The 72,089-nt window shown below is 40.1% G+C and overlaps 3 protein-coding genes and 1 pseudogene across 3 annotated transcripts in view; 1 reads left to right on the top strand and 3 right to left on the bottom strand.

Moving 5' to 3' along the window:
- Positions 1-15,594, bottom strand: part of LOC139739242 (metal cation symporter ZIP14-like) — a 16,843-nt gene extending 1,249 nt beyond the window's left edge. Inside the window, exons 1-7 of the mRNA XM_071649858.1 lie at positions 15,534-15,594; positions 14,268-14,285; positions 13,235-13,404; positions 10,702-10,872; positions 8,753-8,926; positions 7,861-8,266; positions 1-87 (exon numbers count right to left, since the gene is read on the bottom strand). The exon at positions 1-87 is cut by the window's left edge and continues 101 nt beyond it. Coding sequence (XP_071505959.1) covers positions 1-87; positions 7,861-8,266; positions 8,753-8,926; positions 10,702-10,872; positions 13,235-13,404; positions 14,268-14,285; positions 15,534-15,594 — 1,087 coding nt within the window. The remainder of the gene's footprint in view (positions 88-7,860; positions 8,267-8,752; positions 8,927-10,701; positions 10,873-13,234; positions 13,405-14,267; positions 14,286-15,533) is intronic.
- An 18,893-nt stretch (positions 15,595-34,487) lies between these two features.
- Positions 34,488-52,240, bottom strand: LOC139739261 (retinol dehydrogenase 12-like; annotated as a pseudogene).
- Positions 52,241-57,804: 5,564 nt separating this feature from the next.
- LOC139739240 (uncharacterized) lies at positions 57,805-64,068 on the top strand. The gene is made up of 2 exons (XM_071649857.1): positions 57,805-62,249; positions 63,720-64,068. The coding sequence occupies exons 1-2, from the start codon at positions 57,805-57,807 to the stop codon at positions 64,066-64,068; spliced, it is 4,794 nt and encodes a 1,597-aa protein (XP_071505958.1).
- A 2,481-nt stretch (positions 64,069-66,549) lies between these two features.
- On the bottom strand, positions 66,550-70,791 carry LOC139739239 (uncharacterized). Its single transcript, XM_071649856.1, has one exon. The coding sequence runs from the start codon at positions 70,789-70,791 to the stop codon at positions 66,550-66,552; it is 4,242 nt and encodes a 1,413-aa protein (XP_071505957.1).
- Positions 70,792-72,089: the final 1,298 nt, after the last annotated feature.

Raw genomic sequence — 72,089 nt, 5'->3', positions numbered from 1 at the left:
CAACATAACAGGTGCAAGCTGACAGGAAGTTGGCGAGCACGGCCTGTTTGACGGACATCCCAGAATTCAACAGGATTGCAAAGTCACCTGTAAGATGGATAAAATGTTTGATGGTACCTCTTGATAAAACAAATATCACCCGCATCCACGTACATACGAACGTTTTTACACCGCGATGTATTTGCCACCATTGTGACCTAAATAATTCATAAAATCAATATTCTCATGGGAGTTTTTCCAAGTTGATGTAAGAATCAACTTTGCGTGCCAGAAGCAAACTGTGAAAAAGATCAATGAAAGTGTTGGATCTCCCTGTAAACATAAATCACTGGTCTATCATACTGTAGAAGTGTGAAGAGAAATTTCGAAAGTTTTCGGTTGTGTTTAACTCTGAAAGCGACATTTATAAGCTGTGATTATTTTGTATCACTTAAAGATTTGGGGCTGTGTTTTGTATTTTTCTTTTTTCCTGTGGAGTTTTGCGCAACTTTCTGATAACAAATTTGCATACAGCCCATGTGCGGTTACAGAGTTAAATCGCGTTTTCAGAAGGGTGTTCAGAAATATTTCATATTTTCCGTTTGTTTGTGTGTAAAGTCAATGGGGACTGGAATAAAATCTATACTACAGATAGTATTCTCAAACTATATCTTCATTGGATTATTTTAGTTAATGCCATTTTTTTAATACAAATAACTATTCCAAGATCAGCAACAATGAAATACGGTACATTAAAGGGATCGTACAGATTTGGTTGAGACCTAATTTCGGGTTTGTCACATTTTTTGGTGAAATAATGAGAAACCTTTTATGAAATATGAAAGAGCATGTAATTCTATGAGGAATTCAACGTTTATTTGATGAAAATCGGTTTTGAAATGGCTGAGATATCCAAAAAAGAGCAATTCTAATAAAGTGTGGGACCCACACTTTATTACGATCGCTTTGTTTTACTTTGGTTGGGATGTTTCAGTCATTCCAAACCTGATTTTCATCAAATAAACTTTGAATTCCCCTGAAAATGGTATGCTCTGTACTATATCATAAGTGTTTTCTTGGTATCTCGCAAAAAGTTGAAAGCCCAATTCTCATCTCCACCAATACTGTACCGTCCCTTTAATAACATAAAAAAAATAAGGAAGTTTCATGAGTAATAATGAATACACTGGTAATTTCACACTGTAGATAACTAACCTGCGTTGGATAAATTGATTACATTACGCCAAGTTATTAAGTTTTCCTTTTCGCTTTACTCATCAAATAAAACAGACTATTGTTATTTAATTTGCATAAATAATGATATGCATATTTATGCTATATTTGGATTAGTAAATCTTGCTTTCATATAAGTTTATACTGTATATTTGTCATTCAAATTTGCTTTGGATCATTCCATGGGGAGATCTGCACCAAAAGTGCCAAAACATTACATTTGCTTACATAACGTGTATATGCACTTTATTAGTAATATGCATATTCATTAATGTTAATTTGCATAAGTGTAACACACAATCCAACCAAGAAATAACAATGCATGACAACGATGACCTTTTTCTGACATAATCATAAACTTAAACAGGGATTTCTTGACAACTCTCTCTTCTCTCTCTCTCTCTCTCTCTATATATATATATATATATATGTATATATAAAACACACATTTTCGGCAAGTAAATGAATTGCATACGAGCATAATCAATTAAGAATATCTGTAAAAGTAAGGGTAAGAGTAATAGAATTGATCTGACTATGCATCATGTAGAAAACACAAATAATGCGTATGTAAAAAAAAAATGATTGAATCGGATAATCAACAGCAGAGAACGGGGGTGGGGGTTGTAGAAGCTGTTGACACTGGACGTGGCTGGTGATATTTTGACACTGCGCTAGAGTTAATTCAATAATGACACCGCATGGTGTTGATTTGATATTGGTGGTGTTAATTTCAATGGTATAACACCCGTCCAGCTTCAATAGGGGACCACACCAACTGGTGTTACCGTGGTGTAAATGTGTTTACACTTTATCGGAAAATTCTTGATCGTCTTGTTGAAGTTCAAAATTAACAAGAAGTGCAGTAACTAAGAAACTATTCAAAAAACAATTTTAGATTTTGAAATGACACCCGGAGGTGTTAATCTAACACCATGAATGAGCACCGGAAATTTAACACCAGCTCGGTGTTTCATATTTAAAACCGGACTCTTTGCAGTGTTCCAACTTCCAAAAATACCGAAATAGAGGTTGTGGGGCTTCTCTAATCTTGGTGTTTGCCCAGCTATCTCTCGTCTCTCAAGTGCGTCATAAATGCTGATGTGAATGTTATCCTGCAAAGCAGCCGGGTGGTCTTCTCTTCGCAGGAAACTTCGCAACATGCAATGTTGAAGTGGAAATATTATTTTTAGTGTGATGTTTGTAAAATAGATGAGGATAATTATAACACATGCTTTTATTATAGTGTCATGTAAACTGAAGAGGAGGCTTTGGAATTATATTTTTTTGCTTAATTCAACAAGTTTTCATGTTTCCGTTAGCATAGATATTGCATTTTTATCAAAGAACAATGGAGAGGAAGGAGATAATTCTATGAATACAGGTGTATAGCATTTTGGTGCATTCATACACTGATAGTATTGCGTAATTACAAAGGTGTTCATTATAGAGAATGTAGATTGCAATTGGCATATTTCTATCAGAATTATGGAAAAGACTTGAGGTAAACAAATTACGTTGTGGCAGACCTTGGTCTGATCTTCCCAATTATTTGTTTATGTTTGAATTTCTCTCTTATACATCACGTATGTAAATAAAAATTTTGGTGCTATTTTTGTTTATATGAAACATAAATAAATTTTATCAAAAACACATGCACTGCACATACATCATGCCCTTTTGTTATATACCTCTCCTTCCAAAGGTCTCTACATGTATAGACTGTGAAAGGGAATCAAAATCCTACCCTTTTCCCATCTTTAAAGGGGTGTCTCTAAGAATCTGGAACAGGCACAGCGTTGACTGTCAGTGTAGTGGTGGTGATGGCGGAAGGGGGGGGGGGGGCAAAAAGTTCATGAGTTGCAAACGTTTAAATGATTTGTTGTTCTTATTATTGAAAGTAAATTAACCTCTACACCTGCCAAATCAACTTTGACTAATAGTAAGATAACCTTCTCAATCTCTCAACCAATATTGTTGTAGCATGCCAAGTAAACATCGTTTGGCATGTGAAAAATAATAGAAGTTCTGGATTCGGATTATGTTTGTATGACATTGTCACACGGTTCAGTTTCTCTTCAAAGTCATTGAGAAAGCATGAAGTTTAGGTCTAGATGGTAGTAATCGAGCTAACTGGGTAGCTAGCTCTCACCAAATCTAATAAGAGGCGACAGCTTCGCTATGTGATATTTTTCTTAGCATTCGGTCTCTTCGTATTTTGCTTTGGACACTTGATTCGATTCGATTCGAAGTGATATATTTTTTCTCATAGATCTAGTTAACAAAGTGAGCATAATCAGGATTATGCACCCATGGACTGCTCTATGCTCTTCTCTTAGGACAAAAGAACGAAAAATCAGGACACCTGCAATTAATCCAAAGGGACTAGATTGACCCAGTCCTAGACCTCGTTGCTCTCTCCCAGGCCCATGATGGGGGAACTTTAGATCTCCAACGCGAACGTTAGTGGGGGAAAAGCAACAACCAAAACAACCAAAACAAAAACAAAACTTAGTTTTGCGCATGTGCAAGACAGGGGGGGCGTTTCATCAACGAGTTCGTCGGAGTTTTCACCGACAAATTTGCTATCAGCCAATCAGACCAAGGATTTCATTAGCTTTTAACAGTTGTCAGTGTAAATCCTTGCGTCTGATTGGCTGATAGCAAATTTGTCGGTGAAAACTCCGACGAACTCGTTGATGAAACGCCCCCCAGCTTATTAAAACTGATCCTGCGTCGTCTTAGTTTCCACGACGGTTTTGAACCAATTTTAGTGTCCACTCATTTTCATGACGCAGAGAGCTACTTGAAACCACTACGACCATAAAGGTAGCTGTTTTACTACACGACGCAGGGAGAGAGAACGGACAAGCACGCCACCCATTGTCTAAGCGTTCGCGCCGCAGATCTAAAGCTCGGTGATGAAAAATGATTTCACTGAGCACGCGAACAATTTGCGACGGAACGAGAATGTCGAGTAATTGGCAAAGATTAACGTTCAGGTTTTGTTTTGGTCGGAATGTTTGCCAACAAAAGAGCCGTGAACCGTTCTTGTGCAGTTTTGCCTTGTTCTCACAAACACGAAGAAGAAGAAGCGACCTACATGAGAACAACGCAAATTTTCCGATAATCGTGGGGGAAAACATCAACGGAGAGCGGATCGCTGTCTCAGCTGAGCTGTTGTCAAGTTTTTTCTCCTTCCTTTCTACTTTTTCATCCTTCATATCTCTCAGGTATTGTTCTGTTCACGCATGCTTGTGTGTGTGTGTGTGTGCGCGCGCGCGCGCAGGTGTGTGTGCTGGCTTCTCTTCTGAGGACCCCATCAACTAATTCTGTAGGCTCTCCCACACACATCATCTTAATTTTCAGATATAATTTTGGCGTAATCTATTTATAAAACACTGTAGAGTCATTTGAAGTGTTACCTGGGATTTTTCTTTAGGATTTCGTTCTCTATACCGGTTTTTTTTTTTTTTTTGAGAATCTTTATTAAAATCATATATTTGCTTGCTTGATGTGTGGATGTAAGTTACGATTTTGATTTTGAAAAGGAAACCTTAAATATGAAATGAAATGAAATGAAATGAAATGAAATGAAATGAGGTTACCATGAAGGCAGCACGTCAGCCACGAGCTGTATAGCGGTCAGTTGGCGTCGAGCCCTGGGGATTTGCCCTCAAACACGCCCCAAACGATCGTGGAAATGTCTCAAATAGAACGCGAATAGTTTGCGAATACTCAGTATGTCGTAAAATGATCGGAAGAACTTAGCGGATTTCGCAAAACTTATACTAGTATACGCGAAGCATTCTCCATACTGTCGTTTTCTATTTGGGGTTTAACGAAGATTTTGCGAACAGCGCACGTCTTGCGGAGGTCGCGCGCATTATGATGAGGCTTTCAAGACATTTTCGAGAACAAATCCCGTCCAAATCAGGACTCAGTGTGCGGAGACGTTCACAGGCGATTCCCCCCTTTTATTTTTCATATAAAATCACCGCGGAACTATAAGCGACACCCAATCTTTTGCAGACTAAAATACCGGACTTTGCTATATTTTCAACATTCGCACCCTCCGCAAATCGTTCGCGTGCTCCGTGAAATCAGCCCTTTACGCCCATCAGGCGAGTGAAGGAATGCAATAGATGCGCATTTTCTGGCGCTCTGCCCTCCTGGAAATGTTCACTATCATGTCGCTTTTTCCTCATTGAACATTTTGCTTCAATTATCCAGAGACGTAAGGGGTTGCCTACGCTCGTGATTTCTTATTTATTACACTGTAAAAACTTTTATTTTCATCATTCATGAGAGGGAAAAATAGGATATTGCAGAAAGGAAATCAAAAGAAAGTAATGTCTGCTAAACATGTTTAAAAAAAAACAACAAAAAGACTAAAACCAGCATAAGTAACGTAGTATCATTACCACGTCGATGGGTAAATCATTATTTTGATCCATTGCCTAATTTTCAGGAACACGTTGCAATGATCATAATTCGAGATGAACACCAGAGCAAAGAAATCACGACATACTAAAACTCCGGTGCTTGTTTGCAAGACAGATAAATAAGTTACTACTTGATAATGATAGGCAACTATAGCACAAAGTGAAACTACCAATATAAAGATACACACAACAACGTAAAAGAATAATCCTTTAGTTTGAAATGTAAAAGGGAAAGGATAGAAAGAAATTAAAGGGAGAAGATCGTACCTAAAGACGTATTAGAAACGACTATTTCTAAATAAAAACTAAAAAAAAAAGACGTTTTCTCCGTCCAGAATCTGTAGTGTCGCGCCTTGCAAAATTCGAGGATGGTACGTGAATTTGATATCCGAGTCGGCCGGGCCGGATGGACCGGCCGCGCCCGGCTCGCTGGCTCTCTTGAGCGAGTCGCTGAACACTATGTCCTTATCATGACGCCACACGCTGACGCGCCGCTGAGTGGAATGTGCCGATAACCTGTCAGCACACAGCCGTGTCCGTACCGTACACATCACGTACCTCTATGGGTTGGAAAAACGATAACCACACATCAAAGTTTGTATAAAAAAATCATCAAACTACCCAATCTATAATCGAACAACAAACTACGCAAACAATGGCGCCAGACGACAAGTCTTTTCTTTTAGATCACAGCATGATATGTATAGGCGATTGGGAACTTATCTTGGTAATTGCTATACGAGCAAGCTCGAGCACACTGAGATTTCTCAGAGAAATTACATAAGGCCTTTATCATGATATTATATTATGATGTACGATATAATAATGTGATAAACATCACGAGGGTGATAATAATGGCAGAGCCCTCTGGTAGAGCAGCGGCGACAATCACAATGAAAAGGCTACCCTGGGCAAAGAAATACTTAATGCAATACACAATTTGAGAAAATTAAAATATTATCCTTTTTTAAGTAAGCCTTAAGAAATATAATTTGCGAAATGTTCAGGTATGTTTGATAATGATATGTATTTTTTAGATGACGCACATTCACATTATTAAGCACCACCAAGCCTGTTTTCCCCTCACAAATAAAGGTACTACACATTCAAAGTATAGTCAATTTACAAACAGGTATTTTTATGCGTTATTGTTACATTGAATCAAACATAAAAAAGTAAACTTGAGTGATTATCATCTACTCTGAAGGCGAACTGAGAAAGTTGAATCCACAAACTTTTATCAAAGACTAATGAGTTAGAAAAAATGTCAAAATGTTGAAAAGGCTCAGTCTAACGTTAAGTAAATGATTGTCGTCGCAATTTTTAGTTGAAATTGCATATCTAACCATTAATAAATATCTGTTTTTGCGCTATAAGAAGTCAGTATTTTCATTATTACTTTATAAAGTATTTCATCTGTGACTTTCATGTATTTATTTATTTTTTTGAAAACAAACCCGACGAGCTTCATTTGGCCCCACTCTGTAATATTGTTCTCACGTCATTTTTCCTGTAACATTTTTAAGGTGGGAATGATATGAAATGAAATGACATGATTAATGATATAAAATTCACACACCTTCCAAACACATTATGTAATATCTTTTTTTAATGCTTTTATTTGCACGTGCTGTTATTGTCCTAGTTCAAAGGCGATTGATACTCTGCGATAATAAAACCACTGTCATAATTTTTAAGTGGGGCAGTACGAACTCTGATTATGGTATAGTTCCATAGACTAAGTGAGATCTCGATCACAACTCCCTGATAGAATCTGGCATCTAGTAGAGACTGTAGAAGGGGCCCTGCTGGAAAGAACACACACACTGTGTTCTCAATGTGTTCACATAGTGGGCTATATAAAAATGCTCGATTTTCACAGTGTGAAGATTTCACACTGTGGTGTGGTTTTTCACCAGAGATTGAACATACTCTATCATATTCGGTTTCACACTGTGTACTGATGATTCACATTGTGAACTGATGATTCACAGTGTTTTCACAATGTCTAAATGCTAAAATCTAACAGTGTTAAGGGATTTCACACTGTGTTTCCAATGTGTGCACACTGTGTTTCACATTGTGTTTCACATTGTGTTGGACTCTGTAGGACCTTGGGTTCTTTCCGGTAGGGAGAAAGTGTAGGGAGGGAGAAAGAGAGAGAGAGAGAGAGAGAGAGAAGTGCAGATAATACCACACCAACCTAATTCATGGGGAAACTCCTCACAGATGACAGCCACTGATGTGCTGATTCCCCGGTAGATGGAGTTCGTGAAAGAAGCTCCGATGACCAGGCCGTCAACGAAGTTGTGAAGCCCGTCGCCGACTACGATCATGTACGCCACGGTGGCTATCATGTTTGACCCGTCATAGATGGGGGCGTGGGAGTGGCCATGAGGGTTGTTGCCATGGAAACCGTTGCTGAGGTGACTGTTCCCGTTGCTGAGGTGACCGTTCCCGTTGCTGAGGTGACCGTTCCCGTTGCTGAGGTGACCGTTCCCGTTGCTGAGGTGACCGTTCCCGTTGCTGAGGTGACTGTTCCCATTACAATCATTGTTTCGTCGATTATTCCCGACTCCATTTGCCGGCAGGTGTCCATTTTCAGCATCCTTGATAGAGGTGATGGTAGGTGTAATAACCTTGGTTGGTAGTTTATGTAAAATGGAAAAATAATGAAACCAAGAGATGTAAAACAATGAGCATTGGGGTTATTCTTTACTCAAATGAATTAATAATCCTTCTTCCAAGCATCATTTTGTTTGTACGGTTTAAAGAGTTTGAGAGTCGGTTCATTTTTCTTGATAAGAATGTATAATAATAACATTCTTCTCGATTTCACGAAGAATGGAGAATGAAAAGGTACAAAGAACATATCAACATTAGGACTTTGCAGTCAAACATGACAAAACTAACAATAGAAAACACTAACTATAAATAAAACACTTTCCAACAACAAAATGAAAATCTGAGATTCCAAGGATAAAACCTAGATGAAAACATGACGCCAATAATAAATCAATCAAAAGGTATACACGTCATCACCCTCGCAACCCATCCAGGAGCAAAAGCCACACCTAGCAACCCATCATCTATACCTGTTGTTTCTCCTCGTCGTAGTCCTCTCCCCTGACGTCACTCATGGCTATGGCTTCCGTGGGAGATGTAAACTTGTATCCGATGCGATCCGGGTTGATGCAGTCTATATTGTGCATGGCAGTGACCTGGACACACGGCTGGGAGGGCACCTTCTCTCTGTTCCTTCTTGCTGTCTCCTGGTGAGCACAGAAAAAAAGAAGGCAATTGGAGTCAAACCTGTCTATAGTGGCCAGTCAATGGAGACGAAAAGAGTGACAGGTTATACCACTAAGACAGATTTGACTGTAGTTCATGATTATAATTTACAGGTAACTCCCGTTGTAAAGACTACAGTGTAGTGGATACTCAATAAGATACTGTAAAGGGGACAAAGCCCGAGTGCTGATCGTTATTCAGAAGGTTCGCTATTCCGAAGGTTCGTTATTCCGAAACACAAAATCCGAAAATGAACAGCATTCGTTGATCCGAACATTTGAAGCTTTATTCCGAAGGTTCGTTAATCCGAAAATGATATACAGTAGGATTCGTTATTCCGAAGGTTCGATGATCCGACAGTAAAAGAGGGTTCGTAACGAACCTTTGGAATAACGACCCTTATTTCATTTTCCAACCTCCGGAATAACAAACCTTATTTCATTTTCGGATTAACGAACCTTCGGAATAACGAAACTTCGTAATAACGAACTGAACCCCAAACCAAACAATCCATCAGGCCGTATCCAATCAGCAACCAAACTCTTATTCCACTCATTATTTCTTACAACTTTCTTGAGCTTAGTGCAAGCATCTCACCAAACTTGATAGAAGCATTCTTCTACCTCTCTCTTGATTGCAAGTCTTCAACTTCGTCCTATTCATTCAGGTACTGCTGAACGTATGTAATACATCACAGATTTCCCAAGTGGAGATATTTTTCTTTGAGTTCCAATAATATTCTTAAAACAAAACGAAAATGAGCTCTCTTGTGGAAACATTTGGGCTAAAATATAATAGTCAGTTGATCTGTTGATATCGGTAATACCATCTCACTTCATATCAGAAGGCCTACTGTCTGTGGCAAATCTATGTCAGCAGAGACCTTATTTGTATATTGTCACAAAAATAGCAACAAAAATGCAAGAAAATGAAATGAGGATCACATGTGATATCTAGATGCTACACCTATACAGATTCAGAGATGAATTCCACAATGAAAAAAACACAGAATCCCCCAGTGTGTTCGCGAAGTGTTCACGTAATTGCCTGTGAAAACGTTCCACTTTAACGCTGTGAAGGTGATTTAACACTGTGGTTTGGTTTTCACAGCGTGTTCATAAAATATTTTGCTTCACAATCTGAATTGATGTTCATGATATGTTAAAAACTAATTACAATGTGACAACGCTCGGATTTATAACTACGTGAAAAGATTTCTCACTTTGCTCACACTGCGCTGACACTGTACACTGTTTTATTTTGTGTTCCACACTGCGACACTTTGTTTACACTGTGTTTCAACGTTTCACATTGTTTCACACTGTGGCACACTGTGTTTACTCTATTTCCACGGTGTTTCACATTGTTTTTTTAACTCTGTGGGACACTGTGTCTAAACTGTGTTTCACATTATGTTTCACACTGTGGGACTGTGTTTCACATTGTGTTCACATTGTGTTCACACTGTGGGACACTGTGTTTCCACTGTGTTTCACATTGTGTTTCATACTGTGAGACACTGTGTTTCCACTGTGTTTCACATTGTGTTTCACACTGAGACACTGTGTTTCACATTGTGTTTCACACTGTGAGACAGTGTTTCACACTGTGAGACAGTGTTTCACACTGTGAGACACTGTGTTTCACATTTTGTTTCACACTGTGGGACAGTGTGCTTACACGGTGTTTCACATTGTGTTTCACACTGTGGGACACTGCATTCTTTCCAGAAGGGACAGAGTTGGCTGCTCACCCTCTTCCTGCTGCCGATGATCTTGAGGATTCTCTCCGTGTTAAAAAAGAGGTAGATACCAGCGATGATCACCATGTTCTTCCAGATCGACTCACGGTCATGTCCTCCCTCTTCTTCCCCGTGCTCTCCGTGTTCCCCATGTTCCCCATGATCCCCATGCAACCCCTGAGCCTGGCAGATATTCGAGGTCAACCAACTTTGCTGTAAGCATGCTCAAGGCATTCCACATAGCTATATCAATGCGTGGGAATAGATTGAATTTCATAAGCATACAATTTTTTGCTACTAAAAAAAAAATGATATTGTAATGCATGTCAACTCCAAGTCTACTCATAACTCATCATCTTTATGGAATGACCAAAAGACCTAAATATTCAATTTTTTTTTCACCCTGGCAATACATTCTTTTATATGATACAGCGTCTTTAATCATCGCATGATGTGGACGGACAATCCAGCGTAGGACATTTTTTTTGGGGTTAAAATCCGAAAGCAATTTATAAATTAATCACCGATTCCATCTAACAACAGGCAGCTTGTAATCGTTGCAATTTGATAACACATTAAAGGCATTATTCGCCATTTGCAGATGAAACAAAAACCCGGCTTTACTGCTTCAAAATAGTTCTAAAATGTCAGTTAGGGATAAAGACAAACCATGTGAAAAAAAATCTAATCATTTTAGACAATATTAAGTATTGGGAAATATAAAAAATGTGAACAACACTTAAAACGAAATTATTTCAAGACTATGTATGAAAAATAAGATCTTCTTACATTCTAGGGTTTATTGCCAAACTTTATATTGTAAAATGTTTTGTAATACAACACACATTTATCAAAAGTTATAACTTTATATATTTTAACCCGTTCCATATGAGAACCTGGTGGCCTGTGTATTAAAGTCTATGGGGATTTCAGAATTCAGTATGGAATCGCTTAAATAACAGCTCCCAATGGTGAACAGTACCTTTAATAACCAAATAGTATATCATTGCTCGTGAAGTATTTTTCCCACAAACAACAGAAGTAAGACTCCCGTAGTGAGTACAATCGAAGTTATAAGAAAGTGAGAAAACCTGAATCAATGCACAACATTATATCACAATTTAATAATAAATTGGAGTGAAATGCTTCTAAAACAATTATGAAAATATAAAGTAACTCAAAATATTTCATTGAATGAAACAAAACAAAATTGAAATGAAATGAGGTAAATGAAGAAAATGAAACAAAATGAATACCCGTAATATAAAAGACTGGTATGCCTCCGCCATTATGCATGGTTCTAATAGGTCTATAGTACAATGTCTTGACAATGACGTAATGACAGTTTCATATAACTTGCAAAATATCAAGATGACATACTTGTCGTGCAAATGTGTGAATGTTAACTTTCCTTGAAGTAGGTTTAATCGGATGAATGGCTACATGATAGTGAACAGGTATTTGGGAATTCGAGGCTTTCAACTCGACTTTTGACACCTTTCATAAGTTTACGCACTAGGGAATTTCGAAGGTATGGAGAAAAGTGTAATTGCAGCATTAAGTCATAAAATTCAAGCATTTTAATCTTGCCTTTGAACCTTTACCATTGACCCCATAACCCCAGAATTCCAAGAGAATCACTGTCAGCCAGTACATGCATTTCATAAAACGCATGTTTTAAGTTTCATGATGACACATTGAGCCACTTCCAAGATATGGACGAAAAAATTAAGTGAAATTTAGAAGTTTCACTTGACATTTGACCGTTTGGCAAAAACGAACAACACACAACTTTCCCTCATAATTTCTCTTTGGGTTATACAATTTATACATGCATACACTAAAGTTTATAGAAAATACCTTTTGGTTTTGCATAAGATATGAGGGAGACACTGAAATTTTAAAAGGCGTTGACCTTGAGCTTTGACATTTGACCTTTGATCCCATGACCTCGATTTTTCCAAGGTAATATCTGTCAGGCAGTATACATAGTACTCAGTTCAATGAAGATGCCTTAGTGCACCATTTCCGAGATATAGAAGAAAAATGAAATTGTAGCATTTTCACTTGACCTTTGACCTCACGGCCTGAAATAATATCCAGGGAATCTTTATTTGGTAGTACATACAATGTATACATGTAAAGTCTCAAGAAAATCCTTTCAGGCATTGCACAAATATTGGGAAGTATTGAAATTTTGAGCATTTGACCTTGACCGTGGACATTTCACCTTGAGCATGAACACTTAAATGTTGATAGGCACAATTTCGTCCACTCGTATTGTACATAATGATGTCAAGTCTCTTTAGGATACCTCATACGCTATTTTATAGTTACGCTGTCCCCAAAATTTATTATAAACGGAAGGAAGGACGGGCGGACGGACGGATAACCCGAGAACTTAGTGCCTCCGGTGGCATTTCGCGGCGGAGGCATAAACATATAAATCTAAGTACACAAAACATCAAGAAAACGAACGTACCGTACATCAAAAATCAAATAAATTACACGACTTTGAACAGGGGGAAACTACGTAAAATCTAACCTCTGGGATGAGACAAAGAATGGCGTTACCACACAGCGTTCCCACAGCTAAAGACACTAGAAACATGAGCACGTGTTTATACAGCCTTTTGCCCATGAGCGGAATGACCCAGACTCCGGCAAAGGCACCCACGTTGATGATGGTGACGAAAAGGAAGCCATATCCCCAGACTGGGAAAGGAGATAAGACGAGAACGATAACTAGATCGATAGTATAGATATCGTAACTGACGCCAGTATCCGCTCGCTACGTCCGGCAGTCTCCTTCTAAGTCCGCAATACAAACAAAGATTGCTTCCAAAGTAAATTTAAATGTAGTAATGTTCTCAGTAACATTTTTTTTTAGTAACTGTACTATCTGGACTTAAAAAAGGGATTGGGTATGAAGTTTTCAGCCCTGCATTATGGCCATGGTTTATAAAATTTATGATTGTACCAAACACTGGACATTATGTGTATTGCACAGATATTCATGTAAAACAATATTTGCCTCAATAACACATCATATTTTCAAATATCGACAAGTTCATTCACTCCGTTTCACACGTGGATTTTAGGCAATGATTTGAAAGTAGGTTGTATGAGATAGGCTTGTTTGTATAGCTACACATTAGAAGGATAATGGTAGTTGTAATGATACAATTACCTTTGACCATAAACCTTCATGACAACTTGTCTGGTACAACACATCATCATACGATATCACTACAATCTTTTTCTTTCTTTTTTTTTGGGGGGGGGGGTGGCACACTTGTTACTTGCATAGTGTTATACTGAACTTGCTTAATTTTTTTTTTCATGTAAACACAAAACTATATCACCATGGCATGACATTGTAATGCCATTCCCCTGCAATGACACTGATAAAATTCAATATACCAACCTTGATATAAGTTATCTATATTTCTCTCCCATACGTGTACAACTCAACAGTGCATTTCAAGCTCTATAAGTCTCATTTTGGATGCTTCAAATCAATCTTCAAAAAGATAAGACTACAAAAAATTGTTCTAAAAAATTAATATTCTTCTTACCTTGTGCAGAAGACGCCCCTATAAGCCAACGATGGAAAAGAGATAAAAATGGATATCAACGTCAGACATTAAATATCACTTTTCCTCTGCCCTCATTTCTCAACCATAGAGATTTTGCTTTCTTCAATTCATTCAATGGTGAAATGACACTGATAGTGATATCAAAATATATTTTGTCTGATGGTCTGAAAGAAAAAGTCAAACACACTCCATCTATTCATACATGCACATATAGAGACTACAAGCAGCATTCTTAACCAAGGGCAGCCCTAAATCTATTACTACCTGTAATACACGTTGGAGTTTATCTTTCGATCCATTTCGGACGAATTGACTTGGGATGAATTGACCCCGGTGGGTATTCATGCCCATTTGTACAATAATGTATCATCGGCGGTCATCCGAACCGTCTTAAATCCCAATTTTCGGTAAACTTTTCGATTTTGAGATATACTCAGTCATTTCGATAGTGGACATTCCGTTATAAAATACATATTGCTTCATTCACTAAATCCACAGGTATAATATTATGAAGGTGAACTTGTCACCTAACCAAAACCCCGTCACTTAACCAAGACAAAGGATTGAAGAAATTTCGTCCTGTGGCGGAGTTAGTAGGAATTGTTGAGACGAAAATATAGTTCTGATATAATTATGTTTGTGAGTGGTGCATATTCAAATGATAAAAAATTATCCAATACTACTACCATACATCTGTATTCAGTGAGCCAGTACATGATTTAAATGTTTTCACTTACATTAGATTCATATGCTTTTTCTGACGAACATGTCATAGAGATAATATTCGTCAGTTAAATTGAGATGAATTGACATTACAAACTTTTGCGTTCTCATGAACTCCATCTAGACCATATAAACATTTCACACTTTGAAGAGAAAGGCAGGGATAACATCTGGAATCCCAAAAAGCTGCAAATCCATAAATTTTGCATTTTTTTTTTAAACACAGAAAGATGTTTGTACAATTCTGAGAAACTTTTACTGTTATTGAAAATACCAACAACAAACAGGAAGAGGAAAAACATTTTTTGTCACCAACCTTTTAGACAATATATATTTTACTTCCATCATTCTGGTGTTTTTTGTTGTTGTTGTTGTTGTTTTTTTTGGGGGGGGGGGGATTCCGATTTTTTTTTTTTTTGTGGGGGGGGGGGGGGGGTGGAGCGGATGTCATGCAACTAGACCACCACCCAAGAGTCATACGGCCCTCGAGTTCGACATTGAAAACAGGTCCATGAGTCATACAGCCCATGAGTTCAAAACTAGAGGTAAAGGGGTTCACGAGTTCGAGAGATATAAGGGCCATTCTCAATTCCATGTGAGTAAAACCGAAAAATCACCCACAAAGTAATACATTCAAAAATGTGTTTTTGGTAACTTAAAAACTGGTCAAATACGAAACAAAAAGCGGAACATTCTAAATGATGGCCATTCATTGAGTAAAAATGATTTGAAATAGAGCATCATATATGATTTTTGATCGCCAATCAGATACGTTACCGCAAATATACATGTTGTAATGGACTCCTAACTTTGAATTAAATTCATTGTTTTGATCCAATTTCTGTTCAGGAAAAGACATCTGTCCCCCCTAAAGATATTGGGTTTTTTCAAGAGGTTAAGACGTTGCATGTCATCCCTTGCTAATTGGTAGAAATTATTTCTGTGTGGTAGGTTGAAATATGTTTTTTGCTGAAATGAAATATAACCTTAGGATTCACTTTGTATTTTTAACAAACTTCGCTTACAAATAAAGTTTCGAATGCCACAAATCATGCAAAGGGAACGATCCGATCTGGAATTTGCACAGGAAACAAATATGAATTGCTTTCCCGGGGAAATAACTATTGAAAAACATCGAATTGCCTTTGGTAACGTATCTGGTAAAATATGACTAATAATTTTAGTTGTGTATGAAGTAATAAATATCACCTGTTTAATTATTTACCTTATGAATTGATGTAAAAATGAATGATGTAAGCCCAAATTAACCATTTTAAACATTGTACGTAATATTTAAACTACGAAATGTAGTGGAAAAGAGCCCTAAATGTGAGAGCTGAGTTCTTCATTCACAGAATATTCTCATCTTACGTCTGAATGTATTTATCCATCTGACTATAAATATTCATTAAGTTTTGATGGATAATGCAAATAAGGTTTAAAAAATATATTTTTGCAGGCACTTAGAAGGAAGTAGGTACAGTCTCTATGAACTCGATATACTAAAAAGTTGTTTGATCTATGGTAACGTATTTGGCTCACCACTTTTAATGAAAATGAATAGATAATTGTTCAACTTATCAATGAATCTTGAGTAGTTCTTCATATGTTGAAAAACACTAGAATAAATATGCAACAGAACACTGAAACTTTTCTCGGAAGCTTTTCATAAACTACTTTTTACTCTTTCAAAGTTAGGTAACGTATCTGGCGTACCGTAAATGAATCTGTCGGTGAAGTTACAGAGCAATTTCTACTGAATATTCTTCATTTGAACATAACTTTGATTTTTATGGAAGCGTCATTCTATGCAGAATTGTTTTATGAACACTTTGTTTTACATAACATCATTTGTCACCGTGGGTGCCCTGAATAATACGTAACGTATCTGCTAAATCTGAAAAGCAAAAAACTGATATGCTGAATCATAGCTTTGTCTTGTAAAATAAACGTTCAAAGTTGTTGCATAGAATATGAAAGTGGCTGGGTTTTGTAGAATAGAACTTTTGAGTTTGTGAGCACACAACGATTTGTTTGTCAAAACATTTACAATTTTTTTCAGCATTCTGATTATGTGGTAACGTATCTGTCGGAAAACTTGGCATTAAGTTGTGAGACACTGACGCAGAAAGAAAAATCATGTTTAAGTGTTGCTCTTTTTCACCTCCCTGTCCTTTTGGTGTAAGAATATAATCCTGAGGTCCAACAAAACGAAGCATGTAATGTGTAGGGATGAATTTTGACCAGATTTGATCCCCTGGAAGCACAAGACCAATGAGCACAATTCGGTCACGTATCTGGGGTAACGTATCTGTGGTAACGTATATGGTCGATCATGTTATTATGAGAGCGATATCTACCGAATATTTCTCACTTGTACTGAACTTTAATGTTGAATTGATGCGTCATTCCGAGGAGTATTGTGTAATATACAATTTGTCTGACATTGCAATATCTGTCGCAGTGGGTGGCGTGAAATGTATGTAACGTATCTGTCCAAATAAAAATGTAGAAAACCGATATTTCAAACATTGTACCGTATTCTCAATAAAAAGCTGTCGCACAAAAAATCTAAGTACTTGCAATGTATGAGGTATATCCTCAGAGTTTCATAATACACAGGGTCATTGCATAGTCTTGTTATTTTCGCAATGCTGTAACACTAAAGAAACTGGTAACGTATCTGGCGGTGAATTTGGCGACAGGTTTCAAAAGGCTATAAAAAAGAAGTCAATAAAAATTTTGGAACTTTTCGAGTACCGGTATTGTGATTAGCACATATGATATGCTCATCGTCCATGTAAATGATATTTGGAAAGTGTGTTTGTGGACGGAGAGGAGCAATAAAAGATAATTCTAAAATAGCCGGCGACACTGCGTTTTGGGGGTCTTAACGAAGTTTGACAGCAAAATTTTATACAAAAAGGCAGACAACCGCATTTGATCGTGTTTATTTTTAACAAATAATGTCCTCGTGATATATTAAAAATATTAAGATAGTATCTAATAGGTTTCAGGGAACCGCAAACTGTCATGGAATGTCGGCGACACCAAAATTCCGTATTTGCACACTTTTACTGAGAATGGGCCATAACGCAGGGCTTAATGCGTCGGTCTCGTGGTCCTTAGTGTCAAACTAATGGGCTGTATGACTGGTGAACTGTATAAAGTAACTCATGGGCTGCGTGACTTCTTTGAGCTGTATGGCTTGTGGTTGTCGGTAAAACTTTTCAATTTTCAAATGTACGGTACTTGATTCACGATTATTCTTGAACAAACCATGGCTTGAGCAAACTGTACCAATTAAACAGTGTTACATAAAGGCAAAACAGTACTTTAGCTCTAAGAAAGGCATTCATTTTCACTATGAATAGATAATTCATCAATTTCTTTATTTTTCCTTCATTCCTATTTACTACCATGTTTGAATTTAGTGCTCTTATAATAAAAGTTTTTTTTTTTTTTTCACACAGGCACATCCCCAATAGTCGGCATTTACTCTGACTGTATACTTATGACCTTTTTTTTTGTTTAATGAAAATAAATTCATATTTCAATATGGTCATATCACTAAAATCATCTTTGTTTTCATCATTCATTCATTCCTTTATTTCATTTCCACAAGATTACTATTCACTAATTCAGCATACAATGTAGATCATTATTCAGCATAGATCATTATTGATCATACTCACTTAGTTTCATCTCTATGTTATTAATCATACAGCTTGTAGTTATAGAATTATGAATACTCTTATTTATTCATTCATTAATCAATACATATGAATCTATTAATTACTTCATTTATTCACTTAATGATTTGTTTACTAGTATTCACTTTTTTAATATGCATTTATTCATTTAATCACTTAATTTATTTATTCACTCATTCTTGCATTCATCTTTTCTTTACCTTTACTAAGAGCTTCTGTTCCATTTACAGATGGTTCCATTCTGTGCAGACGTCTTCTCGCCAACTTTGGACAATGCACTTTTTGTTATCTCTGAAAGAACAAAACAAAACGAGCAAGCAAATAAACATTAACAACAAAACAAAAGATCCTCACACGAGTAAGTGTGTTTTTGCATTAACTTGATATTGTTACAATATTTATGTTATATACACTGAAAGGAGACCTATAGAGGTGACCAGAATGATAATGATAATGAATAACATTTATAAATATATCGCTTAATACTGACGTTTCTAAACGCATCAATCCGGGAAAAAACATGACATAGAGGTAAAATACAGCATTATGTACATAATGACCGCAACAACAATAGAATTAAGGTTGAATAAACAGTTAAGTTTTAAACAATGACTTGAACCTATCAACATTTTCAGCATTACGAATGTGATTTATCAATAGACACTTTGGAAAGCATCCATTTCATTATTTCGACCTGAGTGTATTCCACCAATACTTTTTTTTTCTATTGATATTGTCAAATATTGTACATGTACCGCTTTTGCTGTCAGGTGGATGTGTTGACAAGCAACACGTATTGAATAATAATCAGGCCTAGATCACAGATGCTTATCTCAGTTAATTCAAAGGCCAACATGCTCCGCAGGTACAGATGACCTTTTTCTGTTCATGTTCAAAGTGGAACCTCGATCTGGCTTGCCCTTGGGTTCACCAGGGCGGATCCAGGAATTCCATAAGGGGGGGGGGGGGGGGGGGCTTTATACTAACTTAAAGGGGGTGTCCCGCTCCCATATTTTTCTCTTTATTTCTTTTCTTCTAACCCCCCCCCCCAAAAAAAAAAAAAATAAATAAATAATAATAAGTAAATAAAATAAAGAGGAGCACGCGCCTGGTGTGCCCCACCTGGATCCGCCTCTGGCTTATGATGGTGTGAAATAACTGTTATAATAGTGAAGGATTTGGTATTTTTTCAATCCAGCTTTCATGAACTCGCGTTTGTGCGAATTATCCCGCTATTTCTTGAAAAATCCCAAGAGTTCTTTGGACTTGAATCGTAATGCTGATCGCGCCATTTAATGAGGTTGTTAATGTCCACAGGTGAAAAAAAAAATCCCGAAATTAAACTGTCCCTCTAAATTGCGTCAGTGTGAACCTCATGCCTTGATCGTGACTATAGCTCAGCTGATGTAAAATTATTTTACACACGATCTATTGACAAAAGCATATACAGTTCGAACATTTGGATTTGGGACTGACTAGATAAAATGCACAGTAAATGAAAAATATGCGATCGCGATTTGAAAGTAAATTATTGCCTGAATCGGCTGAAATATCAAATTTGTATCTTTTTATTTACACAAGAAAGTGTAAATCATCATCAAATTGATAATTCAGCAAAACACCATTGAAGGGTTTAGTAGGAAAGTGCATTTAAGCACTTTAGTTTTACTTTTAAAGCATGTGTGTTGGGGTGTAAATTCAAGGGCAGCATTGGATGAAACTGGATGCAACGAAGTAAAATACAGGACCCATAATAACCATGATGTACCTTCAAAATTAAATGCATATTTACCGTTTGCATATGAAACAAAAAGATTCAGCTTTAGTGCTTCAAAACAGTTCCAAAATGTGAGTGACGAATAGAAACAACCCATGCAAAAATTTGATTCAGTATAATATACAAATTGCAAAACAATATAGTTATAATGTTTCTACAGTTATGGTTCAGTGAGGTGAAATTGTAATGCGATTTATTTTTATATCGTAGGATGTTTTGTGATAGTAAATACAACTGACCTACACAAAGATTATGCATCAAATCTGACATATCGGTCATTTTGTAAACCACTGCTTGCAATGGTAAACACGCAGTTTTCACACTTTACTTGTTCGGATCAATATACACCACGAAAGAAAACTGCCCGGGTCCCGCGTATTGCGTGACGTCACAATGGGAGTCGCTATCAGCAGGATAATGGCGGATATCAGGCAGGTTTTTGCAATGTCAGCAACAGATTTGGTGTAACCACAAATGTTTTAATTGTGGGTTATCCAACATGCGCTATAAGTATTCGCTCGACGAAGTTTGGAATCGACGAACGCTTTTCACTCATTACGAGCTATAAATCATCTCACCGTAAATCTTTCATTAAAATGATAAAATGAAATGATAACAGTTCAGAAAAGAATTCAATATCATAAGTGTACACATAGGCCCACAGGTATTTCTAGTTTCTTCGTTCGCAATGCGCAAAGCGAAATGATATGAAAACTAAGGTCTTCTAGCTTTAACACCTATTATTTTTTATGATACGCACATTTCGGCATGTTAGTTTTTTATCTTTCAACCTGGAATATTTTGATCTTTTATATAATAAAACTCTGTGAAAACGTGATCCAGCGTACACTTCTCATTTGTTTTCTACTAAAATTGTCGGTTTTTGACTCGCTGCTCGAAGGCACAAAAATCAATGTTGCTATCATGAAAGAGAGAGAGAGAGAGCGAACTGTAGAAGGGCAAGTTTTTCATGTGACAGGGCTACAGCTGTAGTCTCTATTATTGATGCTCTCTTTTGTCAAAGCACATGGATCATAAATTTCCTTTGGAAGCTTGCAACTCTAGCTTTTCTCGTGTTTTTTTTTTCTATGTTTCTCTTTCTGCTCTTTTGCAGCAGTACAATATGACCTTATGGTCTCTGGGGTGTGGTTGCTGTGCTTCTTGAGGGATTCCACTAGAATTATTCTATGGCTTTAATATGTTTGTATATAGTACTAGTAGTGAATTGTTATATTACATGTCTTAACTTGCCTTTTCAGGGGTCTTATTATACAAGCTTGCTTTTCTAAGACCCCTCCACTTTACATTTATATGCATAGTATATATGCATTGTCAATTTATATTCAAATATTCTGCAAATTGTTTTAGTCGCATATATTCAACAATGTATTCCTTGTTACATATTATTGTTCTTATGTAATTTTTATACTGTGGAAACTTTGAATAAACTTGAAACTTGAACTTGAAACTTTCCAAGATTTACTACATATTATATTGTCTAGTAATATATAATTATGATTAGTGAGATTTCAACATTTTGTCTTTTCATTTGCGCATTGCAAATTTTGGTTTTCACTAGCTGTAGGCCTATATGTCTGGTCGTATTTTAATCTTTCATAGTTATTAGAATGAACCCGAACGACCAGCACTAACTGGGATGAAGAGACTCTAAACAGTATTAACACGTTTTGAGCGTGGAAACACAGCGCGAGGGACCTTCCTGTTACAGTTGATCCAGATTAAAGATGGCGCCCAGCGGCTTCAATTTTGCCCACGTGCTTCCTCTCCAGTAGGTATTATGTCTCTATGAGCTACTGCATTCCGTTGACTATTAACGAAGCCATCCTATTGTCCTGTAGTATTAAATACCCCAGTCATTCGCCGCACCCCAGCAAACCACGCCACGGAGGCAAGGCGTGTGTGTGTGTGTGTGTGTCTTTGTGTGTGTGTGTCTATTGATTGCAGTGTACAGTACATCTCTCATTGTCCCATTCACAATGTCAAAAGAACTGAACCGCAGCGCCGCCGTTTAAATACCAGCGACACTCCATGGGGACGTACACCAGCACGCATGCCCTTCACCATCATGCACCACCATACACCGGAGGCGAGACTGCCACCAAGATCATGTTATCAGACGTACAACACAGTAAAACACAACAAACGTGCGTACGGGCAATGTGCGTGATAGTGATAAAATGCGGACCCAGTTGGCTTCAATGCGATTGGCCTCCGAGATATCCAGAATATATAAAATAAGTCAGTGGTACAAATCCCCATAGATTAGAGTGTGCCTGGTAAACGCCATCGTTTGTACGGGTTAGATGATATATCCAGATACTCATTCATCGAGGTCCACGCACGCAGGGGAGGCGTGTGTTGTGTGTGTGTGTGTGTGTGTGTGTGTGTGTGTGTGTGTGTGCGTACTATCCACACTGATCTCTATGGGAATGTTTCTATAGAGATCCGTGGGACAATCGCGTGTGTTTTGATGAGCGCATGGTGACCTAAAGATAAGAGACGGAATTACGGAAGTTTTTAGTTTTAGTTTTTCTAATCTCTCTCTCTCTCTCTCTCTCTCTCTCCCTCTTTCGATATTTTCAAGGGAAATGTAGCCAAGGACAGTAGAGATAATGTGCAATAAAACTGGTAAGATAATTACTTTCGCGTGGGATCGCGAATTTAACAACACTCTAAAATATCACAATATGCTAGGATAAATTGTGCCTTTCTTTTTCTTAATGATAGCGTCGGTGTCAATTCGCGGAAACATCTGGCGAAAATGTTTGTCAGCTTCTCATTCCCGATAATATCAGTATTTATATGATTTGTACGTGAAAATAACAGTTTATATACATGTACAAGTTAGCGTGGATGTGTCTTCCTGGACATTTTGCTGACTAAACCATACAGATAGATACAAGTAGGTACTGATCCCTGACTAGAAGTCGAACTCATCAGATACAACTATTTCATTTTTATGTCAGTAACTAGAAAATAGGGTGAGTTTGTGCATATTCGGAGTTCAGTTTAAAACAGTTCCGAAAGCACACTAGAGCCGAGATATAATTTCCATTCATTCCAAATCTTTAGGTTGACATCTTCCTGGTTTACCACTATCATGAGTATCGAGTTACGTCGAGATTGTCCAGGGAGCCAACTTTAAAGTTATCCCACCTCCCTCCCTCCGCTCCGTGCATGGTTTCGCACTGAACTGCACGTCCCGATCCAATCCACGTAGTACACAGGTCCCGCGTCACGCACAACTACCAGAACACGTGCGTTCAAACCACGCGGCGTGGCCGAAGGGGCATGGTATACAATACAATGTAGGTGTAATCGAATTCCTATGTAGTACCCAACTACTGGGTCACTGTTCTCTTTTATAGTAAAATGTCTGGATATCTCTTTGGCCAATTCATAATGCACAAACAACTGCTACCACGCGCATACTCTTGTAGCAAGCATACGCTCTTCCCAGCAGTAGTGTAGTACTGTAATTGTTAACATCTTGTTCAGAAAACGTGGTGGCCGCGTGGCGAACTCCCTACACACCAAGTTTGTGCGTAGGCGATACGCGTGGAAAATGGCTGCTCTTGGCTTCAAAAGCGATTGGCGATGAGATATCCAGTTACTTCCTTAATACAGATTTCACTGATTAGTACTATCGCATATCCCGAAAAAGTGTGATCAAAGCACATGACTGCCAAATAAATAATCACCAAGCAAAGACAGTAATATTGTCGACAACTCAGGAAAGTAAGATTTAAATGTCAACATACTTACGATGTGTTGTTGATCTCGGCACTTTTCCTCTCACTAGCCACGCACGCACGATGAATGTGTACCACTTGATTTCTGCAGCACGATGCATCCAATATAGAAATTACTGCGTGCACGCACGCGTGCAGTTCCAGTGGCGTCTCAATTTATGGTATGGCATGCATGGCATGGTTTAGGTAATTACGAGTCGAATATTTTGTCTAAAATTACAATTTTAAAATATTACTTGGTAAATTTCTTGTGTCAATTATATATTTCTGTTTATTTCATATTTTGTGTTATTCTAATATACTACAAAATTACTTTTGACAAAATAAATATTAAGTATTGTGGGTACTCGCAGACTCGGCAACTCTACCAACACGTCACAAGAAGTACTCAAGCATAAAGTGTTCATTTTCATGTTTCGTGAAAAAGACTATTTGAAAGCAAATATAATGTATGCGAATAACAAAGAGAAGAACAGGTGAATAGTCATAGTCTTTCTGAATATGAACATGTACGAGAGCCAAGTTTCATTCACGAATAAAAAAAGTCATGAATTTAATATATCGATGAAAGGAAACCAAAGCCAAAATATGAATATGGATTGAATGGAATCAGGAATATTAGTAAAAGTTTCACTCCGACAATTTGAGCAAACTCGTACAATTGATTCAACAGTTATGAATCTTTTAAATTTTCGGTACGGTCATCGCTGGATAAAGAGACACTACACTACACATCGTCATTACGGACACATTATAAAGAAAATATAAGGATGCTGATGGAATGTGTAATATTCATGAAAATTAAATTATGTGCAATTCGCCCTATATCTCATTCACAATGTAGTCCTAAATAGCATCATGAAATGTAGGAGTCTCCTTATCCAACGATTGTCTGACTCTTTTCAAATTTTACTAATGCACTCTTACTATACTATAGTATTATTGCTTTTATAACAGTTTCCTTCAACCATCCCATAGCTCCCCCTCCCCCCTTTTCGGCGGGGGGGGGGGGGGGGGGTTAGAGCAGGAGAGGGTGCATGGGAACTACTGGCTGTCTATCTACCTATTCATCACTCATTTTATTCATCTATTTATACCTATCTATCTATCTGTATACTTAGTACCATGTATGTATGTATGTATGTATGTATGAAATAATAATAGTAGGGCACATATGAAGAGTTTGTTCGCAAAAACCGATAAGTCCATTTTTGAAGATTTTGAAGTAAGGTCCCTGTCATAAAGTACAAAATAATACCTTTTAAATGATATATTGGTCACTACATATAAAGGCACATTTTTGAAGTTATGGTCAAAAGAAGCAAAAATTTTCTTATTATTCTCTCTATTTTTCTTGACCTTTAATCGCAAATCTCTCCATTTGGCAAATATGGACTTATCGGTTTTTGCAAACAAACTCTTCATATATTCAATATCTACCCATTCATGCATCTATTTCTCTCTCTCTCTCTCTCTCTCTCTCTCTCTCTCTACCTACCTACCTGGGCCTATCTATCTATCTATATCTATCTGTCTGTCTGCCTATGAATGAGTTTGTCTCTTTTGCAAGCCTCTTCTCTCTATACACGCTATTCAATGAGGAGTTTTCTCTGCAAAAATGACTAAATTTGCTGTAGATAATTCCTAGTGTATCAATTTTGTTTTATATTTTTGTCACACAAATCTGCTCTTCCATTCAAGAAGTTCTTCTGCTGCGTTTATAGAGTCATCACTGTGGTTAATTAGAAAAAAGACAATTAAAAGAAGAAAAAATGTCCGGCGTGTCTTACATTTTTGTGGTAAATTTGTAGATTTACTGTTTTTCTTATACTTTGGCCTTTTTGCAAGAAAAGCCTTGAAGGGTATTTGCTATACACATTTTTTTTTCAAGGTTTATCATGAACACAAATACTGTCTCTCTTATTCTCTACCTCTAATATGTAAGTCGATCTGTTTAAAGGGGCATTCCAGATGATTTTCATAGTTTCACATCATGTAGTACATAAATCTACAGTTCCATGTATAGATTTGTGGTTTGGTTGTCCTTGAGCAGATAAACCAATAGAGTGAAAATCTTAAACAAATCATACTAAAGAGTGATGATGACATCAGAGCCTCACATGTTTCAGATATACACAGTGTAATTCCATTACAATACTGCTTGCTCGAGAAGTTTACCTATGAAGAATCTATGCACGACATATTGTCTTCTTCTTTTGTTAATGCCTTGAGTCCCAACTCATGCGTTCTCATGGTGAAGCTGCCATGTCATCATCCTTGTTTATTGCAATTTGTTAAAATTTTGAAAACATTCTCATTTCTCATTCCAATCACTATAAATTCTGACACTCTGTACTCAGTGTTACAGGTGTTTATTAAAGGACAAGTTCACCTTCATAAACATAAGGATTGAGAAAATGCAACAATATTAATAGAACACATCAGTGAAAGTTTGAGGAAAATTGGACAATCGATGCAAAAGTTATGAATTTTTAAAATTTTTGTGTTGGAACCGCTGGATGAGGAGACTACTACAGCTTGTGAGTCATATGCGTACAACAGGATAAAGAAAATGTAAAGAAAATTCAACATATTTTCACTTTTTTCGCATAATAAAAGAGCACTTGACTTGTCTCTTTCTAAAAGCAGGGGGAATAATATTACCCCTAACATATGTCGGTAACGAGTCAAGGGAATATGTACTTCTTTCAAAAGATGGAATTTTGTGAAATTCTCTTTATATTTTCCTTATATTGTTGTACGCATGTGACATCTAAGTTATTCATACACTGCAGTAGTCTTCTCATCCAGCGGTTACTACACAAAAACTTCAAAAATTCATAACTTTTGAACGGGTTGTCCGATTTTCCTCAAACTTTCAATGACGTGTTCTCCTAATATTGCTACATTCTCTCAATCCTTATGTTTATGAGGGTGAACTTGTCCTTTAATGTAAAAGTCTGAAAATTATCTGGAGGTTCCCTTTAAACTGTTCATATACAGTTGAACCTCTCTTATCCGGCCTCCCTTTATCCGGATCTCTCTATTATACGGACGCTAAATGTTCAAATTAATGAACAACCCCTATTTCATTTTCGGATTAATGAACATCTAGGTACAACATAGTTATACTATAAACCTTGCCTGATATAGCAACAACTTCAAATCAATATAAAATTTGCGCTTCACTGGCGGCCATCATGCCTTCGTGACGTCATTTATTGGCAGTACCCAATCAACATTCACAACACCGTTTACATTACCAGGAAAGCATCCTTGCCCGACATAGCGGCAGTCTCTACCAATTGCAAAGTGTTGAACAATCAGTGTTTCTTAGTGTTTATCTTCCCTTTTCAACCATCATCTTCTTTCTTCTTCATTGTCATCATCATCATCATGATCACCATCATCATCATCATCAACCGATCGATCGATCATCGTTCATTTTCATTCATTTCGTTTATTTAATTTCCAACAATGCAAAGCATTTTCATACAGAAAATAACACAATATCAATACAATGTATAGTAACAAAGAAAAATACTTGAAGTTAACAATACTACGCATAACAAAAACAAATTGAATTAAAACCAAAGTTGCATTATCACCAATTCAATCGATTATAATCATGTAGTATAATCGGTGATGATTCTGGTATGATTCATGTATTTAAAGTAAATATATGTAACTGATAGAAGACTGTGGAAAAATTTAATGACAATGTTGTTAGGCAATATCATAAAACAGCCTTACAGAGAGTATTCTGCTCAGCAATTTGTGTGTTGAATTCTGATTGGTCAGTAAAGTCAGTGGGGGCTTCGCTTTAGCCGTGGAGTGGTTCCCCACGCCCGGGCCCGGAGTAGCTCCCTGCTTAGCCAATCCCGAGTTTGGATGAAATTACTTTTCCAAGAAAACACTCAAACAATCAAAACAAAACAAAACAAAATAAAACAAAACAAGCTGTGAAAGACGCTTTTCTGCCATTCTTTGTTGGTTATGAGTAGTCCGGACAGTTTTTGCAAACGTTGAAATTACCTTGAGGTAAATCGTGGGTTACGCCATTTAGTATTGCGCCTTTGTTGAGCGGCTTTTTTTTTCATTTTTTTTTTAATATATAGAAACTGAGAATCAAACAGGGAACGCAGAAAGGGTGTGGGCTGTCCCTTTTTTTATTCTTTAAAATGGCTCCTCAGCCAGAGATCAGGCAAACGGGGGTGGACACAATATTTTGACCCTTGAACTCACTAAAAAGAAGACGAAGAGGAAGAAGAAGAAGAAGAAGAAGAAGAAGAAGAAGAAGAAAAACATTTCGCGTTTCTCGTCAAATAACAATCAATGCAAGTAGAAATAAATGTTAAGTTCATGTCGTTCATTCTGCATGTTATTTTATTCCTTCAATTAAAAAAGAAAAGAAAACTGCCAAAAAGTATGATGTCCACGGGCAAGAATCAACCAAAATGTCCCTTATCCTCAGCGTACTATACATTAATTCCCTGTCCATAGGTTTGTGTGTGAATTTGTGCACACTTCATTCATGGGCACTGAGGGGGTTAATAAGGGTCTACCCCACCCATGTCCACCTGTTTATTTTAAAGGCGTAATTTACCATTTGCAGATGAAACAAAAACCCACCATTCGTGCTTTAAAATAGTCCTAAAATGTGAATTAGGGATAGAAACAACCACTCTAAAAATTTGAATCCGTATAATCGATGTTTAAGTGTTGTTATAATTTATGCACAAAATGTGAACAATAGTTATAATAAGAATGTTTCCAGACTAAACCGTCTACAGTTACGTTTTATTGAGAAAAACACTGATATCTCCTAATATTTTAGGCTTTATTGCGAAAATCTTATCACATGGTAGGATGTTTTGTGATACAACAGACCTATACATATGCATCATACATTGTCATATGTGATGTCTTGAACATTTTTGAAATCACTGCTCCCAAAGGTAAACTGGACCTTTAAGATACATACTCATGAAATATGCTTATGTAAGTATTTTCACATAATCATACACTTCTAATGAGTGTCCAAAGATTGCTTATTTTACTTTATGTGAAAATGCTATGAACTATTTTATTCATACTTCGTTTCATTCATAAAGAAGAAGATAATAAAACTTACTGTGATATCTATAATAAACCTTAGATATTCACTGCGCTGCGATTGACACCAAAGACCCGGACGCTAGGCTGCGTGTGTATTCATGGGTGGTCTGATTCATTAGATTCCCACCGGGGTACATTCGAACATGATTTGATAACCACTCCACTGTAAAAAACAGTTTCTCTATCTTTCCAAATTTCCTCTCTTTTTTTTTTTTGCATGAAACTATCGCGAATTTCGCAAGGAGCTATTGATTACAGATAAAATGCACTCGAAAGTGTTTGTCTACGCACGTAATGAATGCAAGTGGCTTGTTTTGAATTCAAATTACATGCCTTATGAAACAAGAAAGAGCATAACGTATTTTTAAGGGGAATCTGGAAGTTGATGAAAATTGATTTTGATATGGCTGTGACATCCAAAACAAAGTTATCCTGTACTAAAAGTTTGTTTGTTCGTTTTTGGATATAGCCCTTTAACATCAGATTTTCGTCAAATAATTTTTGAACTCTTCTTTATTCAGTGCTCTTCAATCATTTTTGTAGTTGTAAGCTTTTCATCCCCCTTATTTCCCGCTTTCCCTCAGAGGAACTTACAAGCATAGTCGTTTGAGTGGGTACCTCCACTTTTTTTTTTTTTTCGCAGAGTGTATAAAGAGTGTATGTTTCTTTTTTGTATTGATCATGTAGACATGAACATGTTGTTATCCCTGTCTGGTTATGTATATTTTCAAAGACTTACATGTCAAATTTAACATAATTGTTTCTTGTACATTCTGCTGGAAAAAAGTAAAAATAAAGTTTGAATTTGAATTTGAATTTGAATTTCATAAAAAAGTCGTGGTTCCCACTGTATCTCGCAAAGGGTCAAAAGCTGAATTCTCACCTGAACCAATACTATAGCATCCCTTTAATTGCTCCTACATCAGGGTTCACGTTTAATGACGATGCTACGACGAAGGCTATACAACTCCCCCTTCCAGACTGCACCCCTCCCCCTTCCAGACTACACCCCTCCCCCTTCCAGACTACGCCCCTCCCTCTTCCAAGCAGATGGCCGTGATTGATCATGAACTACTAACCCATCTTCGATTACTGGCAGGCCTACATTCCACACATTATTACAGAAGGGTAAGATGCCACTTGCCGTAGAGGGCGTAGAGTCACGAGTACGGTACGATTCTACTGAGTAATGAGTTGGGTATGAATAGTTCAGTGAATCTCAGTGAATCTCATTTTTTTTTTTTTTTTGGGGGGGGGGGGGTATGTTGTTCGTGTGAAGCTTTCCCTTTGTCTTCACCACTCGTTAGTTTGTATTTACAACAATATTTTAGATATTTTAATGAGTCATGTGACAATGTTTAAGCTTAAGCCTTCTCATGCTAGAGAGGAAAATACACACAAATTTCCCACACGTACACAAGAATAGGTAACATGGTATGAAGAGGGTACTTGCCACCAACCATTACCATACAGAAAACTCATAATGAATATCACTGGCCGGCCGAGGGTCTAGCTACTGTATCCGAAGGCGAGAGCAAAAAATGATAATAGTTAAGATCCTTTTCCAACGCAGAGGGCGCCATAATGCTGCCGAAGGTTTCGGATCTTTGACCTGGAAGATCAGAATCTGATTCTGTGACGACCATCCATGTACATGATTATCCAGTTTCATTATCAGAAGCTGTCCTTACCACACGGTGCTATGAAGCAGATTATTATCTATCTGCTAAAAACAACATGGAAAGTCTCGATGGTAATTATGATAATGGTGATGATAATAACAGCTACTGATACAGCGGACAAGTCTCTTCTTTGCTTATGACGCTTGAACAGAATTCGGGTCGTTGGCAATTACCCCCTGGGCAAATACCCCGGACCCTTCCCCTGACCCTTACCCTAATTCTAACCCAAATCCAAACTCTAAAACCTTAAACCTAAACCTAACTCTAATCTTTACTCTAACCTTATCACTAACCAGTATTTATCTTGGGGCCGGTTGCCGGGGGGGGGGGGGGGGGGGGATTACCCTGATAAGGAAGAAAAAAATCATATGCACAAAGACGAGAGAGCGGGAAAAACAGACAAACAATCAATCATACTACTGTATAATATGTACCTTAAGTTGGTTCAAGGAGAAGAATAAGAGAATTAAAAGAACAGGAATATGTAAAATACTATGCAGAGAAAATTGGTCATTAAATTCAGACTCTTTATTTACAAGTGGACTGAGATTTAAGGGAAAAAAAGAAGTGTTTATTCACCATAGTAATACACGTGTACGTATTTTGTGGTGTTATAATCTTAGCCAATTGTGCACAGTTTATCGCGGAGGGCAGCTGCACCCGCTGCAATCAAAAGGTTGAATTGGAATATTTTACCATTCACACCTTATTCTTGAAACGCGATGTTATTAGAAGTAAGAACATATCCCGCTAAGGACCCCTCTGCTCTCGCTCCAAAAACAAAGTTTCAAACAAACAAATAAACAAACAGACAAACAAACAAACTAACAAACAAACCGATACTTAAAGGACAACGAGAAAGACGCGTCAGAGATGGAACAAAATATTTCAAATCGTCACCAAAATGATTTAAAACTTTCTGCATGGCGATAAGATTTTAAATCAATAAACAGTTTAACTGCAAATTCTGAAATAGATATCAAGCGTCATCAACTTGAAAACTGAAAAATCTACTGAAAAAGCAGGAAAATAATTCTAATATTTGTGATATCCTTCAGGTACTGCAACTGTATCTTCAGCTACTGCAACAAACACAAGTAGGCTACTGCAATGTCTGCTAGCAGCCTTTCTTCCCCCGTCATAGCAATAATCAATATACAACAGGGGTTGTCGAGATGCAGGTTTGTGGGTGGGGCAATTCTGGGGCACTCGATGATGATATGGTGGGCCGCATGTTGTGCGGAACCGCACGGAGAGGCTGCGGTTCGTAGCGCGCAGGGCCCAAACGGTGCATGTTGGTATTGAATCGACCCACTCCTGAACTTAGCCGGTTTAGTGTAACCCAATCCGACTCGTCAGGTAAACCTCCACAACAAGAGACAGCAGCAGCAGCTGACCCAACTCACTCGCAGGCAAGTAAGAAAGCACCGAATGATATTGATACTAAACACTGTTGAGTTTTTATTTTCCGAACACTATACATTGATAACATATCCAATGGTCAGTTGCAGTAAGACACACAATAATTCAGTGATTTCTACCCTTACGTACTTATAGTATACAATTTCAATTCAATTTCAATTTTATTTTCATATTTCTCGATGCAAAAATCATCAAATGTAACAAAATTAAATGAAAAACATGGTGTCCAGCTAGGAGACATACACAGAATATTGCAAATATATAAAACATAATATAGCGGTCGATTTATGAAAGTTGGAATTTTCAATTTAGAATTGAAGTGGTTCAAAAGAACTTCAAAAAATATTGAAATATGAAATATAACCTGTAGGCCTATGATGATAATCAGCTGAAAAAATAAACTCCGATGTACAAAGGCTGTGAGAATTGCGGTGTTTCTGTCATTAGGCTATATGTACAAATGCCACTCAGTGCTCACTCTGTATTATAACCAATTTTCTGAATGGTTATTTCTTACACTACTATCTATATGAAGAGTCCCATCGCAATACATTCAATGGCTTATTGCCTTTTCAAAATATCAAAATATATTAAATGGCTAAGCGCCATTTCAAAATATATTAACGTAAGTTCAACATCGGGAGTTAAAAAGATTTAAAAGGAACTTTTTCCATTGATACCTCACTTTGCAACTGTAAACAATAACAAGGAATATTCTTGAAGTCATGATTGAAATAATACATTATTTTGCTGTGATTTTCTTTCAGGTTTAATCGCACACGACTCAAGTTAACAGGAATGGCGATAGCTCGATTGCAATGAAACTCTTAACTCTTAGTGTCCGTTTTCATGGCTTAATTTTACGTTTTACCCGAGACTTTGGTCATGTAGCATATAGAACCATGCAAAGTATATTTCATTTTTTTTTCTTTGAAACTCTGAAAAATTGTCAACATACCCTGTAACATAAACATGGACTCGGAAGGATTATGTCTCGAAATCGAAATTGTTCACTAATAATAAAGCCGAATGCCCACTGTGCGACCTGACGAGCTGTATGGGGGCGCCAAGTGTCGCATGGTCTATTTCGTCGACGAAATGACTGATTTCGTAGTGAAATAGGCCGTGCGACACTTGGCGCCCCATACAGGTCGCACCAGCTCGCAGGTTCAGGTCGCACAGAGGGCATTCGGCTGAAATGAAACACCAGCATTCCGGACATTTCACATCAAACACAGTGTTGTAGTCTCAGGTGAAAGTCCAAATGGAATGCGGAAGCAGCTAAGAATTCCATCGAGTGTCTCTTGCCGGAAAGAACATAGACTCCACATTTTAGTACAACAAATAATCCACCATATCCTTCCCGTCTGCTATAGGCCTAGTTGTGCAGTGTTCTGTAACGACAGTGCAAAGCGTTGTTGGTGTAATTTTGTGTTTACCTTCCATAAAATGGACATTATTCAGAGTGTTTGACTCTTGCGAGCAATTCAAGAAGGAAATTACCTGAGCAGGTCATGAAATCAGATAAACATTAAACAGTTTATGACATTATTGTGTTGACTTATTGTCATTGTGGCAGTTCTTTTTATGAGACAAGGAAGGCCAGGGCATCCCGCTCAGACGTGCTTTGGATCAAAATGTGAAGTTTGTTCTTTTTTTTTTTTCGGGTAAAATCATAGGCTTGCATGTTGGGCGAGACAACAACAACAAAAGAATTATGCAAACATTCTATTATCCCGTAAAATATTACTTGTATGTGTTTTCAGTATATTTTGAGGCAGAGGATTTTACTTTTTCCTTCTACAAAATCTAAAAGTGTCGAGAGAGAGAATGATCGATAGACAGAGAAGATATATATATATATATATATATATATATACATATATATGAAGAGTTTGTTTGCAAAAACCGAGAAGTCCATATTTGTCAAATGGAGATATTTGCGATTAAAGGTCAAGAAAAATAAAGTGAATAATAAGAAAATTTTTGCTTCTTTTGACCATAACTTCAAAAATGTACCTTTATATGTAGTGAACAATATATCATTTAAAAGGTATTATTTTGTACTTTACGACAGAGATCGTATACTTCAAAATCTTCAAAAATGGACTTATCGGTTTTTGCAAACAAACTCTTCATATATATATTGTACATAGTTTATAGAACACGTTTCTTGTGCTGTATCATTGTGATACTATACGGGCTGGCACATTGGTTAATGGCAAGGATTACCTAGCTTCCCTCCGTGTGTGTCCGCATGTAATAGTCAGGTCCATGCTTGAATCGACGGTTTCTGAGTTTTACGACGTTCTCATCCATTCCTGTAGCGCGTCACTTTAAATTCAACACTATGTTTAAAGTTGTACTGAATTTCTAACCTCCATATTGATATAATTATTTTGATCAGAAATATATTTGATAACAACAATCAGAACTGCAACATATTAACCTTTGCTGAGGTGTTGTGCACTGCAGATATCGTCACATAGTTCTATATCAAAGGCACAAGCACACAGTGCCAAAAGACGCTCCTTAAGTTATTCATCACGTGGTTATCAATTCCTTGAGTGTCTCCTCTGTTACGTAATCCTTCAAACATTCCAGTGAGAATTTCCACAAGATTTCTTGCTTTTCTTTGTTTCTGTGAAAGAAAAGGAAATCATAAAACATCGCATTATTCGCATTGCTGTTTCTTTCTCTACTTTATTCTTTTAATGATGTGAAAACAAATAGCTAAAGATTTACAAACGCAACAGGGCAACATATATATGCTCAAAATCGGGTACAAATTAGGGAAGCTATAAATTGTGAGGTTTCGGTAACTTCAATTTTTTTGGACATGAATATGCAAATATATGTAGTGAGTTAATGATGCGATAACCTTAGAACTTGGTAGTTAAAACATTAGATCTTTAAATTTGCAGTTGCTTTGTTTAATTATGCCCTGTAGTCAAAAATTCTAATTCATCTCTGTATTTTGAAATTATTCAGGGAGGAATAGCATTATTTTTGACACATTAGCCGGGTTCACACGTACAAATTAGCGGGATGACGATCGCGATGCTCATCCCGAGTTTTTTTGCGAGCGTCCACACGTATCAAATTAGCGGGATAGCGATCGCGATCGGTATCCCGCTAATTGGGCGAGCGTCCACACGTACCAAATTATCCCGCTAATTGCCGATAGAGATAACAGCATAGCCTGCAAACTGGGTCACACAGCGCCCTTCTCTATCACTGCCTGCGCGCACTTACCTTTGTCCATTGTCTTTTACGCGTCAGTGGTGTGATTCGCGCGCTGTTGTTGTTGTGCTCCAAAGAGGTGAAGGACCTCTTCGCAGAGGCCTCGCTGTTGTGATGTGCGCATTGCATGATGGGATATAAAAACTCGAGATTCTAATCCCGACCGTTCACACGTACCAGCGCGCGGCCAATTATCCCGCTAATTGACGAACCAGCGCAAGATTTCTTGGGATTAGCATCGCGATGCTTATCCCGCTAATTTTCGGGTTTTTTCTGTCCACACGTGCAAAAAACTCGGGATGACGATCGCGATACAAATCTCGAGATTTGTATCCCGCTAATTGGTGTACGTGTGAACCCGGCTATTTAAAGATGGAGAATTGATTGATTTTTTTTATTATTTTTGGAAACGACCATGGTAAATTGCATGAGGTGATGTCATCATTAGCTCGACATTGTATTTGCACATTCACATCAACTGTTCGAGGACTGATTTGTTAAAATTAGCGAATGTTCGAATTTTCATAACTTCTTTATTGTTAATCCAAGTTGGAACGAATTTTCACGGCTGTGGTTTCATAGAATGTTCATTCCAGACTTGTAACTCTTATGGAACCCCCTTTAGGAAAAACAAAGAAGAAGGAAATAACTTTGCTCGGAGACAGCTATAGCAAAGGAAAAAAAAAATAGTATACTAAAATGCAAATCCAAATACTTTTCTTCATTGGACAGAACATAAAGGTTAAAACAATCATAGCACTCTTAAAACATCCGAGTCAGAACTGACCCGGAACTTGGTCCGTTGGGGTCACACACCGTTCCGGGTCAGAAATAACAAGGAATGGGGTCAGATATGACCCATTCAGAATCATGAATTGGGTCAGGGTGACTCCATTCGGGGTCTTCATGACCAACTTCCAAGTCATTTTGACCCCAACGGACCCAGTTCCGTGTCAGTTCTGACTCGGGTTTTTTTTTTTTTTTTTTTTTTTTTTTTTTAGAGTGAAGGAACGCAGAAGAATCTATAGGTCACATTTGAACAGGATCATAAAAAACGTCGGATGAATGGATATCAAAGTTATATGAACATAAAAGTCAAGAAGCTAGTTTAGCTTCCAACTATAACGTTGAGACCTTAGGAATTCATTATAAATACCATTCTGTGAATAATTAATTTTCTTCTGTCTGACAAGATTCTGACTTATTCTGTATTCGCAAGATAGTTTATTTCTTATTGCATTTAAATCACCATAACAGCTAAGCTAATTTTATATAATTATTTTATCAGTATTATAACCAGCCTTTCCTATTTTCCAAAGAGAAGGACGAAGCAGATGGAACTCGAATATAAGATACAAAATCTTTTGATATGATTAATATCTCCTTGACAGAAATAAAAGCTTGGTACACGCCTGAACCTTTTGTTGTTTTCCTCAGAATCACCACCGGTGAGATACTTAGCGACATGATGTAATGAACACAACACTTTAATCTCAGAGATTAAAAAGAATATCTTCACTACGACCTCTTTCCTCTATGTAACCTCTTTCGCCTATGATAGAATGTGACTCCATGTGTGAAACATATAAAGCTCTATACGATACCGTAGACGTATAGTCAGTAGTATCATACATTATAAAAATAATGGGCTTTAGAATCTCTAATCTGATTTTTCAATCATTATGCCTTGATTTCTACTGAGCAGATTCACACTGAGTCATGCGTCCGGTAAAATCCGAACGTAAAATGTTGTCGGTGTACCGGACACATAATGAGGCAAAATGGCGAATTTCATGTATTTTACGGCCCCAAACATTTTGTATACCGGATGAAGATGCTCAGGCCTTTTTCGTGGATCAGTGAAAACTGGATGCTCTCGTTTAACTTTGGAAACTGTCTAAAACCCACACCACGCCTACCGGGCTTGTGACGTCACACTGTGAGGGCGGGAACTCTCGAAGTAGATGGCCGTCTTCCCGTTGTACTCAGGATTAGCCGCAGCGTGCAGTGACGTCAGGGCCCCGGTGAATGGCGTCCTCAAGATTTCTTCAAGAGAATGAAAATCAGCCAAAGATGTTAACATCTTAACAACAAGGGCAATGAGTTGGCTCAGTCGGTGGCGCGTCTGCATGCCTCACGATTCTAAGAGCCCGGGTTCGAACCCGAGTCTGGACTGAGCAATGTTGTGTGTAAGCATACCGTCCCCTTTAGCAAGAGGCAAAATATTCTGTCCCTCGGATAGGATATATTAAAATGGAGGTCCCGTGTGTGAGAAAGTCACAACTCATGCACGTAAAAGATCCCGCGTCATTCATTCATCGCAAAGAGCAGGGTGTTTAACCCGACGAAGTGTCCCACCTCACATCCAACCGCACCCCATAGAAGACCAGCTTAACGAATATATAGCTGAATATGGGCTATCTAGCCATCTTCTCAGATGGAAATGAACAAACAAACAAACAAACAAAACATATAAACTTCCTATAGAGGATGGGTTATGTAAATTGCCTGTGACCACAATCATTGAGAGGGCGCCCTATTTCGCAGGGGAAGGGGCTAAGCAGATACGCAAGAATATCGGTCTATTTTGCTTATACTTTACTCTAGAGAATCAATGAACATGCTGGTTTATGTTACGAATTACTAACTCAAGATTGTGCAATCATACATACATTAATAATACCACTGGAAATTTTGATTAAATTGCGACTGTATTCAGCATTGATACTTAAAAGTTTGATAATAGACATTACATAAAATCGTGCTCATTCCGTATATATTATAATTATTTTCGACATATTTCATAATTGCATGTCTCGTCATTTTTCGTAATTTGTATATTGTTATAAACGCTTATATTATAACTTTGAAACGTACAACCCACAAGCTTTGCTTTTTAGGAGGTTACTCATATTACACATCAATATGTCCTCATACTTTTTGTGCAATTTCATTGTAAATTGACTTTTCTATCAAACGTATTCTTAGTCATATTATGGAATATAATACTTATACGAAATATGGAACATGGAACAAGAATTAAAAGAAAACCCACCATTTTATTCTCGACTGGTATACATAAGTCCTATAAATACTCAAACGTAGAAAATGAGAAAATATAAGGTAGAGAAAGTAAAAAAATGCGTTTGCATTTCCTTGCGGGTGTATCTGTGCATATGTTTTTAATATATATATATATATATATATGTAACGAGCTGAAAATAGGGGGCTTCCGAATAGGATGGGTATTATAAAGAAAATAATAAAAATTTAGAAGGTCAGGAAGAAGATAGGGCAAAGCACAGGGTGAAGGAGTAAAGAGAATAAAAGGGAAGGGAATAAGGTTCAGACAGCGGGCTTAGGGCATGGTAGGACAGTGTAGGGAATCAGACAAAGGGAATAAAGAAGAAGGACATTTGATAGACATCAGGTGATTTTTAAGGGAATAAAGAAATAGATAGGACCGGCAGGATGTTAGGAGTAAATGTTTGACGAGGAGTTGAGGTGTTTAACGAGAATATTGTGGTAGTGCGAGTTAAATTGGGAATCCTACTGGAGGAGTAAGTTAAAGGGCTCGTAGCGAAGCTAGGTTTTGTTTTATAAATATTAGGAGGAAGGGAGAGTGTCAGGTTGAGTTCGAAACGCAGGTAGGTTACGCAGGTGAGAGGAGAGGGTCAAGTTGGGGACAGGTAAGCGGATTGGTCGAAAGAGGGATGTCAATAATTCAGGTGTGGGAAATTAATTAAAATGATTGGATAATGGAATTGTAGGAGGGATTTAAGGGTTAGTTTAAAAGGGCATGCATTGTAGGGAGAAGACAGATTTGGAGATTTCAGGAGAATTTTGCACATTTCGAGATAGATTTCTGCAGACATTTCAAGACAATTTCCGGCACCCACTTTTGGGGGAAATTCCGCCCAGATTTCTGCGCACATTTTGGGAGAGACTTCTGCGAGCAAATTCTTGCGAGAACTTTTGCCCGGCTCGAGAGAGAACTCTGTCAGATATTTAAGTTTAGCAAAGATGAAGTCCTCAGAGCAGCAGATTTGAAGATGTAGCCCGTTGGCATAATTTCCTTCTGAAAGTTGTGGGGAAAGACCGAGTTTGGCAACACATAGGTGGACTGAATTGAATTATAGTGGGGTGTTGTCCTGAACAATGATTGATTTTTGCCAGACCATTTATTAATATGTAGTGCCGTGGGCCGAACTTTAATTTCTGATGTGGAGAACGGCTTGTAATTTCGAATGACAATATAATTAGCGGAAAAATCGGAATTTGATTCGAATGGGAACGCCTGTCTGTGCCATTGTCCGACGAGTTGCCGTGTAAAAAGTGATTGTGAATTGTGCACAACCCCCACCCCTGATGCCCACTAATATCCCGATGAGGCCGAGGAGCAAGTGAAGCGAAGCCCAGACAGCCAGATCGACGCAGCCGCATACTAGCCGTCAGGGAGATGCTGCGACGAGCCGCCGGTGCGACGGAAGCGGTACGGGTCGAAGGCGACGAAGGCAGCCATCAGCAGAGTTACGTGTAGCGCTAGCGAAAAGGACTGAGCGAAGGAAGGACTTCCGTAAATGACTGCAGTAATCCACGGACAATTTCCCCTCCCAATTAACCCCCCCCCCTTTTTGCACTTGCACCCGAAGCTGTACGTAAGTACAATAACCGAGATGAGATTGTGATGCGCATGCCCTGTTACATTGTGTAATAGTGTTTGAATCGCCAGTGTCAAGTAATCATTGATAGAAATTGATTGAACAAGAGGAGATTTTCCCCTTGAATAAAAGGCAGTAAATTTTATGAATTTGATGTAACGTTTTCTTAATTTTTGTCCGTAAATTAACCTGACGAATTGCTGATGATGTGGCAGGTGTGTTTATTTATACGAGTGCACTAACCAAATCCCCTCGCGTCTTACAGACCGGGCGCGAGCCCAGCCATCCCCTGCCGCTGGTAGCCCCAGCCCAGGGCGGTGTGTTGGGTCGGGAGTAGAGAGTATAGACAGAACTCACTCCCTTTTTGCCGCGTTTATCAGCACGATGCTCTGAATGAATTTCAATTAATTATAAATAATGCAAAATGATGCATTAGAAAAAAAATCTCTTGATTTAATAGCTGGCAATTTGTTTGTTGTTGAGAATTGCGATGTTGAAGTGATTGTTCAATTTCAGCTTATATGTTTAGAGGCTGATTATCATTGAGTATTGTGCAGTGGTTAGGCTAGTTATAAAACAAATTTTTAGGAGGCACAGCAGTTATATATAGGTAGGGTTATGATCAAGCTATTTTGGGATACAATGAGTGGGCTGACGCTTGTGCAGTATGGGTAACGAAGTTTGGAAAGAATTTATTGCCAAATATTGGTGGATTATTTTCATTCATGCTTATGTCTGCGCTAAGCATGGCACCATAGGGTATTTCCCCTTTTTTATGACGCTTGGGCAGCACCCAAGATTACCAGTAGGCCTAGGTGCATTATTGGGGATGGGTTCATATGAGGAGGCGATTTTTTCCAATAAGTATGTTGCCCGCCCAAGAGGAGGCTTGAAGCTACGCAAACACTGGTGTCGGAAACCAACCAGTAGGTTTAAGAAAAAAGATAAGAGGTACGATGCAGATACCAAGGAGATAGCGATGATAAGGAAGAGTGCGTTATGGAATATGAAGAGGTAGCAGATATAATGTGTAATGAAGACGTTGAGGAATAAGTAGAAGCCCAGGGGACGTGCCTGCCCCTCGGGACGAGCCAGAAGCCGCCTCGTTAGAGGAAGATCCTCCTTTGAAGGAGATCACAAAGGTGCGCCCGCACTCCCGAGAGGCTGGCATATTCCAAATTAAAGAGAGGTATTGCACAGCCAGTTGTGGAGACCTTAAGTAGGTCCACTATTGTTCATGTCTTGTGTATAATTTTGTTAGCGCCGAAGTGGCGCTAGTGTACTTTCGCACCTGTTTGTCAAATGACCTCGAAACATGCACAAATTCACCATAAATACCCAACGGCCTCGAATATTTGCATCTGAGTGAGATTCAAGTGGGACAGCAAAATTGAATTTTCACCATTTTGACACTTTTCTACTTCTCGGAATAGTGTCGATCGCAGCTACTCGCTCTGCGATAACTGCGTTGCACAGGAGCAGAGGGCGCAGCACGGTGTACAAAATAGGTTCATGGCTGCACGGCAGCGAGCGCTGCGACTGATCTGAATGTAGCTATCTCATAGTGACCAGGGCAAGTTCTTCTGTATGGTGTCTTTAAAAAGATGATACTTTCCACCTTTCTCTCAGCTTGTACGGAGTTGCGGTAGCGATTGAAGATTGGGGTTGTTCATATTGTGTGTGTGTGTGTGTGTGCGCGCGCGCCCGTGTGTGTGTGTGTGTGTGTGTGCGCGTGTGTGTGTGTGTGTGAGGGTGTGTGTGTGTGTTTTGCTTTATATATATATATAAAAAATTCTTGATTTACCTAAAATTTACCTTGATGTTGAATCGAGGTAAATCAAGAATTTTGTATTTGATATTGACAATGTGGAATTTATGTTATAATGAAATGTGTACCGGTATCATTTTGCAATTAAATAATATGTATATTATTGTTATATGAATAAGAAAGAAAAATAAAAGATCAACAAAAACAAAAAATATGTGCGTGTGTGTGTGAATGAAAGAAGATTGTGACAAATGTGATAGGGCCTACATCGTAAGACAAGGGTGAAATAATACAAAGGGAAAGGCTAGGAAAAGGGGGAAAAGGAAATGAAGGAAAAGATACACTGTATTTCTTTAAGAAGTTAAACCAACAAAAAATGAAACAAAAGGTTTACAAAATAGAGAGTTCAAAAGATGATGGAAGGAAAGAAAGAAGAGAAACCTGCATTAGGATAAAGGAAAGCAAGGGAGAGATATATGTTTGAAAAGCAAAGAGGAAAGCAATTACTATAAACAAAAAAATACAGATTGAAGACAAAAAAGATTACTCAAAACCGGATGAAAGCAAAGATGAATAGGAAAGAAAGAAAGCATTACAAGTTGAAAAGGATATAAAGAAAAAAAAAAGGATTCATTAGAATGACACGTAAGAAAAAGATACTGGAGAGGATAGAAAGGAAAGAATAGTTGGAGGAAAGAATAACTCACCGGGAAAAATAACCTATGAAGGAAACAAAGAACAATTAGGCAGAAAGTATGAAGTTAAATAGGACATTGAGAGAGTTTAGATAAGAGGAAATCACAAATGATTGATAGGAATGAAAGGGAAATTTGGGAATAGATTCTACCTGAACATAAAAGAAAAAAAGAAAGAAAAGAAAGAGAAAGGTAAAGTGGCAGCATACACTTGCACATGCGCTCAACCGCTATGAAGCTACAACCACGAACAGGAAAAGGGAAAAAAACAAATTATAGCTTTTCAACAACACCATAGAAAAAGCCGCCGTGTCGCTACATTCAGACCAAAATCGACCCTTTGTGCATCTGCTGAACGTATTCGTATCTGTGCTTGTGTAAACAGAGTAGCAATTCCAGCGATTGAGATTTTCTAACGATTTTCCGACACTTGCAAACACTAAATGACTAAAAAAAAAGGGTGAAAACTTAACATCTACTCGACTTTGGAGACTCGGATGCAAGTAAAAGGTTACTGAATAACTAGACTCTAGGGTGAGTTTGGAGGTCATTTGACAAATACATAGGTGCGAAAGTACACTAGCGCCGAAGTGTATTTTTGCTTTCTTATCTGTAACAGAAAGTATTGTTGTATTGGTTTTAGTTTTGCTTTGTAATGATAATGTGAGAAGAGTTACAAAGCGCTATATTGCAGAGTGTTTACGTTTCATTATGCTCCAATTGGAGGAAGATGCGGAGTCTCCATATAGGGGACGCCCTAGTTCAGAATAAGCAGATTTGTGATTTTCATAAATCAATACAGTAATTTCAAAATAGGCGAATGGCCCAAATTCAGCCTGCTGGCTTTGCTGTTTTATGCTTGTTGTTTTATAATGTAATGTTTGGATGATGTTGTGTTTTGTGTTACGGAGCGGTCGGTTGATGTGCTATCTCTTTTAATCGATTTAGTAATCAAGCTGACGGAGTTGGAAGTAGGGATATATTTTTTTGTACCTTTGCAAGGACTAAGGAGATTTGTGCTGACAAGTCAATGTAGCAATTCTGAATAGGAAATTGGCCAATTTTAGCCTACCAGTTTGCTGCCCTTACGTTCGCATAGGGAATATTGTTAATTTGTTAATGGATATGTACCTTAGGGGCGGTCACCGATATATATATATATATATATATATATATATATATATATATATATATATGTTTGCATAGGACCTACATGTCTATACAGATGATGAAAAAGAACATGTACGCAATTCTGTGTGTTGGCATGTTTACATGTTTGTGTGCGAGCGCGTGATTGTATGATAAGGTAAACCATATCCTATCGTCTGTGATGCTGCTAGCAGGTGGAGAGCTACATATATATTGTACGCAGATCTTAAACATGAGTCCTTTCACGCTCCAAGTCCCGAGATACACTGGTTTATTATTTTGCGGGCTGATTTGCCTTCTTCAAAGCTCAACATAATGATCATAATTTGCATGAATTGTATTTACATATTAAAATTAACTAAGAAGACCAATAAAAGTAAATTGAAAGGAAGAGGCCGACTAAAATGTAAGAAGTTTATTCACTTAATGAACACAACCTGGATGAAAGTGGTAACAAGCTGAGGTGAGAACTTGGAATGTTGAACAAAAGGATCAGGTGTGGGGTGAAATGGATGAATATAGGAATAGGAAAGGAATGAACATCAATGAAGGTGATGAGAGAGAAATAGAAAAGAGGTCACTGAAATTGAGTGACAGCCTAAAAATCTAAACAAACTGAAGTAAATAAGGAACTGAGACTGGAAAGAAGGAGATAGCCCACAAAAAAATCCACTAAATCAGCTTCGATGTCTTATGCGCTTCAATATGTGTGCATAGGTGTTAACAAAATTGCAGTTTGAAGCAGACTTACTCATCGACTCTCCCGCTCTGAGGAAGAATTTCGTTACGGACGGGATGGGTTGATTCTCACGTTGAAACAGTTCTGTGTCCACGACGCCGGGGTGCAGGGAAAACACGTTGACCCCTGACCCCTCTAGTCATTCCGCCAATGAGAACATTTGCATAATCTATGCAGAGAAGATTTCATTACAAACTTTTTTTATATAACCTATTCTTTGCTTGGACAGTATAGAGGCTATGCTATGTGGTTTTCTATAAACCGCACCCAAAGCCCACAGAGTGGTAGAGGGTTACTTTATCCTATGTTTAAGAAAAATTAATCAAAAATGATGTCATCACCCTATCTTTGATCTGTGCTTGTTGCTGACATTACTATAGAAAAACATGAATATCGTACATTCTATAATTCTATCTCTTCTGTTCATTTCTACTGCTTTATTCATACATGTCAGTTTGAACTTGAAGTAGAATTTCAACTTCAATCCATTGCTACTGATATATGAAGTGACATCACAATAAAAGTCCATCTTATTTCTCTTCAGTAATGAATCAGAATCACTGTTATTGCATCGTACTAAATTAATCAGACGAAAAAAAATCATTAAAAGCGTTCAAAAAGACAATGAAATGATTTTAACGCAGACGGAAATATCACCTCAGATAGAGTTGAGGACAAAAATCAAGATAAATCTAACGAAGGAACACAACTATGGTGACAGTTTTGGCGGATTTAACTTTGATGGACAATAAGATTGCTATTGATATCGGATTAAAACTGCGTTGATATGGGGACAATTTGGAATAACACAAGGGAATTACTTCTGCAAGTTTGAAAGCGAATGCGGCAACAAAAGAGGGAAAAATAGGGGGAAATATGATGATGATATAAACCTGGTAGAGCTTGGAGTTGGAATACCGATCGCCTCTGTCTTTGTTCTTACACTGGATGTCCGTTTCGTTCCAAGAGGAAAAGCGATAGGCCAGTGACGACACCAGAACGACACGTGAGTCAGGCCCAGAGGACTTTAACACCGGAAGTAAATGAAGTATGAGCAGGAAGTGGGAAAGATAGTTCACCTGAAAATGTGCCTCATATCCGTCTGGGGTAAGGTCTGCCATTATAATGGGGAAAACATCATAGAAAACGACCTCTTAATCTGATACAATGAAATCACGGTATATATAATACATATATTACTACATTATAATTTATTGTAATCAATCATATATTATATAATATCTATATCCACATCTCTTTCTCTCACTGCCTCCCCATGTCCGTCCCATTCATATGAATACACATGTTACGTCAATACATACATCATATAAGCCTGTAATAGATTTTTTCTATAGTTGTGAAAAAACAAAACTATTTTGACCTGTGGACTTTATGATTATACACGCATAATTCCGTATACTCGTATAATACTAATGAATGATAATTTTCGTCACAAGTTGGATACGTCATTGGTTATTGTTTTTTTCTCTTATCTTTAGGGTGGGATACTGATTGGAACATGCCCTTTCCCATTTTATTCCAGTATTAATACGTACATTAAAACTTACTCTATTGCCAGTTTGGATTGTTTATTATTTCTTAATTCAATCAAATGAAATTCAAATTTCATTTGAATTTCATTTGATTTGAATTTATCTCTTCATGTATGTGCATGTATTATATGTATGTAGCTATCAGCCTATCTATCAATCGATCCATCTATCGATCAATCTATCTATCCATTCGTCCATATTTCTGTCTAGCTATGAATCTCAACGGACCAAAATAGTTTACATCACCCCCTGCCCACTAACGCGAATACAAATTCGATTATCCGATTTACATTCAAGGAATTTGACGCAGTGTAAACCTAAAGTAAAGAGCCATTACCAATTTTCTGTACTCTCTAAAGCAACCCCTCACAAAAAAAATAAAAAATAATCATTCATTTTGTATTTACCGTCATGCGCCCACATGACTCCAGCATTGCAGACAAGGATGTGGAGTTGGAGATCCTTCGTTTTAAACGCCTCCACAAAGGTCATCGTTGCAGCCAGTGACCCGAGGTCAAGGGTCATGAACTCTAGGTCCAATTCATCCACCTGTCATTAACCAAATAAGGATATTAAGACGAAAACGTCACTTTATAGTATACAGTGCACTTCCGTTACAACAAACATGAGTACATCAAAATTTTCGTTAAAACGAAGTAAAACTCTGAGTCCTACACTTAATCATTGTGCATCTGTAATACTTTTTTGTTCGTTGATAACAAACTGCAACATTACGAAAGGGAAGTTTAGGTCACAAGGACTTCTTTATTAAATGAGAGTTGAATCTATTATGTACCATAATTATGTCCCCCTCAAAAAAGAAGAAGAAAGAATTACAAGGGTACACTCCTCAACGATAACTTTAAAAATATCGAATCAATCCAAATACGATTTCAGGGTGTGAAACTATAACTAATTGCCCACATCTTACAGAAAACCCCATTCAATTTGCTTCAGTGGTCAAAGAGAAATGAGGAATTTTGTAGAGCATGTCAGGAATCCCTTCCCTTGTAGTTCTGTCTCTAGTGTTCACACATTACTATGCCGTTCCAAGAGCATCCAAGTTCTAAACTTGGAAAAGTCATACTCATGACATGCTTTACAACAATCCGCACTTCCCTATGACCACTTAACCAAGGTGAATGGGATTTTCCGCAAAATAGAGCTAAGATGTTATGTTTAAAGACCCTGAAGTAGCATTTTAGACGGTTTAATCATATTGGGTGTTATCAATGTGAAAATCCGATTGCATTTTTCGGGGGGGGGGGGACGTAATGTGTTATTGGACAATGGAAGAACTGCTACTTCAGAAACTAGTATTGTTGAAAATATTCTCTCAGATATTTATCGTATAATAAAAAGACATAACATCGTATCGTACATGTGGTATACTGGGCCATCACCTGCTCGTTTACATTAAATGTAAAGACAAGCATACTATGAATTCACTGACATTGAAAAGTTAGTGATAATTTAGGCCCAAAAGGGATAAATAGAATAGAAAAGTCTTTAAATAATTAACCATTGCATTATGTGTTCGACTATAAAGAATTTAAATGTCTACACACAAATCTTCATTACATCCACACACTGGGAAGACTAGGCCAATATACAATGTGTTATTCCTGTCCTACGTTGTGGTGTGGTGTAACATATTTGTGGAAGGATAATAGGCACAGTTCGGACGAATTATTACATGGACAATATGGCCCGAATTCACGAAGATAGTACAAACCACCGACGACGGACAAAAAGACCGTAGTTTTGTATGGGGCGCCAAGTGTCGCATGGCCTATTTAGTTACGAAATCAGTCATTTCGTTGACGAAATGTTAACATTTTGTAACGAGATTGGCCATGCGACACTTGGCGCCCCATACAAAACCACGGTCTTTGACTATGGTTTAAACCATGGAAAAAGATTGTCCCACCTTCGTGAATTCGGGCCTATGAGTATGTGATATGTTTCGTGTTTGTCTGTTCGAGACTGATCTGTTGTAAATCTAGATTCTAAAGGATCACCCCCCTTGTGAAAAAGGCTATGCATTAGTGTTCAATTCTCCAACGAATGTCATTTAAGATATTGCTGATTGATAAGCCTACAAGACAACCATTGGTGGGGTTCCTATCTGTTACTGAACCACTCACAAACACACTCAAAATATGCGCTCCTCTGAAAACACCCATCATCTATGAATCCAAACATGTACAAGAAAAATAACACTCAGAGGCCGAGCCATTAGAAAGCAGGAAACCCCAAATGCATAGCATTCTTTAAATTAAGACAAAACACTTAAAAAAAATTACTGTACATTACTGTTAAGCATACTAGAAGTGCTTTCAGCGAAAGAAAAAAAAATTCATAGGTTGTACGCTTTATGTAAAGAACATTATTATTCAATTAATACCTTAATGTGCACCTTAGCCTTTGCCTTGTCTGCCTTCTCTTCATTGTGTTCCGTCCTCATTCGTTCCATTGCCTGGAGAGATGTTGGCGAGAAAAACGAAAGCAAAACACTACATGTAAACATCCAACATGATTGAGAGAGAGAGAAAAAAAAACATAACAGCGGCTGAATACAGGCTGCCGGCAAGAAAACAATATCTAAAGATCCTTCGAATTGTGAGCGATAGATTAAGAAATAGGTTCGTAGCAAAGGCGAAAATTTTCTCCTCTCCACTGTTACTCGGGAAAAAGCTCTTTGGTTCGTAGGCAAAAGAAGCCTGAGACAAAGATCATTGCGTTGAATCTCCTAATCCTGAAAGCCCTTTTCAGACATGCTGTTGGGACCTTTTCTTTCTGTTAGAAATAAGAAGATTGCTGTAATCGGACATCGGTATCAAAAAGCTCCACGACCATGCTTCAAAGGATAGAAATTGTTATACAGGCCTGAGCAGACTGCACATAGAATTACGAGTCTTATAAAACCTCAAGGCGAACAATGTTCCCGCTAAAAACCTATCACCTTAAAATTCCTTCGACTTTTCGTTCTTCTCAAAGCTTTCATTCAGATATCAGTCTGAGTACATACAATAGTCTCCGCATATTCGGGTGCCACACAATCGGGCACTCCACTTTGATAATCGGATAAGAAATGATCTGAACGACTTTACCCTATATTAAGCAGAGACTGAGTACTGGTTTAAAGAAAGTCTAAAGTGTGAAGGGTTGGGACGTTGATATGCTGTTAAGTTTTTGGCGTTTTTCGCCCTGTCTGATGCAATTCATGCAGAAACGTTGTTATTACTCTTCACACCTTTCGGTTATTTATCAAACGAACACTCCTCTTGTGTTTCATTGGTATGATTTCAATCTCTTATTGGCCTTGAGCCCTCATGCCGATGATCCTTTCCTCGATCAGATTATGTTTTGTATTTACTCATTGTATTTTCCCAATACTAGTATTGTATTTCGTGATTATATATATATATTTCTTTATATCGATGCTCACCTCGTTAGCCTTGCTTTCAGACCTACAAGCAATGATGACCTTTGACCCTAGCTGAGCTAAAGCCTTCGCTGTTTCGTAGCCTATTCCTGAAATTGAGTAGAAAAAAACACACATGTTTTGCAAGCTTATGAATTATATACTTTTGCAGAAATTTGTAATGATACTCCAGTACATATACAACAATTTACTGCACTATTTTTCCTTCTCCTTCTCTTCTCATGCACACATATGATACTCTATGCCTAAACGGAAATGAAAGGAAAACGAAATTGAATATCACATGTCATTTGCAGCCATGTTCAATTGTATAGTACGTGTACATGGGCCTACGTATATGAAATGTGGGTATGTGATGTGTGTGTGAAAAAAAAATTGCTATATGTTTGTATACGTACGTGTACGTTCAAAAAGAATCATTTAGGTGAATTCCTTGTTGGGGGGGTCTATTATGTATGTATATATATAATGTACACATTATAATATACATATAGCGATATATATATATATATATATATATACTATAATATAATATATGAAATATATATCACATGTTTACTATATAATGTATATATATATATATATATATATATATATATTATGGATATCTGTATGCTTATGTGTTAAGTTGAGTATTGAGGAGGAATGATTTAAGTGTAGGTCTACTCGACAGGAAATATCATGTTTCGTCCTTTCATTTTGTTAATTCAATCATTCGAGTGGAATATAAAAGAACGAATAAGATCGAAATAAAACAACAAGTTGAAGAAAAAACAGTGTAGAAGTGGCTGTACGGTGTGTAATACCGCCGAGGGAAATTTACCGTGGCAACATCTTCATACCCACTGCATCCGGCTTTCCCGTACAGCTTTCCTGTAAACCTCACACGTTTATGCACACGGGATTCGTCGTTTAAACATGAGACTAGGGGGGGGGGGGGGGTGGGGGAATCTTTCTTTGGTGAGGATCAGGTAGGTGACTCCGGTAGCCAAAGATATGGGGTCATCCCACTAGACCAACACCAACGGGTTATACAGCCCTCGAGGTCGACATTGACAACAGGTCCTTGAGTCATACAGCTCATGAGTCATACAGCCCATGAGTTCGACACTAGGTAAAAGAGCCCACGAGTTCGACAGATACAACACGGAGCTTAATGTGTCTCTCTCGTTGGCCTTGTTAGCTTAGTGTCGAACTGTATGACTCGTGAGTTGTATAACTCATGGGCTGTATGACTTGTGAGCTGTATGACTTGGGGGCTGTATGACACGTGGGCTGTATGACTCGTGACATGCACCCGATTATGAGTAAAGACAACGTGGTCACGGAATATTGCAGTCAGTTCCCATAATACATTTTAGCTCATCATTATCCGGAGACTTTAGAGGGTCCAGGCTGTGTGATGCTCTGACATAGGTCGAAAGGGGAAGTCCATCCTAAAAAAAAACCAACACTTAGTTCTTGTGAAAAGAAGCAGAAAAACTTGAGGAAGCCGATAGTGAAAGTTTGAACAAATGGTGATCAAAATTAAGAAAAGTAGGATGTTTCGAAGAAAGAGATTAAGATGTTTTTGTGTGTATAAGCCTACTTAAATATAGGTCTATGAAGATTAGATATTAGTACAAAATTCGTAACGGGATTCCCAAATGTACAATGCAAAAAGTTCGGTGTTGAATATGAAACACCGAGCTGGTGTTAAATTTCCGGGGCTCTTTTATAGTGTTAGATTTACAACTCCCAGTGTCATTTAAAAATACCGAATTGTGTTTTTGAATAGCTCCTTGTATACTATTCTTGTTGTTGATTTTGAACCTCAACAAGACGATCAAGAATTTTCCGATAAAGTACTTGATTTTTGAAAAAAAGCGTGAACGCCTTTACACCATAGTAACATCAGTTGGTGTGGTCTCATATTGAAGCTGGATGGGTGTTATACCATTGACATTAACACCAGCAATATCAAATCAACACCATGCGATGTCATTATTGACTTAACACCTGCGCAGTGTCAAAATATCACTAGCTGCAGTGTCAATTCAACACCACGAAGTGTCAGGTGAACACTTCAACACCATCACAATATACTTCCTACACCTGTGGGTGTGGTCCTCTATTGAACCTTGATCGGTGTAAGATTTAACACCCATGGTGTTCAATCTAACACCGATGTTTTTGCATGTATTTGAATCGGGCCAGCCTTCTGGATTGCATGGTACCCCATGATACCGAGGCGTTAAAGTTTCCGGAGTGAAGAAGGCTGCGGTGTGTAGCCCCTTGCCAATGAATCAAACGTGCACAAATTTAACACACATTATATCTATTGTAAGCTTACTAGGAAATAAACAAGGTGCACAGAGGATTGATATTGACTTACCCGTGTTTGCTCCGGTAACGATCGAGGTTTTCCCGCTAAGGTCTACCTCCGGAAGCGGTGGCTGTGCTCCTAACCGTGACCCCATGATGACCACTCAAGGTCTTCCAAACAAATATGATCAGCGCGTTTGGGAGTAATTAAGCTTAATCTGTCATTGAAATCGAGAAAAAAAGAAAACAAAACCAATCATACTCGTAATCTTTGCCTAGCAAACTTTTTTTTCTTTTGTCTCAGTCTGCTGTGTCATTATGAATACAACATAATTATTGTAATGATTTTGTCTACCCGTGCCTATAATCAACGTATTAATTAATGTGTGTTTCGTTTCCTATACTTTACAGCCAAGTCAGGCGTACGTATACTGTTTTATTTACCTGCTCCCACCCACCAGTTAGGTTTCTTAAGCAAGAATCCACTCGATCAGCATTCATCACTCTTAAAACATCCGAGTCAGAACTGACCCGGAACTGGGTCCGTTGGGGTCACACACAGTTCCGGGTCAGAAATGACGAGGAATGGGGTCAGATATGACCCATTCAGAGTCATAAATTGGGTCAGGGTGACCCCATTTGGGGTCTTCATGACCATATTCCAAGTCATTTTTGACTTGGATGTTTTAAGAGTGATCAACTGTTGATAGGTAAGGCAAGCCTCCGGCAAGATTACTTTTTGTTGATGAGGCAATATAGGGCATTCATGAACAAAACATGAATTACGATGAGCATTGCACAGTCTGCAAGAATCTTCAACTCATTGAAGAAGACAATTCGAAAAAGCAGAAGAAGAAGAAGAGGAAGAAGGATTAAGAAAAAGAAGAAGCGTGCACAGAATCTAAGCACTGCAGAAAGACATACCATACTGTAGCGAATTTTGGCCTTACGGGGTTGATTGTAGGCTCGTTTTCACAAAAATATATTGTGATCTTGCACATTACCATCACACCCTCACTCTGCACTCCGCACATCACTAACCATAAACACCCATCACAAACATCGCACAGCAGACAATCAGCGACAGTGCTTACAACTACAAAGTTGACATCAAAGACTGAGTCATGGAGAATAACATACCGTTACGTGTGTTTATTAAGCAGAGCCTGTGCAGTCGTCCTATTACAAGCAAAGATACAAGCAATGTGTGCGATAGCCAGCCAAGCCACCAGAAAGTTTGGAAAACATATCTCCCAAACAGCTCTATCTACACCCCAGGGCAGAGCCCTTCTCCCTACAGCTCTGTGGCTATCTACTTTCACTATCTACTACTCTAACTCTAACTCTCCAACTATCTATTTAACTCTTCCCTCACCAGGCAGGGTCCTTTTACACCTCTTGCACTTAGACCTTTGTACCCGCTGCGTGTGTCCCTTGACATCGTCTATACCCCGTACACACTTTCGTGTGCACACACACTGCACACCCTGGGTTGGTACATTATCTTGAGAGGGGTGTCTCTATACCAATTTTGTCACATTACCCCCAACCAAGTTTGAAACGTCCCCGTTTCAAAGAAATACAAAAATTATTAAAGACAAAATTGAGAACGTGTGAGAACGTTATACGGAACAAAACGGAAGAAAACAAAAGGCTATTTATGTCTCCTTTCTTCCACACTTCTTATCTGTAAACTGATAAGTAAAAGTTATATAATCTATACCATCTCCAAAATCGACGAATATAATGGCAAGTACTCTGAGGCTTAAAATGTCTTTGGCAAGGTTTCTAAACTGATATCATCGTGCATTAAAAGTTACACTTATAAGGCACCAAATAATACAAAAGCATTGGCAGTTTTGAAAAACAAATACAGGTGTCGTGCAGCTTATAACCTGTACGTGTAATAGACTATAGCATATATTATAACATACACAGACACAAACATTATCCATTTCTATATTTCTATAGAAAGGTACTGACATGCAAATCAATACGAAGGGCAATTTCCTTCATCTCGTTCCTCTTCGAATACAATTCCTGTTACATTATACGTACGATTGATAACATGAAAAAGAGGTAATAAGCAAAAGTAGGTATAACTACTCATGTTACTTATTAAACAACACAATGACAACAGAAACTCGAACTCATCTATTTACATAATGAAGACAGCAATTATGAACATCTGAGGTAACATGTCTCTTAATCTTAATACTGTCGCGGTTACAAAGTTGAATGTTTAGTAAACCTTTACGGCAAGTAGCATCTGTTATTGCATTTTTTTTTTCGATTGTCATAACAACCAAAGGCAAGATCAAGTTCACAGATTACCTGAATGAAATATTTCACTTCAATTTGTTATAAAAATAGGCAAAATGCCGTACTTTCCATGCAAAGATATACCGCAAGCGGTCTATCAGTCTTACAGCGGAAAAATACAATTAAATCATCATAAGCTGCAAATGAACTTTGATCATAGAGTTTTGTGTACTGTATAATGGCGTAAATTGAATACCATGGTTTGAATCACACACTGTGTCAGTAAGGTGAATTGCCTGCGTTTACTGTCGAGGAATGCGTCCCAACAGCATAACAACTTAATCTTAAATATATCAAAACACAGTATAATATCATATTTGGTCTCTTTCACGGAAAACAACATCAAGGTTTTTAAAGCAAAATCACATATAAATTGAATCATATCAAAACAAGCAAAATGCTGAAATATACATTAACATACTTCATTCATTAACCTAAAATTTATACAAAAATAAGTGATAATGTCTATTTCCTTGTCACTATAGCCTCTTTTGGCAAAAATCATTCATATAGTACCTATCACACTTAAACAGTCGTACCAGTATATTGATATAACATATACGCATGAATACAACTTTATTTGTTTCTTCTTCTTTTTTTTTCTCTTCATGATCGTATGTAATGATAATGAAACAAAAGCACTCTTGATTAATTTACCTACCTCATCAAGCATTGTTTGTGCTTATCTTCCTTGAAATATTAAGAAATGTATTACCAACTGATTGCTGACCTTATTATATGCAACCAAGAAAACAACAAAATATTCCCTTAATCTTTCATTCCATAATTGCATGGGACTGACTTATCCCAGTCGGCTGGTACATATACCGTTGTCATGGCGATCATCTAGTTCTGGCGAGGAATCTGTACCTGGTATTTGGTTGCTGGTTGAGTCGTCGACGGTGGGCTTGGGTAGGGCTGGTGGTGGGGAACCATCCTCATCGGAAGAGCTGCCTGAGTCTGGTTCCACACTACTTAATTCGTGAAGCATCATTGCTAGGGGTTTTCCCGTCAGTGGTGGCGACGTCGAAATGGGGGAGCAGTCCACAGAGATTGATACCGGGCTGCTCTGTTTCTCACTTGGCAATCTGGTGGTGGTTGGTCGTGGCGTCCGCCGTGGTGATTGGGGGGGGGGGGGGGGGACCTGCTCCTGCCTCGGCTGTGGAGACCTTCATGCACATGGCAGCCAGTCAAAATGAATCTGACATTGGTGATAGAGTATAGGTTGTTTTGGTGTCAATAGAGGGAGCTGGTGATCTGGAGACAAATATTTTGGAATAATGATTTAAATACGATTTGAATAGTATGTGACAGGAATGTATGGTTAGGGTGTGAGTGTGAAGTGAGTGAGCAGTGAGAGGGAAGAGTTGCATTTGAGGCTTGCTGGCGAGAAGGTGCGCAGACGGGTTGACAAGCCAAGAACAGGGCCTGAGCATCATTGCATTTAATTCGGCTGCGTCGCTTGGTGCATTCCCCGTAGACACCGCTGGCCGTCACTCAAAAAGGAAAAGGAACCGAGAAGCTGTAAGTTTGCAGAATTTGGTATTATTACTCAATTTAGCACCCGGTAGGAAAGAAATCCTTTTTTTTTTAATCGATTAGAAGGGTAATAAAGAAATGTTAATGTTAAAGAGTATAAAGCAAATACACCACGTGAGGTTCTTGAAATATAGCTTGAAATGATGTTTGTTTTTGTGTACGTAATGAGCCAAAATATTTAAGCCAGAAGGAGGACTGGTTCGGTAGCGAGAGGGTAGGTTATTTGTATTACGTCAAAAATGAGATCGTTTGAGTGAAAGAAATGGCAATTAGATTTTAATCCTGAATGATGAGTTTTGTTGCTGGTGTAATTGCTACGACATTTTTTTCTGATAATTGTCATAATCATGATATTAGTAATATTATCGATTTGTGTCGATACACATATCTACGCCAAGGACGATATGTATGAGGATCGATAAAGCGTAGCTGTGAATCGATTCAGACACAGAAATTAATGTTAAGAGAAAGTATGTTTTTTGTGAAATTCGGATATGAATGTTGGAACGACGATAGATACAGTATAAAGAGCATATATGCAAGATTAGTAAAAGCAGCTAGAAAAGAGTGAGCTTTTACGGGAGAGATTTGTATTGTTTGGTAGACTAATTCTATCGCTGGGTGGTGATAACTGTCCCATTAATGGTGTGAATTTTTATCTATTCGCAGAGGTTTATTAAAACGAGTACTTCTGTGCTTATGTATTTCATTTTATGGCAATTTATTGCAACAGAACCGAAATGTGCCACAAACTTTTATATTTCTTTTGTAAGAAAGGTCAAAATGAACAGGAAAGAAGAAAGTTAATGTGATAAAAAGCTGAGGATGTTCGGATACCTTGGTACCGTAACACAGTCCTGCAATGGGGAGCACAAATGTTGTATTATAGGAGTTGAGGATTAATAGTCGGGTAGAAATGTATTTTGACAAGGGATTGTTGTTATATTTATAGCCGTCCGTATCCAGGCACTGAGTATCCGGACTTGTCCGAGGACGTATCCGGAGTCGGATACCGCCCAGTCTTTGAGTCTTCGAGTAATCCCACGCCCCGCTGTGGACAGAACCAGGCAGACACTCGCGAACCGGACAATACCCACGCCAATCGACCGTGTGTATCCGGCCACGCCGTGCTGCCACACCCGTATACGCTGCACGCCGCGACGGACTGCAGGAACAGGCGTCAGCCACCTCGCGTGAACCGCGTATCCGACGCCAGGATCCGGCTTCGCATGAGCAACCCTGTACAGGCATCGCGCGGTTATCGACAACGGGAAAGTGCCATGGATAATGTAGGGACTTGATTCATAGGGGGGTTTTCATACGTAGAAATGCATGCGCTTATATAGGGACTTAGCAGAAAGGAGGATAATATAACAATTTGTTTATATATAAAAAAAAAATTTGTTTTGTATTTTTCTTCCTTTTTCTTCCTTGTCGTACTTTGGTTGAATAAAAGAGTCGCATGACCCACTTGAGTTGAAACGATAATTCACTGTATTCGGTTTATTATTATGGCGGTCGTCTTCTGAGAGACCCTTTCACAATAATTGGCGACCACGAAGGGACCTATCGAAATAATTTTAAATTGTTAGAGGGGGTATCGGATAGGTGACACGATTGTCTCGATAGTTGTAATTAATCTCTCCCAGTTGATAGTAATTTAATTACTGTTGTGAGGATATATTTGTAATTGTAGCCTGATAATCCAGTGTATAATTCTGTGGATCTTTTGATTGTGTTTCAGCTTCCACTTAGTTCTTCTTCCGGCCTGTGCCCACGGGGAAAGCACCGTCATTCACGCGCTCGTCTGCTTTTGGAAGTGCCGGGTATATGTTCTGCCGGTGAGGCTCTGTTGGTAAGTCAACCCTGTGCGAGAGTAAGAGAGTGATGGTGATGGATCTAGAAAAGTTAGCCAAGGTAGGGCAGACATTAGGGTTAGAGGGGACAGAGCTGCAAGAGTTTATTAAGGCGGAACAGGACAAGGCGAGAGAGGCACGAGTGGAAGAGCGACAGAGGATGAAGGAAGAGAAGGAACTGACTGAACTGAAACTTAAGTTAGAACAGGCTAGGTTAGAAGAGGGAGGTAGTAACCGAGTTCAAATAAATACAGTTAGGGCTCCAAAACTTCCAGCATTTCAGTGTGGGAAAGATAATCTAGATGTGTATTTACACAGGTTTGAACGGTACGCTAATGCTCAGCACTGGCCACGTGATGTGTGGGCCGTTCATTTGAGTGCTCTTTTGACAGGTAAAGCATTAGACACATACTCGAGACTGGATGACGACGAGGCACAAGACTACGACCGAGTAAAGGCAGCAGTACTCAAGCGCTACTCTCTCACTAGCGACGGCTTCAGGCGGAAATTCCGTGGGGCAAAGCCGGAAACGGGAGAGACAGCAGCGCAGTTCGTGATACGGATACGGAGCTATCTCGAGAAATGGTTGGAGCTATCCGGCCACAAGCCAACCTTCGAGGAGATGGTGCAACTGGTGCTCATCGAGCAGTTCTACAACGTCTGCTCCAAGGATATGGAGACGTTCATTAAAGAGAGACAGCCGACTGACATAGACGACTTCGTGGATATCGCCGACAGGTTCATTGAGGCCCGCTCGGGATGGCATCTCGGAGGGCAGACGGGTGGTAAGTCCCGAGGTCACATTAAACCTGAATCTCGTACTAACACTTCCACAGGTGATGCTCGACCCCAACCGGGAGGAGCAACGACTCCCCGCCCGGACGGATGCTTCATCTGCGGAAAGAAGGGGCATATCGCCAGGTATTGCAGAAGCCGAGAGACCAGGAAAGAAAAGGCTGCAGTCGGAATCCAGGGTGGACAGAAACCGGATCCGAACCGGAAAGCTGACGACAAGAAGCCCGACAACCGCACTCCGGAAATGCGAACCGGAGTAAAAGCTGGTCGACCGGATGAGACAGATGTTAGCCCGGTATCGACTCGTAGCAGCGGTTCAGAGGGTAAGCGTCAAATGTCAGAGCACGGTAACGCATGCCTCGTAATCGATTCATGTTTTTCTTGTGCAGAGCCAAGTCCGGATATCCGGATAGCGGATTCGGATCTGCCTCTGATGAGTGTTGCGTGTGGAGAGCAGCCAGTTAGAGCTATGCCTGTGAGACAAGGCATAGTAAACGGAACGCACGTGGACGTACTACGTGACAGCGGTTGTTCGACAGCGGTGGTGCGCACGGAATTGGTGAGAGCGGATCAGATGACCGGATCGCAACGGACATGCATCCTGATCGACGGCTCCGAGAAGCAGTTCCCAGTCGCCACAGTCATGATCGATTCTCCCTTCTTCGTTGGTGAGTTAGAAGTACTGTGCATGAATAACCCTGTGTACGATGTTATTCTGGGCAATGTTGCAGGTGTTCGTGAGCCTAACGACCCGGATAGCAGCTGGCAGGCGGATAGTGGGCTAGCCGTGGAGACTAGGGCACAGCGCAGGGAGGCAGCCAAACCTCAACGAGCGATGAAAGTGCCACGGCAGGCAGACATTGCAACAGCCGACGAGTTTCGTCGTGAGCAGAGCAATGATGAATCGTTGGAGAAAATTCGACAACAAGCGGAGAGTAGTGAGGTGAAGACGAGCCGAAATGGGAATCAGTCACGCTTCATTGCGAAAAAGGGCTTGCTGTATCGCGAGTTCAGAGCAGGATGCGGCGAGCGGCAGGAAGTCTCGAACCAACTGGTGGTTCCTCGCAAATATCGACGTCAGATTCTGAGTCTAGCACACGAGTCGATACTCGGAGGCCATCTCGGCGCACACAAGACAACGGAGCGGATTTTGCAAAACTTCTTCTGGCCCGGCATTGGAGCAGACACAGTCAGGTACTGCAGATCCTGCGATGTGTGTCAGCGTTCTTTGCAGAAAGGGAAGGTGAGCAAAGTCCCCCTCGGAACCACGCCTTTGATAGACGAACCATTTCATCGCGTGGCGGTAGACCTTGTGGGTCCGATAGTGCCGGTGACGTCACGCGGGAACAGATACATACTGACACTCATGGACTACGCCACTCGTTATCCTGAAGCAGTACCCCTTAGAAACATCGACACCACGTCAGTCGCGGAAGCATTGTTCACGATTTTCTCACGAGTAGGCTTCCCACATGAGATGTTAACGGATCGCGGAACGCAGTTCATGTCCGACGTAATGAAGGAGGTGAGCAGACTGATGTCCATCCGCCACATCACCACTACTCCGTACCACCCGGCCTGTAATGGTCTGGTGGAAAAGTTCAACGGGACCATGAAACAGATGTTGAAGAAAATGTGCGAAGAGCGTCCCCAGGATTGGGATCGGTACATTGACGCGTTGTTGTTTGCCTACAGAGAGGCTCCACAGGCGAGTACGGGATTTGCGCCATTTGAACTCCTGTACGGACGAGCCGTACGCGGACCTCTGATGATTGTTAAGGAGATATGGACCGACGACAACGCAGAGCCAGAAACAAAATCGACATATCAGTGTGTCATGGACCTCAGGGAGAAACTGGAGGACACATGTAAAATGGTGCATGAACATCTGAAACAGTCCCATGACAGGTACCGAGAGCAATACAACAGGAAGGCGAGACCCAGGTCATTCAAAGTCGGAGATGAGGTACTATTGCTGCTACCAACCGACCACAACAAGCTCTTAATGCACTGGAAGGGCCCCTTTAAGGTAGTAGGCAAGATTGGAAAGCTCGACTACCGGATCGACCTCGGGACGAGGACGACGACGTTTCATGCCAACCTGCTCAAGCAGTATCATCGCCGCCACGACGAAGATGCAGCAGGACTGGTAAGCCACGACGTCGCTGGCGTATCCGTCATTGAGGAAGACGAGAAAGGCGAGGACGTCGACGACCTCGGCCCCGAGCCCACGTCGAATGAGCACCTCATCCAGACGCCAACACTCAAGCAGACGCAAACGGTAGCCGACGTAAAGTTAGGCAGCACTCTGTCTGACGAACAGAGCCGACAGTTGAGGAGACTGATCGGAAACTTTCCCGATGTCCTGACAGATCTGCCTGGCGTGACGAATCTAGGCTGCCACGACATCGCGTTAACTGATCCACGACCGATCAAGTCCCGGCCGTACCCGCTTCCGCATGCTCTCCGTAGAGTAGTCGACGACGAGGTAAAGGAAATGCTCGATCTCGGAGTGATCGAAGCATCATCGTCGCCTTACGCTTCACCGATAGTATTGGTGAAAAAATCGGATGGTACGAACCGATTTTGTTGCGATTTTCGCAAACTCAACTTGGTCACGGTACCAGATGCCGAGCCTATTCCCGACCAAGATGAGATCTTCGCCCAACTGGCGAACGACAATTATTTCAGTAAGCTAGACCTGACCAAAGGCTACTGGCAGGTTCCGCTTACAGAGAGGGCCAAGCCCCTCACGGCGTTCGTGACGCCAAACGGCTTATACCAATTCCGAAACATGCCGTTCGGGTTGATAAACGCCCCTGCTAGTTTTAGCCGAATCATGCGACAGCTTCTTCGAGGGATGGAGTGCGTGCACAATTTCATTGACGACATCTTAGTGCACACTACCACATGGGAGAAACACCTGGAGGTTCTGCGAGAGCTTTTCAAGCGTCTCCGCCACGCAGGCCTGAAGGCAAAACCGTCGAAGTGTTTGCTTGGGCAAGAGAGCCTGGAGTTTCTTGGGCATCAACTCGGCAGAGGCAAGATCCAGCCGCGGACCGAGAAGGTAGAGGCCATCAAGCAGGCAGAACGACCGCGAACCAAGAGGCAACTCCGCTCATTCCTTGGCCTAGCGAACTATTACAGAAAGTTCGTGCCGAACTTCGCGGCCCTCGCGGTACCCCTCACCGATCTGACTCGGAAGGGGGAACCAAACCAGGTGAGATGGGGGGAAGCGCAAGAAAATGCGTTCAAGTGTCTAAAGGGGAAGATTGCAAATGCACCCATTTTGCATCTCCCAGACGTCGATCGCACCTTCTTCCTCCGAACTGACGCTTCGGAGAACGGAATCGGTGCTGTGCTACTTCAGGAATTTGACGACGAAAAGTTCCCAGTAGCGTTTGCCAGCAAGAAGTTGCTCGATCGAGAGCGAAGATACTCGACGATTGAGAGAGAGTGTCTTGCTGTCATATGGGCAGTGCAAAAGTTCGAGCCGTATCTCTACGGGAAGGAGTTCGTCCTCGAAGTCGACCACGAGCCCCTCCTTGCTATGCGGCGAGGCAAGCTCGCCAACGGACGAGTGATGCGGTGGGCTCTCGCTCTGCAGCCGTTCCGTTATCGGATCGAAGCTATCAAGGGGAAGGAGAACGTTGGAGCCGACTACATGAGTCGCATCCAGCAGTAGCACTGATCAGTAAGGAGTCAGGTAAACAGTGACAAGGATGAAAAGGTGTAACAGAGAAATGTCCAAACCAGCGTTTTTCTGTTTATACACAGAGTACGTAGAATGATAATGTCACACGGGCAATCTAATTTCACCAAAATATTTTCTGAAAAAGGGGGTAAATTGTCAAAATGAATCTGACATTGGTGATAGAGTATAGGTTGTTTTGGTGTCAATAGAGGGAGCTGGTGATCTGGAGACAAATATTTTGGAATAATGATTTAAATACGATTTGAATAGTATGTGACAGGAATGTATGGTTAGGGTGTGAGTGTGAAGTGAGTGAGCAGTGAGAGGGAAGAGTTGCATTTGAGGCTTGCTGGCGAGAAGGTGCGCAGACGGGTTGACAAGCCAAGAACAGGGCCTGAGCATCATTGCATTTAATTCGGCTGCGTCGCTTGGTGCATTCCCCGTAGACACCGCTGGCCGTCACTCAAAAAGGAAAAGGAACCGAGAAGCTGTAAGTTTGCAGAATTTGGTATTATTACTCAATTTAGCACCCGGTAGGAAAGAAATCCTTTTTTTTTTAATCGATTAGAAGGGTAATAAAGAAATGTTAATGTTAAAGAGTATAAAGCAAATACACCACGTGAGGTTCTTGAAATATAGCTTGAAATGATGTTTGTTTTTGTGTACGTAATGAGCCAAAATATTTAAGCCAGAAGGAGGACTGGTTCGGTAGCGAGAGGGTAGGTTATTTGTATTACGTCAAAAATGAGATCGTTTGAGTGAAAGAAATGGCAATTAGATTTTAATCCTGAATGATGAGTTTTGTTGCTGGTGTAATTGCTACGACATTTTTTTCTGATAATTGTCATAATCATGATATTAGTAATATTATCGATTTGTGTCGATACACATATCTACGCCAAGGACGATATGTATGAGGATCGATAAAGCGTAGCTGTGAATCGATTCAGACACAGAAATTAATGTTAAGAGAAAGTATGTTTTTTGTGAAATTCGGATATGAATGTTGGAACGACGATAGATACAGTATAAAGAGCATATATGCAAGATTAGTAAAAGCAGCTAGAAAAGAGTGAGCTTTTACGGGAGAGATTTGTATTGTTTGGTAGACTAATTCTATCGCTGGGTGGTGATAACTGTCCCATTAATGGTGTGAATTTTTATCTATTCGCAGAGGTTTATTAAAACGAGTACTTCTGTGCTTATGTATTTCATTTTATGGCAATTTATTGCAACAGAACCGAAATGTGCCACAAACTTTTATATTTCTTTTGTAAGAAAGGTCAAAATGAACAGGAAAGAAGAAAGTTAATGTGATAAAAAGCTGAGGATGTTCGGATACCTTGGTACCGTAACACAGTCCTGCAATGGGGAGCACAAATGTTGTATTATAGGAGTTGAGGATTAATAGTCGGGTAGAAATGTATTTTGACAAGGGATTGTTGTTATATTTATAGCCGTCCGTATCCAGGCACTGAGTATCCGGACTTGTCCGAGGACGTATCCGGAGTCGGATACCGCCCAGTCTTTGAGTCTTCGAGTAATCCCACGCCCCGCTGTGGACAGAACCAGGCAGACACTCGCGAACCGGACAATACCCACGCCAATCGACCGTGTGTATCCGGCCACGCCGTGCTGCCACACCCGTATACGCTGCACGCCGCGACGGACTGCAGGAACAGGCGTCAGCCACCTCGCGTGAACCGCGTATCCGACGCCAGGATCCGGCTTCGCATGAGCAACCCTGTACAGGCATCGCGCGGTTATCGACAACGGGAAAGTGCCATGGATAATGTAGGGACTTGATTCATAGGGGGGTTTTCATACGTAGAAATGCATGCGCTTATATAGGGACTTAGCAGAAAGGAGGATAATATAACAATTTGTTTATATATAAAAAAAAAATTTGTTTTGTATTTTTCTTCCTTTTTCTTCCTTGTCGTACTTTGGTTGAATAAAAGAGTCGCATGACCCACTTGAGTTGAAACGATAATTCACTGTATTCGGTTTATTATTATGGCGGTCGTCTTCTGAGAAACCCTTTGACAATAATTGTCAAAGGGTTTCTCAGAAGACGACCGCCATAATAATAAACCGAATACAGTGAATTATCGTTTCAACTCAAGTGGGTCATGCGACTCTTTTATTCAACCAAAGTACGACAAGGAAGAAAAAGGAAGAAAAATACAAAACAAATTTTTTTTTGTATATAAACAAATTGTTATATTATCCTCCTTTCTGCTAAGTCCCTATATAAGCGCATGCATTTCTACGTATGAAAACCCCCCTATAAATCAAGTCCCTACATTATCCATGGCACTTTCCCGTTGTCGATACCCGCGCGATGCCTGTACAGGGTTGCTCATGCGAAGCCGGATCCTGGCGTCGGATACGCGGTTCCTGCAGTCCGTCGCGGCGTGAAGCGTATACGGGTGTGGCAGCACGGCGTGGCCGGATACACACGGTCGATTGGCGTGGGTATTGTCCGGTTCGCGTGTGTCTGCCTGGTTCCGTCCACAGCGGGGCGTGGGATTACTCGAAGTCTCAAAGACTGGGCGGTATCCGACTCCGGATACGTCCTCGGACAAGTCCGGATACTCAGTGCCTGGATACGGACGGCTATGAATATAACAACAATCCCTTGTCAAAATACATTTCTACCCGACTATTAATCCTCAACTCCTATAATACAACATTTGTGTTCACCATTGCAGGACTGTGTTAAGGTACAAATATATCCGAACATCCTCAGCTTATTATCACATTAACTTTCTTCTTTCCTGTTCATTTTGACCTTTCTTACAAAAAAATACACACAAATTATGGCACATTTCGGTTCTGTTGCAATAAATTGCCATAGAATGAAATACATAAGCACAGAAGTACTCGTTTTAAGAAACCTCTGCGAATAGATAAAAATTCACACCATTAATGGGACAGTTATCACTATCCAGCGATAGAATTAATCTACCAAACAATACAAATCTCTCCCGTAAAAGCTCACTCTTTTCTAGCTGCTTTTACTAACTTTGCATATATGCTCTTTATACTGTATCTATCGTCGTTCCAACATTTATATCCGAATTTCACAAAAAAACATACTTTCTCTTAACATTAATTTCTGTGTCTGAATCGATTCACAGCTACGCTTTATCGATCCTCATACATATCGTCCTTGGCGTAGATATATGTATCAACACAAATCGATAATATTACTAATATCATAATTATTACAATTTTCAGAAAAAAATGTCGTAGCAATTACACCAGCAACAAAACTCATCGTTCAGGATTAAAATCTAATTGCCATTTCTGTTACTCAAACGATCTCATTTTTGACGTAATACAAATAACCTACCCCTCTCGCTACCGAACCAGTCCTCCTTCTGGCTTAAATATTTTGGCTCATTACGTACACAAAAACAAACATCATTTCAAGCTATATTTCAAGAACCTCACGTGGTGGTATTTGCTTTATACTCTTTCACATTAACATTTCTTTATTACTATTCTAATCGATTAAAAAAAAGGATTTCTTTCCTACCGGGTGCTAAATTGAGTAATAATACCAAATTCTGCAAACTTACAGCTTCTCGGTTCCTTTTCCTTTTTGAGTGACGGCCAGCGGTGTCTACGGGGAATGCACCAAGCGACGCAGCCGAATTAAATGCAATGATGCTCAGGCCGTGTTCTTGGCTTGTCAACCCGTCTGCGCACCTTCTCGCCAGCAAGCCTCAAATGCAACTGTTCACTCTCACTGCTCACTCACTTCACACTCACACCCTAACCATACATTCCTGTCACATACTATTCAAATCGTATTTAAATTATTATTCCAAAATATTTGTCTCCAGATCACCAGCTCCCTCTATTGACACCAAAACAAACTATACTCTATCACCAATGTCAGATTCATTTTGACAATTTACCCCCTTTTTCAGAAAATATTTTGGTGAAATTAGATTGCCCGTGTGACATTATCATTCTACGTACTCTGTGTATAAACAGAAAAACGCTGGTTTGGGCATTTCTCTGTTACACCTTTTCATCCTTGTCACTGTTTACCTGACTCCTTACTGATCAGTGCTACTGCTGGATGCGACTCATGTAGTCGGCTCCAACGTTCTCCTTCCCCTTGATAGCTTCGATCCGATAACGGAACGGCTGCAGAGCGAGAGCCCACCGCATCACTCGTCCGTTGGCGAGCTTGCCTCGCCGCATAGCAAGGAGGGGCTCGTGGTCGACTTCGAGGACGAACTCCTTCCCGTAGAGATACGGCTCGAACTTTTACACTGCCCATATGACAGCAAGACACTCTCTCTCAATCGTCGAGTATCTTCGCTCTCGATCGAGCAACTTCTTGCTGGCAAACGCTACTGGGAACTTTTCGTCGTCAAATTCCTGAAGTAGCACAGCACCGATTCCGTTCTCCGAAGCGTCAGTTCGGAGGAAGAAGGTGCGATCGACGTCTGGGAGATGCAAAATGGGTGCATTTGCAATCTTCCCCTTTAGACACTTGAACGCATTTTCTTGCGCTTCCCCCCATCTCACCTGGTTTGGTTCCCCCTTCCGAGTCAGATCGGTGAGGGTTACCGCGAGGGCCGCGAAGTTCGGCACGAACTTTCTGTAATAGTTCGCTAGGCCAAGGAATGAGCGGAGTTGCCTCTTGGTTCGCGGTCGTTCTGCCTGCTTGATGGCCTCTACCTTCTCGGTCCGCGGCTGGATCTTGCCTCTGCCGAGTTGATGCCCAAGAAACTCCAGGCTCTCTTGCCCAAGCAAACACTTCGACGGTTTTGCCTTCAGGCCTGCGTGGCGGAGACGCTTGAAAAGCTCTCGCAGAACCTCCAGGTGTTTCTCCCATGTGGTAGTGTGCACTAAGATGTCGTCAATGAAATTGTGCACGCACTCCATCCCTCGAAGAAGTTGTCGCATGATTCGGCTAAAACTAGCAGGGGCGTTTATCAACCCGAACGGCATGGTTCGGAATTGGTATAAGCCGTTTGGCGTCACGAACGCCGTGAGGGGCTTAGCCCTCTCTGTAAGCGGAACCTGCCAGTAGCCTTTGGTCAGGTCTAGCTTACTGAAATAATTGTCGTTCGCCAGTTGGGCGAAGATCTCATCTTGGTCGGGAATAGGCTCGGCATCTGGTACCGTGACCAAGTTGAGTTTGCGAAAATCGCAACAAAATCGGTTCGTACCATCCGATTTTTTCACCAATACTATCGGTGAAGCGTAAGGCGACGATGATGCTTCGATCACTCCGAGATCGAGCATTTCCTTTACCTCGTCGTCGACTACTCTACGGAGAGCATGCGGAAGCGGGTACGGCCGGGACTTGATCGGTCGTGGATCAGTTAACTCGATGTCGTGGCAGCCTAGATTCGTCACGCCAGGCAGATCAGTCAGGACATCGGGAAAATTTTCGATCAGTCTCCTCCACTGTCGGCTCTGTTCGTCCGACAGAGTGCTGCCTAACTTTACGTCGGCTACCGTCTGCGTCTGCTTGAGTGTTGGCGTCTGGATGAGGTGCTCATTCGACGTGGGTTCGGGGCCGAGGTCGTCGACGTCCTCGTCTTTCTCGTCTTCCTCGATGACGGATACGCCAGCGACGTCGTGGCTTACCAGTCCTGCTGCATCTTCGTCGTGGCGGCGATGATACTGCTTGAGCAGGTTGGCATGAAACGTCGTCGTCCTCGTCCCGAGGTCGATCCGATAGTCGAGCCTTCCAATCTTGCCTACTACCTTAAAGGGGCCCTTCCAGTGCATTAAGAGCTTGTTGTGGTCGGTTGGTAGCAGCAATAGTACCTCATCTCCGACTTTGAATGACCTGGGTCTCGCCTTCCTGTTGTATTGCTCTCGGTACCTGTCATGGGACTGTTTCAGATGTTCATGCACCATTTTGCATGTGTCCTCCAGTTTCTCCCTGAGATCCATGACATACTGATATGTCGATTTTGTTTCTGGCTCTGGGTTGTCGTCGGTCCATAGCTCCTTCACAATCATCAGAGGTCCGCGTACGGCTCGTCCGTACAGGAGTTCAAATGGCGCAAATCCCGTACTCGCCTGTGGAGCCTCTCTGTAGGCAAACAACAACGCGTCAATGTACCGATCCCAATCCTGGGGACGCTCTTCGCACATTTTCTTCAACATCTGTTTCATGGTCCCGTTGAACTTTTCCACCAGACCATTACAGGCCGGGTGGTACGGAGTAGTGGTGATGTGGCGGATGGACATCAGTCTGCTCACCTCCTTCATTACGTCGGACATGAACTGCGTTCCGCGATCCGTTAACATCTCATGTGGGAAGCCTACTCGTGAGAAAATCGTGAACAATGCTTCCGCGACTGACGTGGTGTCGATGTTTCTAAGGGGTACTGCTTCAGGATAACGAGTGGCGTAGTCCATGAGTGTCAGTATGTATCTGTTCCCGCGTGACGTCACCGGCACTATCGGACCCACAAGGTCTACCGCCACGCGATGAAATGGTTCGTCTATCAAAGGCGTGGTTCCGAGGGGGACTTTGCTCACCTTCCCTTTCTGCAGAGAACGCTGACACACATCGCAGGATCTGCAGTACCTGACTGTGTCTGCTCCGATGCCGGGCCAGAAGAAGTTTTGCAAAATCCGCTCCGTTGTCTTGTGTGCGCCGAGATGGCCTCCGAGTATCGACTCGTGTGCTAGACTCAGAATCTGACGTCGATATTTGCGAGGAACCACCAGTTGGTTCGAGACTTCCTGCCGCTCGCCGCATCCTGCTCTGAACTCGCGATACAGCAAGCCCTTTTTCGCAATGAAGCGTGACTGATTCCCATTTCGGCTCGTCTTCACCTCACTACTCTCCGCTTGTTGTCGAATTCTCTCCAACGATTCATCATTGCTCTGCTCACGACGAAACTCGTCGGCTGTTGCAATGTCTGCCTGTCGTGGCACTTTCATCGCTCGTTGAGGTTTGGCTGCCTCCCTGCGCTGTGCCCTAGTCTCCACGGCTAGCCCACTATCCGCCTGCCAGCTGCTATCCGGGTCGTTAGGCTCACGAACACCTGCAACATTGCCCAGAATAACATCGTACACAGGGTTATTCATGCACAGTACTTCTAACTCACCAACGAAGAAGGGAGAATCGATCATGACTGTGGCGACTGGGAACTGCTTCTCGGAGCCGTCGATCAGGATGCATGTCCGTTGCGATCCGGTCATCTGATCCGCTCTCACCAATTCCGTGCGCACCACCGCTGTCGAACAACCGCTGTCACGTAGTACGTCCACGTGCGTTCCGTTTACTATGCCTTTTCTCACAGGCATAGCTCTAACTGGCTGCTCTCCACACGCAACACTCATCAGAGGCAGATCCGAATCCGCTATCCGGATATCCGGACTTGGCTCTGCACAAGAAAAACATGAATCGATTACGAGGCATGCGTTGCCGTGCTCTGACATTTGACGCTTACCCTCTGAACCGCTGCTACGAGTCGATACCGGGCTAACATCTGTCTCATCCGGTCGACCAGCTTTTGCTCCGGTTCGCATTTCCGGAGTGCGGTTGTCGGGCTTCTTGTCGTCAGCTTTCCGGTTCGGATCCGGTTTCTGTCCACCCTGGATTCCGACTGCAGCCTTTTCTTTCCTGGTCTCTCGGCTTCTGCAATACCTGGCGATATGCCCCTTCTTTCCGCAGATGAAGCATCCGTCCGGGCGGGGAGTCGTTGCTCCTCCCGGTTGGGGTCGAGCATCACCTGTGGAAGTGTTAGTACGAGATTCAGGTTTAATGTGACCTCGGGACTTACCACCCGTCTGCCCTCCGAGATGCCATCCCGAGCGGGCCTCAATGAACCTGTCGGCGATATCCACGAAGTCGTCTATGTCAGTCGGCTGTCTCTCTTTAATGAACGTCTCCATATCCTTGGAGCAGACGTTGTAGAACTGCTCGATGAGCACCAGTTGCACCATCTCCTCGAAGGTTGGCTTGTGGCCGGATAGCTCCAACCATTTCTCGAGATAGCTCCGTATCCGTATCACGAACTGCGCTGCTGTCTCTCCCGTTTCCGGCTTTGCCCCACGGAATTTCCGTCTGAAGCCGTCGCTCGTGAGAGAGTAACGCTTGAGTACTGCGGCCTTTACTCGGTCGTAGTCTTGTGCCTCGTCGTCATCCAGTCTCGAGTATGTGTCTAATGCTTTACCTGTCAAAAGAGCACTCAAATGAACGGCCCACACATCACGTGGCCAGTGCTGAGCATTAGCGTACCGTTCAAACCTGTGTAAATACACATCTAGATTATCTTTCCCACACTGAAATGCTGGAAGTGTTGGAGCCCTAACTGTATTTATTTGAACTCGGTTACTACCTCCCTCTTCTAACCTAGCCTGTTCTAACTTAAGTTTCAGTTCAGTCAGTTCCTTCTCTTCCTTCATCCTCTGTCGCTCTTCCACTCGTGCCTCTCTCGCCTTGTCCTGTTCCGCCTTAATAAACTCTTGCAACTCTGTCCCCTCTAACCCTAAGGTCTGCCCTACCTTGGCTAACTTTTCTAGATCCATCACAATCACTCTCTTACTCTCGCACAGGGTTGACTTACCAACAGAGCCTCACCGGCAGAACCTATACCCGGCACTTCCAAAAGCAGACGAGCGCGTGAATGACGGTGCTTTCCCCGTGGGCACAGGCCGGAAGAAGAACTAAGTGGAAGCTGAAACACAAACAAAATACCCACACAATCAGAATATACACTGAATTATCAGGCTACAATTTACAAATATATACTTAAAGCAGTAATTAAATTATTATCAACTGGGAGAGATTAAGTACAACTATCGAGACAACAGTGTCACCTATCCGATACCCCCTCTAACAATTTAGAATTATTTCGAAAGGTCCCTTCGTGGTCGCCAATTATTGTCAAAGGGTTTCTCAGAAGACGACCGCCATAATAATAAACCGAATACAGTGAATTATCGTTTCAACTCAAGTGGGTCATGCGACTCTTTTATTCAACCAAAGTACGACAAGGAAGAAAAAGGAAGAAAAATACAAAACAAATTTTTTTTTGTATATAAACAAATTGTTATATTATCCTCCTTTCTGCTAAGTCCCTATATAAGCGCATGCATTTCTACGTATGAAAACCCCCCTATAAATCAAGTCCCTACATTATCCATGGCACTTTCCCGTTGTCGATACCCGCGCGATGCCTGTACAGGGTTGCTCATGCGAAGCCGGATCCTGGCGTCGGATACGCGGTTCCTGCAGTCCGTCGCGGCGTGAAGCGTATACGGGTGTGGCAGCACGGCGTGGCCGGATACACACGGTCGATTGGCGTGGGTATTGTCCGGTTCGCGTGTGTCTGCCTGGTTCCGTCCACAGCGGGGCGTGGGATTACTCGAAGTCTCAAAGACTGGGCGGTATCCGACTCCGGATACGTCCTCGGACAAGTCCGGATACTCAGTGCCTGGATACGGACGGCTATGAATATAACAACAATCCCTTGTCAAAATACATTTCTACCCGACTATTAATCCTCAACTCCTATAATACAACATTTGTGTTCACCATTGCAGGACTGTGTTAAGGTACAAATATATCCGAACATCCTCAGCTTATTATCACATTAACTTTCTTCTTTCCTGTTCATTTTGACCTTTCTTACAAAAAAATACACACAAATTATGGCACATTTCGGTTCTGTTGCAATAAATTGCCATAGAATGAAATACATAAGCACAGAAGTACTCGTTTTAAGAAACCTCTGCGAATAGATAAAAATTCACACCATTAATGGGACAGTTATCACTATCCAGCGATAGAATTAATCTACCAAACAATACAAATCTCTCCCGTA

The sequence above is a fragment of the Diadema antillarum genome, unplaced genomic scaffold (genome assembly GCF_040938485.1).
Source record: "Diadema antillarum isolate AM-2024a unplaced genomic scaffold, OU_Dant_1.0 seq00000791_RagTag, whole genome shotgun sequence".
Taxonomy (NCBI): Eukaryota; Metazoa; Echinodermata; class Echinoidea; order Diadematoida; family Diadematidae; genus Diadema; species Diadema antillarum.
The sequence above is the reverse complement of the archived record's forward strand: the minus strand, read 5'-3'. Positions and strand labels throughout refer to the sequence as shown.

Coding starts and splice junctions, on each gene's coding strand:
- LOC139739240 (XM_071649857.1), top strand. CDS start 57,805: ATGGTGATGGATCTAGAAAAGTTAGCCAAGGTAGGGCAGACATTAGGG. Junction 62,250..63,719: donor TACATGAGTCGCATCCAGCA/GTAGCACTGATC, acceptor TTATATTTATAG/CCGTCCGTATCCAGGCACTG.
- LOC139739239 (XM_071649856.1), bottom strand. CDS start 70,791: ATGGATCTAGAAAAGTTAGCCAAGGTAGGGCAGACCTTAGGGTTAGAG.